Source organism: Ailuropoda melanoleuca, chromosome 16 (genome assembly GCF_002007445.2).
Source record: "Ailuropoda melanoleuca isolate Jingjing chromosome 16, ASM200744v2, whole genome shotgun sequence".
In the NCBI taxonomy this organism is placed as follows: domain Eukaryota; kingdom Metazoa; phylum Chordata; class Mammalia; order Carnivora; family Ursidae; genus Ailuropoda; species Ailuropoda melanoleuca.
Window position 1 is genome coordinate 20,280,045 of NC_048233.1, and position 72,089 is coordinate 20,352,133.

General features: G+C 39.4%; 2 protein-coding genes across 2 annotated transcripts; one reads left to right on the forward strand and one right to left on the reverse strand.

The window, feature by feature from the left end:
- The first annotated feature begins 4,144 nt into the window (after positions 1–4,144).
- On the forward strand, positions 4,145–24,421 carry CMAS (cytidine monophosphate N-acetylneuraminic acid synthetase). The gene is made up of 8 exons (XM_002915281.4): positions 4,145–4,510; positions 12,391–12,533; positions 12,677–12,832; positions 17,573–17,706; positions 19,371–19,465; positions 19,839–20,010; positions 20,813–20,966; positions 23,824–24,421. Exons 1-8 carry the CDS (start codon positions 4,251–4,253, stop codon positions 24,012–24,014), a joined length of 1,305 nt encoding a protein of 434 aa, XP_002915327.2. The 5' UTR covers positions 4,145–4,250; the 3' UTR covers positions 24,015–24,421.
- A 15,675-nt stretch (positions 24,422–40,096) lies between these two features.
- LOC100464640 (sulfotransferase 6B1) lies at positions 40,097–55,971 on the reverse strand. The gene is made up of 6 exons (XM_019795335.2): positions 55,736–55,971; positions 53,134–53,318; positions 50,829–50,955; positions 45,129–45,223; positions 44,793–44,979; positions 40,097–40,295 (listed from the first exon to the last, which is right to left on the reverse strand). The coding sequence occupies exons 1-6, from the start codon at positions 55,878–55,880 to the stop codon at positions 40,177–40,179; spliced, it is 858 nt and encodes a 285-aa protein (XP_019650894.1). The 5' UTR covers positions 55,881–55,971; the 3' UTR covers positions 40,097–40,176.
- Between the last annotated feature and the right edge of the window lie 16,118 nt (positions 55,972–72,089).

A 72,089-nucleotide genomic window follows, 5' to 3' on the forward strand; every position in this document is an offset into this window, starting at 1 on the left:
CAAAGACGTTCCAGGTGTGATTAAATTCGAGTCTTGAGTTGATTAGCAAGGACTATCCCAGGGGCCAAATTTCAATCACGAGTGTTCTGATGAGAAGGAGGCAGAGAGAGATTACAAAGAGGAGAGGAGAAGACGACATAACCATGGAGGCAGAGTTTGGAGTGATGCAGCCACGAGCCAAAGAATTCAAGCTGCCACCCCATCGATACAGGCTCTACCCACGATATAGTCTCTACCTTTTGATTAAAGGATTCAAGTTACAAGGGCAAATATCTGGATTATTAATGGCAGAGCTCGGCTATGAATCCTCAAGTAAAATTTTCCTTCCTTTTGGAAAAGAAACCTCCCCCAAATAACAATAACAACAATAATAATAATAATTAATAATAAATAAATAAACTTTTAAAAAGAATATTAACTTTGTGTATTACATGAAACCAGGAGAATGCGATGCCTGAAAGCTAAGAAAAGAAGATGTTCTCAGAAAAAAAAGAAGGATCAGGAGTGTGAAATGCTGCTGACAGGTCAAACTGGTCTCCTTTCTAAATTTTGGCCGTTCTGTTTCTTTTGCTGTCTCCTTTTCATGTCCTGAACTCTTTCATGGTAGAGGTCCACCAGTCTCGGTCTTTGGACTTCTTTTCCACCAATTTTTCATTTTAGCTGATCTCCTCTGGTTCCTCTAGTCCCTTCTGTTTTCTATCTACCATCACCTGCTATATGTCATCTAGTATTACTGCTTTGTATCTTATCTATTTGGTGATGACTCCAAAGTTATACTTAACTCATAGACCTTGCCTGTGAACTCCAGGCCATATATTCAATAACCCACTTTTATATCTCTTGAATGTCTGATATGTGTTTCATACATGACCTGTCAAAACAGAGTTTCTAGTTTTGTCCCCTAAACTGGTCCTTTTGTAGTCTTTTCCATCTCAGTTAATAGAAGCTCCCTTCTCCTAAGGGTCAGGCACTGTCTATCAGCAAATCCTATTAGGCATACTTTTGAGATATATTCAGATATTGAGCACTTTTCCTCATCTTTAATGTTTTTCCAGGGCCCAGAAAAGTACCTGATGAACAGTAGTCATGCAATCATGATTTGTTGAAAGAATAAATGAAGTCAATTATGTCATATCCCTGCTCTCTATAACTTCCTTGACAAAGCTTGGCCCATAATACCTTTCTGTGCTGTAATCTGGTCCACCTGTTCCTCTCTATCTCATGGTTTGCCACTAACCAACAAGTATCATGTGCCCCAATTATAGTGACCTATTTCAAGTGTCCCAATTTATCCTGCTGCTTCTTCCCTCTGTGGCCCCCCCAATGCTGTTCCCTCGGCCTAGAACATTCTTACACTTTAAGAGTATGTCAAGAGTTATCTCAGCCAACAGAAATCTCATTCTCACCTAAATACTTCTCCCCTGTGCTGGCCTACCTCAGCACATGCACTTCCATCACCACAAACCACACTCCACTGAGTTTGCCTGTCTTCTCCTCAGAATTCTAAGCTCTGCGTCTTGGTCATCTGTCTTTGGTATTGCTAACGTGTAGCACAGCACCCGGCTTGTGGAGTGCGATGAACAGGAACAAGTGAATGAATGAAAGGACTCGTTTGTGCATTGAGTATAATCATATACAGAATCATAAAACAAGAGTTAATATGAAAGTATATTCTTTCTCTGTAAATATGAATGAATTATTATCTGGCAGCCACATTTCACGCTCATCTCTAAAAGAAGGATGAATCCGAATATTTGCTTTGAGGTTGGTCTATTTTTATTCCTCCAAACTAATCCAAAGACAAGCTAACATTTCTTTTTTCCTGGCACAGTCATTCTTTCTCTTAAAAAAAAAAAAAGTTATTGTGATAAGAACACAACACGAGGTGTATTGTCTTAAAATTTTAAGTGCATGATACATCATCGTTGACTATAGGTACAATGTTGTACAGCAGATCCCTAGAGTTTCTTCATCTTGCTTAACTGAAACTTTATGCCCACTGATTACACAGAAGAAAAATACATTAAATAAGCATATTCAGATTTTACTGAAAGAATATTTATCAAACTTCCATGTGCCATATTTGGAACTAGATGAATTATTTTTCACTTTTACTGCATCCTCTCTCTCTCTCTCATTGTCTCCCTCTCTCTCCAGATTGAAATCTGCTAGTTCTCAAATTGAACCAAAATTGTACTGTAACAATACAAAGAATACAAAATGCTTTATTATCATAAGATTGCAACTATAAACAGAAGTATGTGTGGGCAGAGACTGGAAAAGCAATATGAAATGCAGCTCACTGACATTTACTGAACACATACTCTGACCCACACATTGTTCTAGATGTGATAACAAAGAAGGAACAGTCCTTCTCCTGGAGCAGTCCACCATCTCACAGCATTTACGCAAATCGCTGTAATCCCTTTGATCAGTAACACTGTGGCACTTAGGGAATTACTGTGGAGCATGCAACTGTATTATAAGGGGGAACTAAGGTTTTTACTGAGGTAGAAAGGAAAAAAGAGTTTGGGCGTGTAAGAAGCAGTAGATGTCCTTCCCACACAGTTACCAAAAAAATCAGTGTTGGTGTCTCCGAAACACAATACCCAGGGGGGCAAGACCCTGTAGGTCACCCAGTGGGGGTGGGGGTTGGGGGGTGGCACAAACTGACCATTTGGCCTAGAGCTCTGGGATGGTTCTTGGAGCATATCTCCCTTCTCCAGGCCTGCACTGATACCTGTTTACAGCCATCCTTCCCCATATCTGCCAGCACAGCACCTTCTCCTCGAAGGAGAGTCCCAGCAAAGGCTGGTCCATCAGCTACCTCACAGGCAAAGGGATGTAAAGTTTCTAGTGCCTGTCCTAAGACCTAAAACACTAGAGGCTTTTTCTCTTCCTTTCCCAAAGAGCCAAGATCTGAGAAGCACAAAGGCCTTTTTTACCCTCCTTGAAAAGAAACAGCAATACCACGTCCCATGCCTTCTGGATGTGTTAGTCTCTACTAGACAAGAAGCCTCTCTATTTCTAGCTACAGGCTTGCAAAAGTGGTGAAAGACAAAATGTGTGTTGGGTCACAGACGCTTTCCCAAAAATCTATAAAAAAGAGATTGTGTGTGCATGTGTATACATGCCTTTGAACTTCTTGGTGGATCAAGAGGTCTAAATGATACCATCAGGGCTCTCTCTCTCTTCTTCCTGAATGTCACTGCTTTTTTCAGCGTGAACATTGGTCTCCCAGCCCAGTTCAAAACAGCAACCCCCCCCATTCCCCCTCCCTCATCCTTCCCTGAGGAGTCAGATTTATAGCGTTCTTAGTACCCAAAAACTCAGCAAGAGAAAGATCCTTTCTTCCCCAGAGTCTCTGGGAAGGATTCCAATGGGCTCTGCTTGGTCACATGCCTGTCCCTAGACCACAGCTGTGTTCAGGAAGATGAGATACTATACCCACCAGCTTGGGCCACACACCCACCTCCGAAACGCAGAGGATGTGAGAGAAAGCTCCACCAGATAATAGAGGTAACAATTTCTAAAAGGAAAAGATTGATAGCAAACAAAACAAAATAACAAAACAAGCAAAAAGAATAGGTGATTACTACGCTGTAGGGGAATAGTCAAGGTTGACTTCCAAGTTTTCGATGCTAGATGTTCAGTAATGTTGATACAAAATGCAGATGTAGGAGTAGTTTCGGCCCATACGGAGAGCTGAGGTTTTTTTAATGTTGAATTTAAGGTGCCTGCAGGACATTTGAATGACGTAATCTCTTGGAAATAAAGAGTCAGATACCTAGTAGAAAAATACACAATTATAATTTTAAAATATAAGATTGAATCGTGTTATGGTACATTTGAGTGTGCAGTGGAAAACCCACTACATTTCTTAAGTGGGGAAGTTCTTTACCAAAAAATCTATAACCTATGTGGTCTCATTTAGAAATCCCCGTATATTATAACCCCCGCCCCCCAGAAGCTGCGCTTCTTTCCAGTTATATCTGGACTCTCACCGCTTGGCGTGGGTTTGGGGTGGCTCTGCCAGAGCCTACTCGGCCTACTGGACCCAGGCGAGACGGCCGCGGACTACAATTCCCGGCGTGCCTCGCTGAGGGGCGGACCGCGGCGGGGGCGGGGCCAGGGCCAGGAACAGCCACCCCCGCGAGTGGTCGGGCGGGGAGATCGGGCGGCGCCGAGCTGAGGTGGCGAGAGAAGAGCTCCCGGATGTGGAGAAGCTGGGGAGAAGGCGTGGGAGGAAGATGGACTCGGTGGAGAAGGGGGCCGCCACCTCCGTCTCCAACCCGCGGGGGCGGCCCTCCCGGGGCCGGCCGCCGAAGCTGCAGCGCAACTCCCGCGGAGGCCAGGGCCGAGGTGTGGAGAAGCCGCCGCACCTGGCGGCCCTCATTCTGGCCCGGGGCGGCAGCAAGGGCATCCCCCTGAAGAACATTAAGCACCTGGCGGGGGTCCCGCTTATTGGCTGGGTCCTGCGTGCGGCCCTGGACTCGGGGGTCTTCCAGAGGTGCGCATGTGCGAGAGTGGGCGGCGCGGCCTGGGCGGGGGTCGGGACGGGGAGCCGGGCCGCTGGAAGGGCTGGGGCTCCCAGGGCAACTGCTCTTGGAAGGGGTGTGCAAGATCCGGGGTGTGTGGGCCCCGGTTGAGAGTGCAGGGAGGAAGTGCTCCAGCTTCCTTGTTTCGTAGCTGCTAATAGTCTTGACCTGGGACAGTTCCTGTCCCTGCCCTTGAGAATGCCATCCATAAAAGGGGAGATTTTCCTCTTTTCAGCCGTCTCCGCCGCCCTGGTTGACCTCACAGGGTAAAGTGAAGGAGGCCACCCCTATGAAACGTCTGTGGCAATATGTGAACTCTTGTAGACAGAGGCTGTTGGGGTTCCCCTGTTGCTCAGCCTGTGATAACCACTTGGTGCCGATCGATTAGGGAGGCATCAGGTTCATGAATGGAGTGAGGTGTCAAGGCTTTCTAGTTTCAAGCTCAGCTTTGAGATCCCTTTCTGACCTTTGAAAAATACTCCAAGCTATCTGCCTGTGAGTCAGCACAATCTAGAAAACTACCTACATTTGTACATAGGTAAGAGACAGTGAGAAAACGTACAGCAGGCTGTTTTATGATATGCTTATAAATGGTTTTATTATATCTTTGGAACCTTGTCTGCCCTAAAGACAGTTTTAATTGTGCATTATTCAGAGACATTGCCATATGCCATTTTGGTCAGAAGTGACAAGCTGATGTCATTCATAAAAGAAAAGAGAATTTTGTGCCAGAAATGAGTTTACACATAGTAACTTCACCCTAATTATGCTTGAATTTGTTACTGTGGAAAGTAAATTTTTTTAACCTTTTGATGTTTGGGGTTTGGTTCTTTAAGAGATGATTGTTTTTGGAGCCTATTAACTGCCCACATTAACATATGGGTATGTGATTTTCATTTAACTAGTCTTGTTTAAAGAAAGATACCCAAAAGTATGAATTTACTAGTTTACTTAATGTTTTAATCCAAAGGAAGCCCTGGGTGGAGCGAGGTAAATAGGGGTAAGCACCCAGAAGATAACACTAATGTAGCAATGTAATAGGAAGTGTGCTAAGGAGAGATAGGGAAAGCCTTGGGAATTTGGTTCAATTCAGTAAACACTTACTGGCCCTAATTTCTGCCATACACATCCAAGGAAACACCAAGATGAAATGACATGGTTCTTGTCCTTTTGGGGCTTACAGACTTTTGGACATTTTTTTCACCTTTACAGAGAGTGCACACTGGGGGCGGGGGGGGGGAAGACTGAGAGAAGGTGCCTCCAGGCAGCAGTGATATGCCATTTTGTGAAATGAAGTAGAAATCAAAAATCACTTTCACAGTAAATTAAGAACAAAACTCTTTTACAACTCTTTGGTTGCATGTCAGGAAACTCCTTTCAGCCTGGTTTAACAAAAAAGGGTAAGGCTTGTTTCAGGTACAATGAGATTCAGAGGCAAAAAATCATTCATTCATTCAGCAAATATTTATTGACCACCTACTATGTGACTGGCACTGTACTGTGTCCTTAACCAGAGTTGATAGCAAGAGTCAGTCCCTGGTCTCATGGAGCTTGCATTATAATGAGAAACAGGTAATATACAAATAGTGTATACTATATTTGGTGTTGATAAATATTTTCAAGAAAAATAAAGCGGGGTGAGGGAATGGTGCACTCTGTCACCAGAATCCTCCATTTCTTGGTTCTTCTAGATAGGCTCTCCCTTTATGGTGCCAGATGGTTGTGCTGGAACTGCAAAACTGTCAGCACATAACGACTTGTCCAAACTCTAGTACGGTTTCCAACAGTGTAAGGCCACGCTCCGAGTATGATCCTAGCCCCCCTTAAAATGGCTGAGAAAAGTCAACCTGCCAGGAGAATTTACTGTTTGTTTCACAGACAACCTGGTGACAGGCAGATAGCCTCTGAACCCCCTCTCAGAGCAACTACTTTTGAAAGCTTGTAATTAGAAACCCCTTCTCCATCCTTTGGGATGTAAATTTATCACCCCAAACTCTCTTTGAAATGCAAATATCCTAGTAGATAACTCTCATTCCTTCCAGTCCCTGTGGGAGAATTAAGGGCCTGAATTTCCTGGGCACAGTGCTTCAACTAGCACCTTGCCCCCAATCATGAAGTTAGAAGTGTGTTTCTCCTCTGGATAAGCGCCAGTTAACAAACCCAGATGGCCTAGTCACGTGGACTAACCCCCTCTGTCACCCCTGCAATACATTTCCTTAACACACTCCAGCCTTTAAGAAGTCTTCAGCCTTTGTTTTGGGGAATTTTTTTTATTATGTTCAGTTAGCCACTCTGTGGTGCATCATTAGTTTATGAGGTAGGAGTCAGCGATTCATTAGTTACGTAGAACACCCAGTGCTCGTCGCAGCACGTGTCCTCCTCGATACCCATCACCGTGTTACCCCCCACCCCCACCCCTTTCCCTTCTGAAGCCCTCAGAATGTTTCCAGGGGTCCATAGTCTCTCATGGTTCGTCTCCCTCTCTGATTTCTCACCCCTTGGCTTTCCCTCCCTTCCCCTATTGTCCTCCATGCTATTGCTTATGTTCTTCATATGAGTGAAACCGTCTGATAATTGTCTTTCTCTGCTTGACTGACTTCACTTAACATAATCCCCTCCAGTTCCATCCATGTTGGTGCAAATGGTGGGTATTCATCGGTATTCATCGTTTCTGATGGCTGAAAAATACTCTATTGTATATATGGACCACATCTTCTGTATCCATTCATCTGTTGAGGGGCATCTCGGCTCCTTCCACAGTTTGGCTATTCTGGACATTGCTGCTGTGAACATTGGGGTACGTGTGCCCCTTCTTTTCACTACATCTGTATCTTTGGGGTAAATACCTAGTAGTGCAATTGCTGGGTCGTAGGGTAGCTCTGTTCTAGCATCTTGAGGAACTTCCATACTGTTTTCCAGAGTGGCTGTACCAGCCTGCATTCCCACCAACAGTGTAAGAGGGTTCCCCTTTCTCCACATCTTTGCCAACATTTGTTGTTTTGTGTTTTGTTAATTTTTGCCATTCTGACTGGCTTAAGATGGTATCTCATTGTGGTTTGGATTTGTACTTCCCTGATGGCTAGTGATGTTGAGCATTTTTTCATGTGTCTGTTAGCCATTCGTATGTCTTTGGAGAAGTGTCTGTTCATGTCTTCTTCCTATTTGTTTTGGGGAATTTGAATTCAGTTTCTGCTGGATTCTTTTCCCAACTGCCATAGTTAACCAATCAAAGCTGTCCTTTCTGCTTTAGTGTCTAGCTTTGTTTACCCCCTTATTTTACTCCTTCCAGGTTTAAGTGTAACCAAAAAGAGTCTCTCTGGGTCCCCAGTGCTTGTATTGGTACAGTTTAACAGCCTCTTCTGCTCTTGGAGCCGGTGATGGAGCGCCCCCTGAAGCACCATGTGACAGTTCCATCAAAAGAAAAATTGGAATATGATTACTAAAAGGGAGTAGATGGTGGGACTCAAAACCAGACAAATAGCCTTATAGCAGACATAGGAGATTTTGCTACGAAATGATTGGAAAATATGTGTTATATATTAAGCAGTGATTTTCCTGTTTCCATTTATTAAAATGCATTTATACAAAATTCCTTGAAAGAATAAATGATTCCTGAGAACCTTTTCTGTACCAGTTTTATTTAATACATCTAGACTAGAGTATAAGCATCTTGACAGTTGGAATGATATTTTATACTTCAAGCCATCTATGGTATCTGTTACTATACTAATAATAGTAATTAGAAGAAATAAAACCAGGATTTTCCTTAACCAGCAAAATGAGCATAATTGGTCTAACTCTGCCTTCTCAAACTTAGAATACTGTATAATGAAGTGATTTTCCTGTTTAGTTTGCATAGCTGTTTGTTGTGTGGCATCCTTTCTAGGGGTCTGGAAAGTTCAACTAAAAAGGTAATAAAAGGGACTAGCACTACTTCCTCAGTGACGTAGTGAAAGTAACTGTACCTTTGTTTTCTGCACAGAGAGCAGTGTTCAGACCTTCTTTTAGTGTATGTACTATGCAGCGAGTTAAGGTCATAGACCCTGGAATCAAACTGTGGATTTGAATTTCCGGCTTCACCACATGTTAACTGCAACTTTGTGTAAATCACTTAACATCTGGGTCTCAGTTTCCTCATCTGCAGAATGGACTTAAGTATCCACCTTATTGGCTTGCTGAGGGGACTAAGTAAGGTAGTATAATACAGCCCTTAGAATGTGTCTGCCATATAGTGTGTGATCGATCCTTGACATTTCCCCCTCATATTGAAGGTTTTTACAATCTTCATCTCTTCAGTGGGCCAGTTTCCTTACTTGTAAAATGGGAAAGTTATAATTGTCTTCAGAATTCTTTCTAATGCTAACATGCTTTGACCTTGAAGAGTTCATGGAATTGTGTCTTTACTGTCTATATCAGGGGTCTACCAACTTTTCTGGTAAAGGGCCAAATACTAAATATTTTAGACTTTGCAAGCCAAATGGTCTCTGTTGCTCAGCTCTGTTTTATGTTGTGAAAGTAGCTATAACAATATATAAGTGAATGAGCATAGCTGTATTCCATTAAAAGTTTATTTACGAAAATAGGCAGGGTATGAGCCAGATTTGGCCTGGGATGACTCTTGCTCTACTGGGTTGAAGAGGTTCTTGTGAGCAGGTACTCTTACTTATCTTGGTATGCTTGTATTGGAACCTCAATTAAAATGTGTTGATTTGGATTTAATTGATTTATTCTGAAGCCGCAGTCCAAGTTTGGAGCAACCTTGTTGCCAGTCACCTTCTACTTTTCTTTCTTGGATAAATATTTACCCTAGGAAGGAATTGAAGAAAATTGCAGCTGCCCTATTTTGTTTTTCAGGGCTAGTAGATCTTTGGAGATTATTTTGTTCAAAACCATGATTTGTTCGTTGAGGCAGATTTTTCCGTCCTGCTCAGAGTCAAAGCTAACAGTACTTCCAAGGTTGCTAACTTTGTATACTACTTTGGGTAGTTAGCAGTTGAGAAAAATGCTAAGACAGTTTTTTTCATTTAGTAAAAAGTTACTGTTACAGGTGAGTTTGTAAGAGCTTGATTTCAACAGTGGTTCAGTGCTATTAGTAAACCTCAGAACAAACTGATTTTGTAAATGTTGCCTAACATACTTGTGGGCAAAAAAAACACACAAACTTTAGTTTCATTCGTAGGGTGTGGATTTATGATTAATGATAAGCCTATGCTGTGTTAGCCTTAAAATGGCACTTTATGGTTTAAAATAATATTCACAGGCGTTAGGGTTGATATTCCTGTTCATCCTGTTAGATGGAATACGACTTCATTTGAGGCTAAAGCCATTAGCATTAGGCTTTGACATTTACTCTGTACTTGATTTTACATTTTATTAGGCCTGTTTGTTCGCTTGCTCATTCTTTCTTCTTGCCCTCCCTTTTCTGATTCCCCTAAACGAAAGGAAAACCATCTACTTACATAGTCCCTTTAATAAATTATGTTAATTGTATTTTAAGTCTACATATGGGATGCTGTTTTCATACATATAAATTAGACATTTGGACCTTTGAAGTTCTGAAAGCAGAACTTCAGTTTTCCTTCCAACAGAGTCGGTTGAGGATTAAATGAGACTGTGTATGTGTTCCTTTATTGCCGTTCCTATTTTATTATTTTGAATGGCTAACATGTACTAAATGTTTATTGTGTGTTGTGGTTTGTATTTAATTCTTATAAAAATTATGTGAGGTAATTACTATTATTATCACCTGTATTTTTTTTTCTTAATCACCTGCACTTTACTAAAAATTGAGGCCTAGGGAGATGATGGATTTTGCCTAAGGTCATATAGCTAACATGTGGTGGAGCTAGGATTTGAACCCCTTCCTTCAGATCCCATGCTGTTAACCATTTAATGTTTCATTTATTAACACATGTGGATTGAGCATGTTATGTAGCAGACACTATAAAAATACTTTGTAAAAGTAAAGCATTGTAGAGAGGTTAGTCATTGCTTCCTTACCTCTCTTTCCTTGATGGTTTAAAGAGTATTGTAACTCTGTTGGCCTCTGTCTCTACCAATAGGCTAAGAACTGAAAGTTTCTCAAGAAAATGGACTGCATATCTCCTGTGTCCGAAGTAGGACCTGAAACATAATGGGCACTCAGTAAACATTTCATGAGTGAAGAAATTAATGAGTGATAAAAGAGAGGAAAGAAGAAAAACAGACCTCTTCCAAAACCTCTGTTATTTTTTATTTACCTTTTAAGCATTTCAAAAATGTCACCAAATCCTGTGGTGTTGAATTTTCATTACAGAAAATCAGGATAATAAAGTAAACGGCATCAATAATTTATTTAGATTAGTGACATAAATTAGATGTCAAAAGACCATTTCTTTAGCTTTTACTGTTCACTTTTTACTGTATTTACCATCTTACCATCCTGCCTTCACCTTCTCTATTTTAAAACTAGTTTTTCATTGGTACTTTGTTATGTACCTTTGACTATTTCATTTCTCCAGTAAAAAAATCTGCCCCCAGATATTTCAGATTTCAGGATGGGGGAAAAAGGGGGCATCTGTGTTCTGCCTTGGACAGACTGACAGTAAATGTGAGACATCTGATCCCTAACCAGTGGCTCATCTTGTTTACTAGGCTCTAAAAAAAAAAAAAAAAATACGGGGATTATTGACTTTATCTTTAGATTTAAATCCTCCTTCTGCAAATATTAAAGGGAAGAACGGAAATTGATAAGTAAAATCTGGAGATGTTAGGTGTTTTTTTTTGGGTTTTTTTTTTGGTATTCAGTAAACCTCCTTAAAAAAAAAATGTTTCTTTAGTTTCTCATTTTCTTTTCACTCTTGACAATTGAGCATAGACATCTGAAACATGCAGTTCCTCTTACCCCCAGTAGATATTGAATGAAGACGATAAAAGAAAAATAAATGCATATGCCAAAGATTCTAAGTCAATTAAACTATCTTTGTGTAATATCACTAATAAAACATTGTGGCTAGAGGAATATTCACATCTTTTGTTTCTAGCAAAGGGAATTTGTAAAGGTCCAGGAGGACTAGCAAACTTGCCCCAAATAGCATTTTACTAGTAGTCATCATCTTAGAAAACCTAAACGGTGACCCATGTAAGATGTGGTGAAAGGTGCAGTTAAGTTAAACTTCCCAGAGCCCATCAAGTCATGTTCTCCATGTCTGTAATTGTTGTCAGTGGCTGTATCTCCATCAGTTGTGTTCATACATTTATAGGATACCCATTGTTGGCAAAACAAGAGAATTGCATTATCTGATTATTTTGAGCCCAGATCTAGGCATTTCGTTGCTTCTAAGCTTGAAATTCTTCCAGCATCATGGTTTGACTACTACAAATCCATCTTTTTCATAGCAAGTATATTAAAATTCTTCACATGGTAATTTGGATTTGAATGGGGAATAAGAAGCAGGATCTTCTTTATTTCCTTTAGATTTGAAGTTCTAGCACTACTGTTTTACTTAATATACCGGTAGCCTTAAAAATACCAAGTGTCATTTTTTTCTAATTTTATAAAACTATATCTAGGGCTACATAAATAATACTTATATAAATAATATAATACATAAGGCAATATAAAAACAAATATTTTTATATGTAAACAAATACTATATCTGGTACTATATTTTTATTCAGATACTTAATATAGTTTATATACAAAATAAAATTCTTTAAATTTTATGTTAGATCTGTAATTTTTTTTTTGATGGTCTAAAAACTATTCCAACATCATGTTAGCGGTATTTTGGGGTTGCAGAGCTCCTTTTTATCTTTGGCGGTCTCTTTTAATGATTTGTCTTGTTATGTTTATTTTTTAATATCTATCCAGTGTGTGGGTTTCAACAGACCATGATGAAATTGAGAATGTGGCCAAACAATTTGGTGCCCAAGTTCATCGAAGAAGTTCTGAAGTTTCAAAAGACAGCTCTACCTCACTAGATGCCATCATAGAATTTCTTAATTATCACAATGGTATGAATTCGATAGTTCATTCAAAATTTTATGTAATTTCCAACTTACTCGTTTTTTAGACTAATTTTCACATTTGAATTTAAGATCTTTGTATTCCTTGCAAAGAACTTTGATGTCCTTTTCATTTGTTTTGTCTTTTTAAGAGGTTGACATTGTAGGAAATATTCAAGCAACTTCTCCGTGTTTACATCCTACTGACCTTCAAAAAGTTGCAGAAATGATTCGAGAGGAAGGATATGATTCTGTTTTCTCTGTTGTGCGACGCCATCAGTTTCGATGGAGTGAAATTCAGAAAGGAGGTAATCTGTTATATCAGTCTTGATTTTAGCTTTTTGGAGAATCAGCTTTTTCATACGTAAATATTCTTTAGGAATGAAGGGAGCAACACGTGATTATTAGCTGTAGTAGGTAATGACATTTATAATCAGTTCTAAGTCTTGTGATTATTGAGACAAGACAGACCAAATTCCCTGCTTTACTTTTTACAAATGGACATTTTAACACTCTGCCTTTAGAGGCAGGCATGTCATTTTTCTAGATGTTAAATACTTCTGTGTTTGTTCTAGACTTGCTTGGTGAACTCCATATAAATCATACTGGGATTGTGGGGATAGAAGTCTACCAAAAAGTTCTGGAGGACTTCAAGAATGAATTGTGGAATTGCTTCCCAAAATATGTAACTCTGATGTAAGAAGACTTCCATGGTATTTTAGCAGGAGCCTGATTTCTAGCTAGATAAACTAGGAAATATGGAATAAAGAATAAGATGACCACCAAATCGGTGAATGTTGTAACATAATAAGGAAAGGCAGTTTGATTTCTGTTAGGTGCCCTGACATTTATTGAATATAGAAAGCTGCCTAAGTGTGACTTAAAGGAGACAGGAAGATGCAATGAAGCTGGAGATACAAAAAAAAAAGAGCAAGTAAGAGGATAAAGAAGGACTGAAAATAAGATTCTTCAGTCTCAAAATATGAATGTTACCCAAACCAATGAAATATATCAGTAAATACATTTACCGATTGATTTCATTCAGCAAATATGTATTGATTGTCTTCTCTGTGCCAGGTTCTATGTTAAACTATGTATGTTAACTTTGAACTTATTTACTAAATCTCAGAAATTATTATTTCTGAGGAAATTATTTCTAGGAAGGATCTATTAAAGCTTAAGAAACAAATTTTTGAAGCAAATCAAGGAAGCCCAGTGTTAAACTGAATATTGAGCTTTATATGCTATTTGATTAAAGTTTAAGAAGTTCAACAAATGTGTATGTTAAATAGATGACAAAGCCATAAAAATTAGATCTATAAGTATTTTTAGGAAAATTAGATATGTTTGAATAGATATCTTTTAACATTGAGAAGTGAATGTTAGGGACCAGAGCTTTGTCTTGTCATATAGTTTCTTAGAACCACTATGAGACAGAATGCTATTGAAGAACAATGGCTCTAACCCAGAGTGGTATTTCTTGTGAGTCTGTTATGTTCCTTGTTTATAAAATCATTGAAAGTGCTACTGGATTAATCAATACTTGAAAAATTATTCCATTTTATATTGTATAACTTTTTGTATTCTTTTTTTGTCATCACACTAGAACCTCACCATCTAATATAATAGCCTCTAGCACTGTAAGCACTCAAAATATAGTTAGTCCAAATTGAGATATGCATTGTGTAAAATACATACTGGATTTCTAAGATTAGTATGAAAGAAGTATATGCAATATCTCATTAATAATTCTTATATTTATTACATGTTAAAAAACATTTTAGATACATAGGGTTAAATAAAATCTATTATTACAATTAATTTCACTTCTTTTTAATTTTTTAAACTGTAGCCATTAGAAAATTTAAAATTATGTATGCAGCTCACATTATACAGCACTGCTCTAGAGATTACACTTTGCACCCTTAGTTTGTTATGGTCTACCTGAATTTGTATTTTCACAAATAATTAAGAACCTTACAACAGTAAATTTCTATTTAGCCCCTGCCTTTTGTACTATTATTGTCACATAATCTAATTCTATATATATTATGACCCATGACACATTGTTGTTCTATTTATTTTAAACAGTTAACGGTATTTTGAGTTATTTTAAAATAGTCATTTATCTTCACCTGTGTATTTATCTTTTTTTGTTATTCTTCATTTCTTACCACTTACATGTGCTTCTGTTTTACAGTGTACATCTGTTAGTAACAGCTCCTCTCAGCTTTTGTCTGTCGAAAAATGACTATAATTCACCCTTATTTTAAAGGGCATTTTCATGGAATATAAAATTTTGGTTTGCCTTTTTTTCTTTCAGCATTTTAATATTGCATCTTTAAGATGTTACTCTTTTGAAGATGCATCATTAACGTGTCATTTCATTATTTTCTGCCATCCATTGTTTCTTAGAAGAAATCAGCTATTATTCTGATCATCGTCTCTCTAAATATAATGTCTTTTTTCCCTCAGGCTGCTTTTAAGATTTTTCCCTTTATCTTAAGTTTTCATAGTTGACTCCAATTTGTATTGCTGTGGGTTTTGTCGTGTTTATCCTATTTAGAATTCCCTGAACTTCTCATATCTCCAGGTTGATATCTGTCATTAGTTTGCAAAAATTCTGTGCCATTCCCTCCAGATATTTCTTCTGCCACGATTTCTCTCTCCTCTCTTTCTGGGACTCAGATTTAAGTGTATCTTAACAATTTTATGGGGTCCACATGTCTCTCACAGTCTGTTCTGCATTGTTGTTGATTTTTCTCTCTGTGCTTCATGTGGATTAATTTCTGTTGACATATTTGAGTTCATTGATCATTTCTTCTGACTTGTCCAGTGTACTGTAAATCCTGTCCAGTGAATTATTTCAGATATATGTGTTTTCCATTCTGGAATGTACATTGTAGTTATTTTATAGAGATGCTGTTCTCTGTTAAAATTCTCCATCTTTTTATCTTTTTAAATCTTTTCCTCTAATATCTCTAACATATTTATGATAGTTGAAAATCCTCGATTGTGGGTTCTGACACCTGGGTCATTTATAGGTCTGTTTCTACAACTGTTTTTTTCTAGTTATGGGTAGTATATTTCTGCTTCTTCATAATGACTCATATTTTATCATATGCCTGACATAGAGATTGGAGTACAGTTGACCCTTGAACAACACAGATTTGAGCTGTACAGTGTTTTTCAATAAATACAGTACACTACTGTAAATGTATTTTCTTTTCCTTATCATTTTCTTAATAGCATTCTTTTCTCTAGCTTATTTTATTGCAACAATGCAATAGATATAATATACAAAGTATGTGTTAATTGACTATGTTATTGGTGAGGCTTCTGGTCAACAGTAAGCTCTTAATAGTTAAACTTTGGGGGAATCAAAAATTATATGTGGATTTTTAACCAAGTCGGGGGTTGGCACCCCAACCCCTGCATTGTTCAAGGGTCTGTAAATATTACTTTCCTCCAGGGAGAGCACACCCTTTCTTCTATCAGGCAGATAGGATATGGAGCTAGTTGCTTTGATCCAATTAGGAGTTGTGCTGGGTTTGAGCTTCAGTCTCACTTTACCTCTTAGTGCAGGTGTCTTGCCAGGAGATGGATCTTGTATATTGCTGATAACCCCAGGCTAACAGGATTTTGGGATCTAAGCACCACAAAACTATAATGGTCTCTCCCTGCCTTCCAGCCTGTCCCTAGCTTCTTGTGCGCAGCACACTGAGCAAACGTCCTGCAGGGGAATAATTAGGCGGGAAGAGCTAGCTCTGTGTGCTGGCTCTTAAAGAAGCCAATCTATGATTCTAGTCCGTAGGGCCATTAAAAATTCTTCTGGTTTCTCTTTACCCCAGCAAAGTCCCTCTGCTTATGCCAAGTTTGATCTTTCTTTTACTTCTTCCTCGGATTCAGCAAATATCCCCAGAGAGGAAGCAGCCACTGATCCTTGTTCACTTAGGAAAAACTTGCCCCTCTCATTCCTTTTCTTCAAAGTACCACTTGAATTAGTTTGTTTACTGCCTGTCTTCACCACCAGCTTGTACACTCCATGAAAGTAGAGTCTTATTCACTGCTATGTATTCCGTGCCTGTAAAACTATACCATATGTAACTCTTCAATGTATATTTGCTGAGTATTTTTGCTAGATTATATCAAACGCTGATGTACTAGGATTGAACAGAAGATGGTTTAGTTAGGGAAGTAAGTAGAAATTATTTCTAGAAGCCATTACACCCATAAGTGACAGCCAAAAGTAAAGAAAGATTCTGAATAATCACCAGCTTTAAACACACACACACACACACACACACACACACACACACAGTCATGCATGCATGTCAATACACATCCATAAACACAGTTTTGGGGAAAATGCAGTGAAAAGCAAGAGGATCCCTCTTTACCAATACTGAGGGCTTCGTTTGTTACATCATGTTTTAATCACTAATGTTGATATTGCTGAGCCTTCATTACCAAGGATAGTAATAAGCAAATATTATTTATTATTATGCTTAGTATATTTTTAAATTACTGGTAAGAATATGTAATATATAAACATTTTTATCAATATAAAATTCTCAATGATTTAATGAGGAAATCTTCAGTTTTCTGTAATATTTCTACGAAAGTAATTTGTCAACAACATTGTATAAACACATACTTTGTATTTTTATAGAAAAATGAGAAATATATTAAAGTATTCAAATGAGGATATTTTATGACAAGTTCATCCTTTTGAAGCGGCCTTAAGTTTGCCTTGATGTCCTCCCAGAACCTTGTATTTTTAAAAATGCCTTAAAGCCTCAATTATTTAGAATTCCTCTGTAAAATACTTTATTTTTCTATGACTAGATAATAATAATTAAATAATTATTAAATATTAGCAAACAAAGATAAATCATCAGCATCATTAGAGATTTTGTTCCTTTAAAAATCCATTTATTTATTGAGGTAGAAAAATATTTTACAGTTTCAGTTTTTTTTTTTTAAATTACTAAATGAATACTCAGTTTTCAAAGCAACATAGACTTACTATAGCTTTTTGCTTTTAGTTCGTGAAGTGACTGAGCCTCTGAATTTGAATCCAGCTAAACGACCTCGTCGACAAGACTGGGATGGAGAATTATATGAAAATGGCTCATTTTATTTTGCTAAAAGACATTTGATAGAGATGGGTTATTTACAGGTTTGTGCCTTCATTTTGCAAAAATCTTTTAAACCTTTTTATATGTATACCTCAGTTCTAAGAAAGACAGATGGCACAGTTCATAAAGGAAAGTATCAGTTCCTAAAGGAAAGGCAATAAGTGGTAAGATTTATCATCTGAGGCATTTATTCTGTAGTCTTACAATAAATTAATCTTTGGAATCCATTCAGTGAATAAGCAAGTTGTAGGAAATTTTGCTACAACTAAGAAATGAATCAAATATTGAATGTTGTATACATGCCCTGATTTTCATTTTATTCCATTCAAAATTCTGTTTTTAATATATGGTTTATTACTGTCAGGTTGTGGTTGTACAGTTGAATAAAAATCTATTGCTTTTAAAAAGAGACCAAAAAACATAGTAGATGTGGAAGATCACCAGCCTGGGTGTCAGGAAAGCCAGATTATAATTCTCTCGATATCTCTGACTATGTGTCTTTGAATATACATTTTACCTGTTCTGAATCTCATTGCTCTCATTTTAAAATAAGGGCATTGAATGTCTCTCACATCTTTAGAGCCTGCATGGTTACATCATATACTATTTGTTCCTTTTAATCAATAGCAGTTATTTATTTAGCCCTTACCGTGTACCAAGGACTATACAAAACACTTTACATAGGTTATCTCATGTAATCTGCATAGCTGTGAAATAAAGTAGACATTCCTGGCTCAGTATCGTAGAGGAGGGAATGGCCGCTTTGAAAAAAGAAAGTAATTGGCTTAGGTCATAAACAGGTAGTTTAAAAACAAGCCTCTACTCGCTGTAGTAAAAATTCTAATGTGACTTATGCTCTGAAGTAAAAGGATTTTTAACAGTTCTGGCAGTATATAGGCAAACTGTAGACTGTTGAGTTAAGTTTGAGTATTCAGGAAAATTGGGTTTGACATATGTAGATAGCACACTTTCCAAACTCTTTGCTAAGGGGACTGTTTTTTGACCCTTTCTTAAAGTGTGGAGGACAATCAAGTATCTCATCATAAGATTTATGAAGAGACTGACAATTCTAAAAAAAATGAAGCTTACCAGTAATTGATTTTGACATTCAGATAATCACAATCATAGGAAAGATCTGCCCTTTTGCCCCCAGACCCCAGGATCAGGAAATTGTCCCTCCCTTTGCTCACATGTGATCCAGACAATTAATGTCGACTCCCACCTGTAGTTCAGAGATCTAAGACAGTGTGGTACAATAGATACTAGTTATTTTTCCTTCCCTATCTTGCCACTTAGTTGCAAATTGGAACATAAATTCTGAAAATCTTTATACTGCTTTGGATGATGACAGGAGAGACTATCGGGGGATACAATTAGGGGATTTCTAGAAAATTCCTTGTCAGAATATTGGAAGATGGGTATTTCTGCTTTTTTCAGTCTTAAAATAGAAATCTACTTCAAGAAAAATGGGAAGCTTGCACTGTGCAGATAGAATTTGAAAAATATTATGGTGTACGATTTGAATACATAGGAAACAAAAAGCTTTTCCCTCAAAAAATTATTTGTTGAATGTCACTCATTTTACTGAGTTATCTATTTTTCTAAGTATTGTAGAAATGAATTCATTGTTCTGTATTATAATAAACTTTTTGATATCGTGAATAAATGTTTAAAACAGTACTCATGGCATTTGTACCATCTTTAGGGTGGAAAAATGGCATACTACGAAATGCGAGCTGAGCACAGTGTGGATATAGATGTGGATATTGATTGGCCTATTGCAGAACAAAGAGTATTAAGGTAAAAACAATACTTGCACAGCCTGTGCACTGGACCCTGACATAGTTTTAGTAGATATATGGAGTTTTCTAGGCACTAATTTTTGATACTCCAAACATTTGAGGATCTTTGCAATTAGTCTGTTCATGTGAGGAAGACATACACATAAAATATGCATATAGATGGCTTATTCAATAACTTGAGAAACACATAGCCTCATTAGACCACTCAGAGGTCTTGCACTGGAAGCTGAAGTGTATATGTGACGTAAATGTGAAGGGTAATGTTTGAATAACTGAGTGGGAATGGTTATTGAGTTTACTGGTGTTAGCCAGTTGAGAGAGAGTGATTAGTATTGCACTTGTACTCAGAGGTCTATTTTGGTTTCTTTTAGATATGGCTATTTTGGCAAAGAGAAGCTTAAGGAGATAAAACTTTTGGTTTGCAATATTGATGGATGTCTCACCAATGGCCACATTTATGTATCAGGAGACCAAAAAGAAATAATATCTTATGATGTAAAAGATGCTATTGGGATAAGTTTATTAAAGAAAAGTGGTATTGAGGTATGTGCCCCCTGAATATAGTGATGTTTTTTAAGATGATGATTCAGGGTCAAAGAACATGTGAGGGAAATAAGAGATTTACATTTTTAGTATCCTCTATTAAAATATATGAAATTTAGCCTTCACATGCCTAGAAAATTGTCATACTTTTACTCTTAGATGAATAAAATTAGGAATTTGTCAATCAGCAAATAATATTTCTTGTTTTTTCAGTAAGTATAAACATATTATTTTTAAATAGGAACATCTAGTAATTCCCATAGGATCTTTCAACAAAAGAAAAATTTCATAAAAAATAGGTATCAGCGCTTAGGAAAAAAAGACAAGTATCTTGTGGATTTTTAAGATGTAGCTTATTCTTATGATTGAAAATTTTAATTCAGAATGATTTAATATTTAATATATTTTCAAAAATGAAAGCTAAGATAATTTCTTATAATTCCCTAGAAATCTTAAGTATGTGTTCCTAAGCAGTGCAAGAGACAAGTTGTAGACTTCCCTCTGGATAAATCAAATTATAGGAGAATCTTAGGTTAGTATCAGACAGTGTATGTATTTTATCCTGCAGATAGGATCCTTCCCACTGTAGAAAACAGTGTCTTTTACCTTTATTGGACTTAAAAAATGTTGTAAAAATTCATCATTTTAAAATTTCAGTTGATTTTACTTAATTGGTCCTTCAGAAGACCACTCATTTGTGATTTGTATTATTTACCAGGTGTTATTTTATTATGAAATACTTGTTTTCTTTATTTTCTCATTTTGCCCTTCTTTCTTTCTTTTCTTTTTTTATTTTTTTAAGGTGAGGTTAATCTCAGAAAGGGCGTGTTCAAAGCAGACACTCTCTTCCTTAAAACTGGATTGCAAAATGGAAGTCAATGTACCAGATAAGCTGGCAGTTCTGGATGAGTGGAGAAAAGAAATGGGCCTGTGCTGGAAAGAAGTGGCGTATCTTGGTTGGTATCATAAAGTGGGCCAGGATTTTTTTTTTTTTTTATAAGAACTAGAGAAATAAGAAAGAAAATTCCCGATTGGCATAATTGTAGGGAAGTAGGAACTCTCTACTGCGGAAAGTACTAAATTGGGATGGCCTTTCTGGTGGTTAGTTTGATAGTACATATCAGTTATATCCTAGTAGAATGATTACTGACACATGCTTTGGAGTGAGACCACACCTGACTGGTCAGTTTCGGTAAGGTTATGCCATGATTTCCTCCCCTGTAAACTGGAAATGTCAGGAGTACCTGTGTGATAGGACTGTGGTAGGAAGTCATGAGATAATCTGGGTAAAGCACTTTGCAGCTTCCTAACATGTAGGAAATACACTCTGGATGATGGTTGCTTTATTAAAATGTCCCTAGTTTTAACTTAAATGTCAATTCCAGGAAGGAAATTGGACAAATGGGCCAATAATGGAGAAAAAAAAAAAGCCCACTTAAATATCCTGCAAAAATAGGACATCCACAAAATGGAATGCTCTGCAACCACGAAAGACAGAGCTGTGATCCGTATTGATAGGGTCAGGTGTCCCAAGGTTTTCACATTGGTGTTTAGCAGATATACTATGTGCAGGCTTGGGGTTGGTTGCTGGGACTTACTGTGCCCAGAGCTTGCAGTCTCATGTCTACATTTTGGGTATTAAAGATGACAAGTTATTGAACTACATATAACATAAGCCATGTATGAAATAAATATTTACGAGGGTAGTACGGGCCTCAAAAGAAGCAGCACGGAAATGCTTTGGGAGCATGTCATCTGAGGACTTCAGGAATAGCCTTTGAACCGCATGTGAAGATTCAGTGAAGAATACTACAGAGCCTTTGATAGAAAATGATCTGGTTTTTGCAAGGAGAAAACAATTTTAGTGGAACGTATAACAAATCCCAGGTACACTAAGTATCTGTGCGACCCTCAGTGAGCCTCTCCAACCCTTGGTTTTCCTATTTATCGTATAAACACAAATCAAAATTCATAAGGCTACTGGAAAGAAAATTGAAAATTATATAGAATGCCTCATACGGTGCCTGCAGGTAGTAATAATAGCGTATATTGCTTATATCGGTAAAATCATGCAATTATACATGCCAAAATACAGTGATTATCCGTAAATAGTGGTAATTAGGATGATGCTGATTTGGTTTTTGCCTTGATTTAAAAAAAATGTTTCTACCAAGACTATGCATTACTTACATAAAAATTTTTAAAAACTATAAAGAGCAGAGGCTAGAAAAGAAGAAAATAGAGAATAGACTCCAAATTTTTTTTTTTTAAAGATTTTATTTATTTATTCGACAGAGATAGAGACAGCCAGCAAGAGAGGGAACACAAGCAGGGGGAGTGGGAGAGGAAGAAGCAGGCTCATAGCAGAGGAGCCTGATGTGGGGCTCGATCCCATAACGCCGGGATCACGCCCTGAGCCGAAGGCAGACGCTTAACTGCTGTGCCACCCAGGCGCCCCTAGACTCCAAATTTTAATTTTAAAATCAGAGCACTCTCTCACGTGGGTCGCATAAACGTATGAAAATATATTCCTTAAAAATATCAGTACTTACATAGGTAAATTTTACTAAATACAGCTTAGTTTCAGGGGTAGATTATACAAATTAAATACTTGAATTTTCATCATCTTTCAGTGAGAAAATTCAGATTTCAATACATTTAACCATTTAAAAATTTTCACTAGATAAATGTGGAACAGATTTAAAACAAACTCTTTAACAAGCATTTTATTAGTAGTAGTTGGTCTACCGTATAATAATACTTACACTCAGAATGGAGAATCTGAGGTACTGGGTGCTTCTGAAATTCATCCTATCAACACAAAATGGGAGAGAAGAACAGGGCAGGGGAGCAAAGGGTGTAGTTTTGTCATTGTGATGGTAATTCTTCAACAAATAAGTGATGTACAAATCAAAGAGAACTGTTACAGATTAAAAGTACTGAAAATACAGATCAACAAAATGCAGTATGTGGACTTTGGCTTCTGATGCAAACAGATCAGCTATAAAAAAGAAAATTTGAGACAACAGGATATTTGAGCACATACTAAGTTACTAGATGATTTTTTTTTTTTAAGATTTTTTATTTATTTATTAGCACAAGCAGGAGAGGGAGAAGCAGGCTTTCCACTGAGTAGGGAGCCCAACGTGGGGCTTTATCCCAGGACCCCGGGGTCATGATCTGAGCCAAAGGCAGACGCTTAACCCACTGAGCCACCCAGGCACCCCAAGATGATATTAAGGAATTGTGGATTTTGTTAGTTTGATGATACTGTCTCACTTTAAAAAAAAAAAAACAACGTACCTATTAGAGATATGTGTTAGAGGTAGACGCTGAAGAGTTTTGGGGTAAAACATGATGTCTGGGAACGCCTTCCTAGCCCTCCCTCTGAAAAACTAAGGGGTGGAGTAAAGAGAAAAACATTGATAAATGATCCAAAACATGGATAATTATTCCACATGAACTTGGGGTTCTTGCATGTGTTTGGGATTTTTTTTAATAAAAAGTTTAAATAATTCATAATTTATATATAGAATATCTCATAATTCTAATATGCATGGCAATCAGAAATCATAATCCATTCTCCTTCTTTAACTGATAGGCGTTGATTTTGAATTGCTTAAGGGAAACCGCAGACCTCAATTATACTTGTAAATACTTTAACATATCTGTTCCACCTAATCTATGGTATTATATGCCGTGCTGAGGTCTCCTGAAGCTACCAGAATTACTTACTGGTTGCTGTTTGCATCATTAGAACTGAGTATTCTTTGTGTCCTTAAATACTCACCCAGTGTTCCTTTTACTTGCTAGGAAATGAAGTGTCTGATGAGGAGTGCTTGAAGAAAGTGGGCCTAAGTGGCGTGCCTGCTGACGCCTGCTCCACCGCCCAGAAGGCTGTTGGATATATTTGCAAATGTAATGGTGGCCGTGGCGCCCTCCGAGAGTTTGCAGAGCACATTTTCCTACTAATGGAAAAGGTTATTAACTCATGCCAAAAATAGAAATTAGTATAATGTTAGGAAAGAAAGTATACAGCCTTCTTCAGCCACTTTTATTTTTGATTAAGTACAATTCCATGTTGTAATGTTACAGAGTGTGATTTGACCTGTGATGTATCTTAATATATTTTAAAGCAAAGTCTTCTCAAATTGTCACTCCCAAAACCTTCCATGAAATAATTGTGCTCTACTTTTCTCTTTAAGCAAGATAATTATTTAGAGATTAATACAGTCTTTCTCAGATTTTTAGTAAATGCAAGTAAGAACATCATCTAAATTGAATTTGTATTGTACCCTGTTAAACTGTGTTTGTGTGCTTTTAATGATGCTGAGATTTTATTTATTTGGGGACAGTGTGTCTGGTAAGACATGCCCTTCTATTAATTAATAAAATTACATTTCACAAACTTGATGAAAACTCTTGTTGCTATAGCAGGGAGTTCCCGAATATTCCTGATTTCCTTTAAACGCTGACCATATAGTCAGCATGAGAGACAAGCCGCTAAGTACCTGGCGTAAAGCATCTGCTTGTACTTTAGGTATGTATACATATAGCAGCCACTCCATACAAATGCAGGTCTCCAAAGAAATTCGTATATTGTGAAGATTGTACATTGGTTTGGAGCAAATCATTTGCAGTTACCTCTGAGGTCATGGTAATTTTATGTACAAAATTTGGCTACCGCCACAATTTTATAGCCACCAAAAAACACTCTCCTATCTGGGTAAATTCCAAGAATGGAGCTTTATCTCATAAATGTGGCCTTTTACCTAATAAACACCAACCACTTCCTATGAAACAAACATTTGCGTCTGTTTCCACTGTAAAAAGAATTCAATTCTGGCAAGAAGCAAGTCATTCAGGCCGAGTCACAGGAAGCTCTTTTCCTCTGTCAGGACTGGGTACTTCTGTCCAGTTCAGAGTCTGACATTGTAGTCCAGGTATTGCTGGAAGAAGAAAGGAACCTCTTCTACCTTCATTTCCTTGGTACCTCATCCTGGGTTTTCTCCCACCTTTATGGCTTTTCCACTGCTGATTTTATTTTCTCCTACTCGTTAAGTATGCCCATTCCCAAAGGTTCTAACCCCAGGTCTTGTTCTTCCCAGAACCACATCTGTATTCAAAGTTTAAGCTGTAGCCTCCATGCAATGACTCCAGAATCTAGTCACTGTTCTAAATTCCAACTGCATCTCAGATTTTTCACATTATAAGCCAGGTTCTTGAACTTCACCTCAAATGTCTGGTCTGACCTTTGAGATCACAACCTTCTCAACTATACCTTTTCATCTCTCATCAGATACCAAATCTTGAGTGTCCTTTCAGCTTATTCAGTACTTTTGCTAGATTAACTGTTGATATTTGTTGTTACCCTTTATGAAATCTTTTAGTGACTCCATGCTGACCACAGAATTTGATAAAACATTTCCCAGTCCAAATGTACTCTGGACATGTCCTAATATTTCCAGCCTCAGTTCCTACTGATTCTTGCGGATCCCTCCACCCAATCAAACTATTCCATGTAATTCTCCAGCAGCGCCTCGGTTAGCCTGTTCTCAAGTTCATCCTTTAATCACCACGCTAATCATTCATTCTGCAAAAAACACCTACCAAAATGCCTCCCGAAGTAAATGCTATGCATGAGTATTATACATAGTATTTGGTTATAGTACTACGATTATACTGGAGTCCTTGTTTCATTTCGGTGACCCAAAGCCAAGTGTAAGGACAGTTCACTCCTCACTGAACTACTTCCTGTGTTCCCAGTAGTAGGGAATCTTGGTCAAGAAAATACATGTTCAGCTTTGACACGTAAAGAATGTAGAAATTACCAATCTCTTCCTCACAGAGAGGAAAATTGGAAAATTGAAAACCAGTGACTTCTCTTGGACCTCTCAGAGAATTGAGGTCAAACAGCAACCACTCTAAAACCTGAAGAGGTGGACACAGCCAGAGATATAGCACCTGATACTTATTTACCTGGAGCAAGGGCTGCTGGGTACCTTGAATAAGAACACTTAACTGGTAATTTTGATGGATTGCTGGATGTTGAGTATGGACTAATGTGAAAGTGAGAAACTTCTATAGGTCACAGTCATGAGCAGGGGTGGGGGTGGGGGTGGGAATGGAGCACACTTTCCCTCCAGCAATGCCAGCAGGTTCTCACAGGATGGATCTGAGGATCCCAGAAAGATACCCCTCTGACCCCGGCAGGAATGGGAGAACAGTCTGCTACTTCTACTAACAGTCTAATAATTCTAACAAAGGCCTACTCTGCAGTAGAAGGCTTTGGTATAATGCTGCAAGCTTGCCCCAACTGAGAGAAGGGAATTCCACTTCACTCTAGCTCAATCCAGCCTTCCTGTGTCACCTACAAGGGGAAAAAAACCTCCATAGTCAACAGGGGAAAGGATGTGAACAAAATAGATCGTGAATACCGCAGCAGGAAGAACAGGAGGAGCACTGGGAGGAGAGCTGTACCCATCGATGAGGCCCAGAAAAACTTGTGACAGCCATACTCCCAGGACGAGCCCACTAAAAGACCAAGACTTAGATTTTAGAACGCTCCCCCCTTCCACATCCTACAGCACACTGATAAATCCTACAGTTTAATAGCAGTGGAATACAGCTGAAAAGGCTGCAGAAGTGATCCCCCCAAAAAAGTCCCAAAGCCAAAAAAAAAAGACTGAAGGAATTTGAAGTCTCATACATATAGCTACAAGAAGCATCAAATACAGTCCAACTCCCAGCAAGAGTAACATAAATCTTCACACTAAAGACCTGTTTGTCTTGGTACCTATTACTCAATAACATATCCAGCTTTCAGGAAGAAAAAAATTAGAAGGCATACCAAAAGGCTAGAAAAAGCAGAGCCCTGGGAGGCAAAGCAATCACCAGATCTGGACTCGGACATGACACAGATGTTAGTATTATCAGATAGGCAATTTTAAAAAGCTATAAAGGGATGTGATGGAAAAAGTCTACAACATGAAAGACCAGATACGTAATGCCCATAAAGAGATAGAAACTAAGAAAGAATCAGAATGAAATACTAGAAATAAGACACAGTGACAGAAATGAAGAATGCTTTTGATGGGTGAATCAGTAGACTTTTTGAAACAGCCGAGGAAAGAATGGGTGAGCTTCGGTATTGGCCTATTTTATTTTTTCTTTATACATCTGAATTACATATGTTACCTTTTTTTCCAGCTTTATTGAGATCAGAATTGACAAAAAACATTGTGTAAGTTTAAGGAGTACAACATGATAATGTGAAATAAGTATACATTGGGAAATGACCACCACAATAAAGTTAGTCAACACATCCATGACCTCTTACAACCACCATTCCTTTCTTTTTTCCTTTTCTTTTGGTTTTTTGTTTTGTTTTGAGAACATTTAACATTGTACTCTCTCAGCAACTTTGAAGTATATAATTACACTGTATTGTTAACTATAGTCACCAAGCTGTATGTGGAATTGACTCATAACTGGAACTTCGGACCCTTCGGTCACCATCAGCTATTTTCCCCATCCCCTAACCCTTGGAAACCACCAATGTACTCTCTGTTATTTCAGATTCCACATATAAGTGAGATCATGCAGTATTTGTCTTTCTCTGACAAATTTCAGTTAGCATAATGCTCTCAAGTTGCAACCACATTGTCACAAAAGGCAGGATTTCCTCTTTTTTACAGCTGAATAATATTCCATTATCACATCAAATGTACAGCTACACACGGAGCAATTCCCTTTGAAGTCGAGAAACTAGTGAGCAGCTCCTTTACATCAGGCAAATAAGAACATACTCACATTGAAGCCATTAGGAAAGGCTGAGGCTCCCCGGCCCGGCCATAAACCCCATCCCCAGTACAGCACCATACAATCAGAAACTCCCAACTCCCAACTTCTTCATAGCAGTAAAGGATTTGGACCCCATATTTAGTGTCCCAAATTTTAAGACTTCTACCCAAAGGGAAAGGCCCCCAAAACACCTAATTCTGAAAGCCAACAAGGCTGGTAAATGACTACATATAACAGACGAAGAAGCGGTTGTTCATACGCATACACTTGTCCTGGCTATCCCTCCAGGGCTCAGTGCAGAGGGAGCTGGCCAAAATAACCCATCTCACAGTTTCTAGCCAGAAGACATATTATGTACTTTACGAGCTGCTGCCTAAGAATCCAATCTTACAAGGTATATTTCTGGGAGTTTGTCCATTTCGTCCAGGTTGTCCAATTTATTACCATGTAGTTGTTCAGAGTAGTCTCTGACAATCATTTGTGCTTCTGTGGTGTCAATTGTAATCTCTTCTTCCATTTATAATTCTATTTGAGTCCTCTCTTTTTTTCTTGGTTAGTCTAGTTAAAGGTTTGTCAATTTTGTTTGTTTTAAAGAACCAACACTTAGTTTTGTTGATTTTTTCCTACTGTCTTTCCAATCTCTATTTCATTTGTTTCTGCTCTAATGTTTACTATTTCCTTCTTTCCACTAACTTTAGGCTTTGTTCTTCTTTCTCTAATTCTTTGAAGCATAAAGCTAGGTTGTTTGAGATCTTTCTTTTTCTTAATGTAGTCATTAAGAAACAATTTATACACTATATGCTGTACACATCTCTCTTAGAACTGCTTTTGCTGCATCCCATAAGTTTTGGTATGTTAATTTCTATTTTCGCTTGTCTCAAGATATATCTTTCTTTTTTTACTCATTAGCTGCTCAGAAGTGTGTTGCTTAATTTCCAAATAGTTGTGAATTTTCTAGTTTTTCTCATGTTACTGATTTCTACTTTCATACCATCACAGTCAGAAAAACTACTTGATATGATTTCAACATTCCTAAATTTATTAATGATTGCTTTGTGGCCGAACATATAATCTCTCCTGGAGAATGTTCCATGTGTGCTTGAGAAGAATGTGCGCCTGGATGTGCACCCGGATGTGCACCTGGATGGGCTGTTCTGTATGTATTTGTTAGGTCCATTCGTTCTACAGCATTATTCAGGTCTGCCGTTTCCTTATCAATTTTCTGTTTGGATGATCTATCCACAGTGATTATGGTCAAAGTGAGGCAAGTTGCTGACCATCAAACCCAGATTGAGGCATCAGGAGATAGAGTCTACTTCCTAATAGAAGGAATTCTATTTTTTTATTTTTATTTTTTAAGACTTTATTTATTTATTTATTTATTTATTTATTTATTTATTTGACATAGAGAGAGAGAGCACAAGCTGGGTGAGGGACAGAGGAAGAGGGAGAAACAGACTGAGCAGGGAGCCTGATGGGGGGCTCGATCCCGGGACCTGAAGATCATGACTGAGGCCAAAGCTTAACTGACTGAGCCACCTAGGCGCCCTCTATTTTTTTTTTTTTTTTTTAGGATTTATTTATTTACTTGAGAGAGAGAGTGAGAACACGGGGTGGGGGGTGGAGGTAACGAGGAGCAAAGGGAGAAAGAATCCTAAGCAGACTCTGCACTCAGTGGGGAGCCCAACATGGGGCTCAGTCTCATGACCCTGAGATCAGGACCCAAGCCAAAACCAAGAGTCCCACACTTCACCCACTGCGCCAGCCAGGAGCCCCGAAGGAATTCTATTTTTAATCTACTATATTTGTTGATATGTCTGGGCTTGGGATTTGGAGAAGCTGGGAAAAGATCTGTTTGAGGGTCGTTATTATAATTATTATGCATTTTGCACGTTGGGCAAGTTAGCCAACCTCTCTGTGCCTTAGCTTCCTTACAGCTGGAGTATTGTGAAGATTAAAACAGCTAATATAAATACCCTATTTAGGGGAGTACCTGGCTAACGTAAGGTCTCTAAATGTTGTTGATGATGATGACGACGATGACTGATTTAGCAATTAAGACATTTGTATTTTAGCTTCAACTTTGTCACAAACTAAGTAAGTAACATTTTTCAAATCATTTGACCCCGCCAAGCTAGTTTATTTGACTATGAACTAAGGGGTTTATAATAGACTGCCTCTATGGTTCTTCTAATTCTGTAGCTAATGTTTAGCTTAGAAGAAGAAATATTTTATATAGAAGAAATATATGCCATATTTATGATAAATATAGGTATTTAGGGCTTTGGGAACAATTGGCTACAAAATCATAATGCAGAAGTCTTTTAAATTTCTTTGTACATCAATGAACTTGAGAAGTAAGTACTCTTGATTAGATTCTATAGTTTTTTTTTTTTAAAGATTTTATTTATTTGACAGAGAGAGAGAGACAGCCAGCGAGAGAGGGAACACAAGCAGGGGGAGTGGGAGAGGAAGAAGCAGGCTCCCAGGAGAGGAGCCTGATGTGGAGCTCGATCCCATAACGCCAGGATCACGCCCTGAGCCAAAGGCAGACGCTTAACCGCTGTGCCACCAGGCACCCCTAGACTCTAGTTTTTGAAAGAGAACAGCTATCAATAAAATTAACTATCTGTGAGGACCATTTACATTTTTTTCCACTCAACAATGAAGGGCCTATCATGTTCAAGACATTGTGATAGTCCCTGAAGAAAAAAAGATAAATAAGATCCAAGTTCACCACCTAGGCTGGCAGACAATACAGGGGAATAGGATGAGCGGTAAATAAACAGAAACCAGGTCACAAGGTCTCCTGAGTTACATTAAGGATTTTTAACTTTGTTCTCAGAATAAAGGTAGAGAGAGCGCTTTAAAGGGTTTGAAACAGGAGAAGCTTTTCAAGAGGAGGTGACACTTGAGCTGGGCCTGAAGGACTTCAGAACATGTCATTGGTGTCAAAGGATAATAGCAGAGAAGTGGGGTTAGCATAGCGTGTTCAGAGAGTGGCAGAGGTCCGTGTATACAGGACCTGCAGGATCCAGAGGGAAATGGTGAGAAACGAGACCGGAAGTTGAGGACCGAAAGAGGAGTGACTTCTCAAGAAAATGCTGGATCCCTGTGTCGACTTTGGAATACCCAATGTCTTTCGAATCCAGTCTATTATATGAACAGCTTGCTTGCTTACTTTGTGCTCGCTCTTCCCTTTGTAAAAACTTTCAGGGATGCCAGACTGCGCACGGGATACGGTAAACACTTCCCAGCCCAAGCGTCATCACTTTGCTTTGTATCTTCCTCCGCAGAGGAAACTAGCAGAAAGCGCAGCACTAAGCTTCCTCTCTTTAGTCCATCCTCGCTAAGTAAGCTTTGAAAGCCCAGGCTTCTTGCATAGCCCTGAGTATTTATGGGGTGTTTATTGGTTTAGTGTGTATCTGTAAGTTCCCACAAGTCAGAAAGCTTAGCTGTCTTTTTGGCATCCCCCTGGAGCCTGGAGGACTGATGCCCCCCACGGCTGGGAGGATGGCCCACAGACAAGCCTCGGCTGTCAGCGCTCCGCAGCATTGCTTCAGCTAAAACAGCTGCTTCATCCAAGGGCACCCGCTTCCCGGGGATAGCCTACATCTTAGTAGTAGCTAGACAGGATACAGGGCCTTTGTGTCCAGTAAGAAGCAACACTGAGGAGCCACGTTAGCTTCAGAGCTCCCTGTGGGGTGGGCTGAAGCCTTTGCTGAGACTGCCTCTGTCCCTCTTCTGCCTACTCCTCCTTTCCCCCTTTCCCTTCTAAAAGCATAATCCCCAGAGCACCCACTCATAAACCTCCTGGACACTGGTCTCCTCTTAGAGTCTGCTTCTCTGTGAAATATTTCCCGAGTGAATAAACGAATGAATAAACAGAATACACCTTATGCCAATGTGGGATGAGAGCTGGGTAAAGTACTTACTGTTACCTGAATCGTTCATTATTTCTCATTATTTAAAGTGCCAGGTGTGACTATTGTGAAGTCTTAATAGTCTCTGTTAAATTCTCCCGTGTCTTTTGTTTATTTACTACGTACTGCTATGAATCCCTTTCTCCAAGTCTGAAAGACCTGGTTAGGAATGTCACCTTCCATGACCTGCTGTGCTTTGTCTGCCTGAGCTGGTAGGGGAAAGTCCTACTACTAAAACTACTACTAAAGTATTTTGCTTTGCCCGTGCTTCACTGATGATATTCCTAATGCAGGACTATTGCATGCGCTTGAAATTTTAACGATGAATTAGATGCAGTATTAAGTATTTGTATGCTGAGAAAAATACCTCATGTATTTTTAAAAAATCTCAGTGGTTAACATTTTGACCACTGGGTGTCATCACAGAGCTAATTTAAAAAAGATGGCGCTTTAACCAGCTAATTGGAAGCAACTAATGGCGTCTAATAAGATTTAATAACATATTCTCACCGTTCAACCTTCATACTTTGAACATTAATATCCACTGGAGAAAATTCTTTGTAAAGTACAATTTCAGTATTTTTTAGTCTTTCTTCACAACAAGTCATACAGAAATAAAGTTTCTTCTAATGATGTTTGGGTGTCTTGAGTGAATGGGGAAACGGGGGAGGAAGGCTAAGGCCTAATAAAGATCTGGAAATGGTTGAACTACTTCTGTGTTAGAGGACCAGAGCTAACTAAATAGACATACACTCAAAGCTACCCAATTCAGTCATCTGGTTACGTCAGGACATAAATATGACCTCTCTCTGTTTTGACCTCTTTGAATCCTCACAACCTCTATAGAGCAAGAACTTTTATTTCCTCCACTTTACAGATAGAGAAACTGAGGCACAGAGAGGTCAGACACGAGGTGGCAGAGAGACAGAATTCGAGACAGAGAACTCCCCAAGAATACCAGATTACACCTTTGGTGTGAAGGACTAAGCAGTGTTATCAAAGTGTGGTGATCCCTTGACCACCTTCATCAAAATTCTATATAATCATCATTAAATATAATAGTTGTTAACATATATTTTCCAGCCACAGACCTCTGGGATAAGGCCTGGGAATCAATCTGCATTTCAGTAAAATTCTGTCAAGTGACTTTTGTGCACACTAAATTTTGAGACTTCTTGAGAGACAGGACATGGGGAAGGCCTCCTTCCTGGAAGGGGAAGAGAGAGAATGGGTCTCAGAAAGTGTAGCGGGGTCCTGAGTTCAGGAACCAGCCCATATCTCTTTAACAGACCCTTCACACACACTGGAGACCTTCTTCCTGATTGCCAGCAGGCCCCAGTGTTCCCGTCCCATGCAGCCCCCGCCCCCACAGCATGCCCCTTCATCTGTGGAGGGCCCTGCTGACTCAGGGCTTCTCAACACTGACTACGCACTTGGAGTCACTGAGGGAAACTTTAAAGTCAAACAGATGCCTGGAACTAACCAATCAAATCCCAAGCTCTGGGTGTGGGGCCCAGAGAAGAGAGATTTTTTTGAAAAAGGTTTTTTTCAGGTTACTCTCGTGTGCAGCCGGAGTTGTTAACTCCTGGTTTTGAGCAACAGTTCTCCAAACAGAATGTTAAGCAAGTAACTTAGAGGTGAGTCCCATGCAAATTCAGCAAAATACTCTTTGGGAAACTCTCTTAAATAATATGAAGGAAGGGCAGGGAAAACAATCCCAAGGAAAAGAAAAGTGTTTATGTTAGACTGAGACCCTTCTAGGCAGCATTAAAGTATGATTGATTTTGGGTATCCCGAAACCAGTCTTAAAGCCCATGTGAGAGACAGAGCAGGAGGGGCCTGTCCAGGGCCAGCAAGTTCAGCCACAGTGTCTTTCTCCTCCTGCCTGACCACTCAGCCGGAGGATCGCATTTTGCAAAATATGCAGCCCAGCTGGCTACGTGGGCTCCGGGGTCACTGCTGCCAGAAGAGCTGTGTGGCAGCTGGATCCATCACGGATGAAAGACCACTGCCTCCCAGCGGCAATCCCTAGAGCTCCTTGATGGAGCCCGTGCCTGATTCCACGCAGAGATTTAGGCCCCCCCGAGCTCTGCCATTGCACTTTTCTTGTGGAGTTGTCACCCTCCACTTCTGGACATAACTTCCAAGGAAGCAACACCTTCTGGCTTGTTCCTCAGTATTTTCAGGGTACGAGACAGCACCAGAAGTCCATTCTAAGGGATTTCCTATCCCTCATCCATCAATATAAAAGTAGTGCGCTGGGGTGCCTGGGGAGGTCAGTTAAGTGCCTGACTCTTGATTTTGGCTCAGGTCATGATCTCAGGGTCGTGAGATCGAGCCCTGCATTGGGCCATGCTCAGCATGGAGTCTGCTTGAGGTTCTGTCTTTCGCTCTGCCATTCCCCCGCTCATGTGTTCTGTCTCTCCCCCGCCCCCCAAAAAATGGTGGGCTAATTCTCCTGAAGGAAACCCTTTTATGTCTGCTTAGCAGAAAGCCTACAGTCCTGGCAGGAGGAGAGCAACAGAGATAAGGAATCCGAGTGAAAACAGAGCCCAGTGTGACCAGTGGAACGACACCCCATGTCCAAGTCCTGTTTCTTCCATCCTCTGCCCGCTGCCTGCTCCTGCACCCCACATCCTTCCCAGGTCTCAGACACCGTGCCCACAAGGGAAGCAATTCAAAGCAAGAGAAAGGTCTGACCCACATGGGCCCTCGGGGGTCTTTTTGTACCCTCTCCTCATTTTGTAGAAATAAATATTACTGGCCAAGTTCTCTTCGAATTTCGGATTGTTTGCCTCATAGCTGAGACCCAGGCCTCAGCCATACCTTAGAGAGCCGGCATCTCTGATAGAAGCTGGGAGCTCCTCGAGCCTGCAGACGGCCAGCCCTCCCCGTGTGGCTATCAAACGAGGCCTGCCCAGCGCACCGGCTGCTTGTAATTCCCGCACATCGGGCCCTTTGCTTGGCTGGCACCCCAGAAAGAGCACTGTGATGAAGCCTGTCACTGCGGCCTCATCACCCTCGGGCCTCAGTTTTGTTTGAGCTCCCTACAGGGCCCAAGGCATTCCTACTTAGGTTGCATGAATCTCAGAGGAGAAACGTGACTTCACCCCACGGGCGACAGAAGCCTTACACCCTCAGTTATAAATCAGAGGCTAAACACTCACCAAACAGGGTAGAGGTGGAAGCAAAAGAAGAACAAAATGAGATATTTATTGGATTGGCTAGAACAACCTTTTAGAGCAAAATTAACATCAACATTATGCATTTGTATATTTACCTGATGGTTTAAAAAATATTTTTGCTGGAGCGAAACAACTTCTCAGGATCCTTTTCTAGCTCAGCTGTATACTACCTGGCAGGACTTAGCTGGTTGCGTTAATTTATTTTAACTAAAATTCTCTTTGGGCCAATGACCCAGAAGTACGCCCTCTGTCCCTCACACCTGGCCAGCTGCTACCAGGATGCTTTGGAAAGACTGCATCTGTCTCCAGTTGTCATTTATCCAGATCCCGTAGACTAGGAGACTTTCACGAAGGGAAGGAGAACCTGAACAGCTGACAACATCTAAAGACCTGTATTTTCTCCTCTCTAGTTGGGAAAACTTGATACGGTAAATTAATATAAACCCTTGAAATAAATAGCAAATTTGTGTTGAACAAAATAACACGTTCAGAAATGTACATATATGCATGTGTATCATGGACTCAGATTTGTACCCCTCTTATGAATTATAGTTTGAGGTACTCCTTATCATGCCAGGGATAAGGATAACCCAGCCAGTCAGCAATTAATGATTAGGAAACCCTCATAACATTATACCAGTAGTCATGAAGATTTAAAGCTACTCATGATTATATTACAAACGAACAACAATAACAAAAAATGCCCAAAATTATTTACCCAAATCTGCTTAGTTATAGCTTAAGTTTATGCTCCTTGCACTTTGGAAGGATAATAATCCAAACTGTCCTTACCTAAATGGTGTTTAGAGACATGGTGTTTCTCTGGAATTCGTTTCCTAATTATCAACTGGACGGCTAGGTGGATAGATGACTCCTTATTATTCCTGTTTCCTGTTAGCTTTTCATCCAAAATAGTCCTAAGGGCCGTTTCCCACTTCTTCCCCTGCTAACTCCTTAGAAAATTCCATCTAGGTCTGTGTATTTAGAAAAAAGACCAATAATTCTTTTGTTCAACTAAATTAAAAATAAATAAGACCAATATGAATGTTATTTAAATGCTGCATTATTCCTCTTTGACACTGAAAATTAATATTTCATAAATGTGTGAATGAGCTGCTTAAAAACAAAAAAGCACCTCTATTTTATAATCTTACACATTACAAGGAAAAATAATAACAAAATAAGAAAAGGTAAAGGGCACACAGACATTATGCAAACCCCCACAGACCTCTCCACCAGATTTATTTACCCTATAGGTGGGTGACAGTTACAGGCTATCCTTACCATTTATAATTCATCTTTGCTTACCTTTACTTTTGAAGGAAGATGGCTAAGGTCTTTCATTATACACCGAACGAATGAAGAGATATTGAAAAGCAAGAATCAATAGTATTTTGTGACTGGCTTGATTTGGAACATGGAGGGAAAGCAAGGAATTAAATATGACTGTAAGCATTCATGCGCATAGGTAGAGAGCAGGTAGACAGACAGAAATGTGTTCCTTCATTCTTTAAGTCATTCATTCACTAATTCATTCTTCCATTCAACACGTCTTTGTTGAACAATGTCTTGGCGGTAATACACCATCAGTGACTGAAGGAGCCACTGACAGCCTCTCTGTAAGGATGCAATAAAATTGGGAGGGAAAGACTCACATACTGTGAATAGTTAAGTAATAATAGAAGAGAATATAGGATCAGGTTGGCAAAAGAACTGACTAATGCAGACATGAAGTAATGGCAGAATACAAAAATAAGGGCCAACTGGGGGACAGTCTTGGAACTGAGTTTTCTGGAAGGTGCAGAATTAACCTGGTCCGTGAACTCAATTCACAGCCAGCATTTGTGAAGCACCCATTATGAGGGCTGTGTCAGCCATGCGTGGTGGAAAGTCCCAAAATGAACAGAACATGGGCTCTAACTGGCAAGGACTTTACAGACTAGTACAGGAGACAGACGTTTACCTCATAATACAAGGCCCAAATGAGTAAGAGCGGGAAGGGTCCCTGGAGGGGCAGGGAGGGACAAAGGAGAACAATAGGGACAGGGGACAGAGTTTTCAGAGCAGGCTTTCCTCAAGCTGGTGTTAAACCAGTTATGGGGTGGAATGCCTTTGAGGCACAAATACATGGAAGTGAAAAAGTGCCGCCTAGGAACCCTTAGAAGAATTGTTGGATTTAGCAGTTATTTATTGACTAGAGAGGAGGAGCAGAGAGAGAGAGAAGGAGAAAGAAGGGTGAAAAATCAGTGCCAGGGGAATCAACAGCGGAATAGCAAGAGGCAATTGGATGAGGAAATGCATGTAAGTGATTTTGCCAGCTCCAAGGAAGTGAAAAAGCAAAGTGGGCACGTCAGAGTTGGGGGAGGGGGATGTTGGAGATCCAGGATTTACTTTTGAAAAGGGGAAAGCTCAGGGGGCAGGGGTATCGGGGCACTTAGCCTGCCGCAGGTCCCCAGCAACTGCCGTCATCAGGCAGATGTTCGTTTCCACCACGCTCCGGAAACCCCCTGAACTGGCTCCCCCCATGTTCTTGAACCCTTGCACTGGCCCCCAGGAAACACGGCCGCAGTCATCGGAGATTCTTCTATGCAAACAATTACCTGGTGTCCAACAGACATTTCACACAGCACGGCCATAGCACAAGCCTTGATCCATAGCCCCCCACCCCTAAATCCCCCACTCAAATCATTTGGCTGTCAAGCCTTGCATCTGAATGCAAATGCTACCCACAGACACTCCGTTGATTAGCCAAAAGTCTAGGCTTCATCTTCTATTTCTTTCTGTGTCTCACTCCTGCATTAATAGGTTAGCTGGCTCAGTATCCATATTATATCCTGAAATTGGCTGTCTCACCATTTCCTCTGCCACAACCACTGTCCACATGCTCCTCTTCTCTCACCGACGCCACTGGAATAGCCATGTATCCCTGCCTCCTCCCTCGATTCCTGGGTCCGTCCCCATCCACTGGTCATGCTGGGGAAAGTGGTCTGGCAGGACATCTCACTGCCCTGTGGAAAATCCCCCAGCTAGCGCGAAATCTGAACTGCTCGCCGTGCCTCCAAACCCAGGGAGCCCTCTCATCATTTGCGCCGGAAGCACCACGTCAGAGTCCCCCTCCCAACGCCCCCGCCGAAGTAGCTCCGCGGTCGCTGTCTCCCACACTACCTTATGGTACCTTCTCTATGGCACCTATTGGAGCCTGCCAGATCTCAAATGTTTCCTCTAAAAAAAAATTATATATTTACCCCCACTACAATGTAAGTATCTTAAGAGAAGGGACTCTTTCAAGCTCTTCACATATCCCTACAGTCTAAGGCCTGGCACTAGAAGGTGCTCAAAAAATATTTTTGACTGACTAGTAATAATCCTGGAATTAAGACTCCAGGTTACACCCCTAGCTTATTGACCTTGAGCAATTTTCCATCAGAACTGGATTACAATGATCCCAAAGATTCCTACAAATCTGAAATTCTATAATATACAGTCCTATGTCAGTTCTTTCCATTTTGATGATCATTTCAGTCTTGCCAGAAGATGCTATAGTCTCGTGAGGTTTGCAGCCTTCACCACCAGTCATTGTCTTCTTCCCTGCAGCCTCATCAGATCTCCTTCTCTTACTCTGATGGCTTTGTCATTCTCTGCACGTCTACCTCAGGGAAAGTTAAGTGTGATTTTAGCTCCAACATGAAGACGAACACTTGACCAAGATCACACCTGGTTGTCTTTCTGGAATACATTTTATTTGTTTTTTTTTTTTTAAGATTTTATTTATTTATTCGACAGAGATAGAGACAGCCAGTGAGAGAGGGAACACAAGCGGGGGAGTGGGAGAGGAAGAAGCAAGCTCATAGAGGAGGAGCCTGATATGGGGCTCGATCCCATAACACCAGGATCACGCCCTGAGCCGAAGGCAGACACTTAACCGCCGTGCCACCCAGGCGCCCCTGGAATACATTTTATTTGTAACAAATATGTATATCTAGACGATTTATGAAAATCTCATACTTCTTGAATAGTGATAGACCTGACACAGAAGACTCCAACAGAAATAAGATTCACAATACACTGAAGTACAAAGCAAAGTCGTAGCTTGAGTTAACTCAAGTTAACTCACTCAACCCATCACTTCGGCAGCCTCGAGTTAGATACTATGGCACAGATGTAAGCAATGTGATGCAGATGCTTGGAAATGGTGTATTGTCTTTCAGGCCATAATCCTGAACTAAGGTCACTGCAATTTCATTACAATGTCTTCTAGGCTAGAGCTGCAGAATCATACTCGTTACAGGAGAGAGAGAAAAGCAGAGATTGAGTTAATCCTGGAAATGCTACTGTAAGAAAGAACACATACTCAAAATATTGGAAAAAATCATGAACACTTCAAGGAAAATCATACTTTTCGGAAGTGGAAAATAAGAACTTTTGTAATTTGATTGACTTTGTAAAAGATAAAGAAAATACTAGAATGCCATGCCAGTGTTACTTTAATGTGAAAGAGCACCTTTTCATTCTTCATTTTCACCAGCATACTGGGTTCTGATCATTTGATATTATCTACCTATTAGGTGTGCCACCCCTAGTAAGATTATATTTGTCATTGTTATGACAATGGAGAATATTTCTGCACAGACACCAGGGAATGTTGAAATAAAAATGTTTGTTTAGAGGTCATCGTGTCCAAATAGGCAGAAAATAAATTCTTCTCAGACATTTGCTATTTTAGATAATCTCTCACTGCTTTTGTTGTACATTAATGCAGTTTATAGAAACCCACAGTAATATGCTCTCTCTGAATAGAAGTAATCTCCTCACCTTATGAATATCCTGAAAGCAGATATATAATTCCACCATTTCAAAATCACATACTTCCTTTTATTAATAATTCTCTGCCATCACCAAATATAGTAATAACAGTCTCTCATACATGACACTTTTGACACATTCATGAAGTGTCTGTTTCTCACTGAAAGAAATATCTGCTTTTCATATTGGTAAAAAAAAAAAATTATGTATTCCCCAAGTACTGCATCTCATTAAATGGAAAGTGGTCTTGTTTCTAATAAATATTTTATTTATTTATTTATTTGAGAGAGACAGCGCGAGAGAGCCGGCATGAGTGGCGGGGAAGGGCAGAGGGAGGGGGAGAAGCAGGCTCCCCAAGGGGACCCCGGGAGCATGACCTGAGCCGAAGGCAGATGATTAACCCACTGAGCCACCCCGGTGCCCCTGGAAAGTGGCTTCTTTTCCCTTTTATATTAAGAGTAATCTTCAAAGTGTCTTGCTAGTTCGCTGTGTTTCATTTTCTCTGTGAATAGTTCATCAAATATTCTCCTCTGCTTTGCAGTGAAGTAGTTTATCCAATCACCCACCGCTCCTGGAAAATTGGACACATATCAGACAAGCACCAGTTTAAATGTATAGTATTCACAAAAGAAATCTGTCAGATTTATGATAAAATGTGAGTGATTTCATTTCTTGGTGATAAGATGATGGGGGTTCTTTTTTTCTTTGTTTGCTTATTTCTTGCTTCTAATTTCCTCAGTAATGGCTGCATATTAAATGTACAGTTTAAAAGGTTATTTCTTAAAAAGAAAAGAAGATTTAAGTATATAAAGGTCCTAGGTTCTACGATAGCAGGTAAAAAAATGTCTCACCCAAACTTAGTTAAAACATAAAAGCATGGGGGCCTGGGTAGCTCAGTCGGTTAAGCCCCCAACTCTTGGTTTCCGTGCAGGTGGAGATCTCAGGGTCCTGAGATCAAACCCTGTTTGGGGCTTCGAGTGCAGAGTCTGCTTGGGGTTCTCTCTCCTCTCCCTGCCCTTCCCCCTTGTGCTCCCCCCTGAACTAAATAAATAAATCTCAAAAAAAAATAAAAAACAACATAAGAGCAGACAAAGTGGACATAATGATGTCACTTATTTCCCTGCCTGCGCACCTGTGAAGTGAAGCAATCACTGTGCTGATAACATATCACAGGGCTGGTTAGTTGGTCTGTTTCTTCTTGATTCAAGTATAATTAACATACAGTGTTACAGGGATTTCAGGTGTACAATGCAATGATTCAGCAATTCAGCTACGCAATGCTCATCATGATAAGTGCACTCTTAATCCCTTTCACCTAGTTTATCTTAATTGGTCTCGTTGTCAAAAAATTTATTTTACACTATTGATAATAGAGAGTTGAAAATATTATCACCAAGTTATTTGTATGATGTCCTCACCTTCAAACAGGGTGTTTGGAGATTAAAGTCAGATCTATACGTCACTCAGTACATCAGCCTTTCCTGATGGTACAAGTCACCCTCCGCCTTGGCCAGAGCGCCCACCCCTCAGGACCACTCTTCTTGCCTCTATCACTCACACTGTCCCAAATCCCAACCCTGGATCTTGCCCATCGTGGTCTTTTGTCACTTCTGGCCCTGGGCTTCATCCCTGGGGCTTAGGAGTCTGGATCCAGTTATACACCATCTTCTCGTAGTAGGACTTCTACATGAACAATGAAGTTACGGCAGGGGCGGGGGTGGAGTAAGACTGCTTGGATTCAAATCTTGACTCCACCAGCAACTAGTTGCATGGCTTCGGACAAGTTATTCAGGTGCTTGGCATCTTAGTAAAATGTAAACAATATGAATACCACCCTCAAAAGTCTGCCGTCGAATTTAAGATAAATCTAGTAATGTGCCTGGCACATAGTAAGCACTCAGTAAATGCCAGCTATTCGCACTCTATAGTTTTCCTGACTACACAGTAAATCCCTGTATGGATGTGATTTAATATATTTAGCACTTTCTGATTAGAGGCCAATTAAGTGCATTTTAAGTTTTCAATGTTGTGAGCAATATTGCCACATGCATCCTGTCTATATCTTTCCATAGTCCTGTAATCTCCCCCCTAAATTTTAGTACGTAGGGGCCCTGGGACCTCTGACACTTACATGGACCACCTTGTATCTTTGCCTGCCACCTTATCTCCATGGCCACCATGTCAATTTCTAGACTATCAGCTCCCTTTCTGACTTTAAAGCCAACTGCAGGCATAAATTCTCTGTAAAGTGAGGAATATCTCTTGCACCAAGGAGTCTGAATCATCCACTTCAATAGTTTATTTGAAATGATTATTTTCAGAGGCTGGATCCTCACCCCCACCCCATCCAGCCAATAGAAGGAATAGAGTGAATGGACCCATCCTTGTGTTTAATTCCTCAGATAGTCCAAATTTAGCAATAGGCACTCATGGGGACTAGTATCAGGGAGGACGTTTTCACTGCTAACTTTCTGTGTTTTGTCAGGTCCTATATAAGGAAACCACTTTTAGATAGAATTTAAATTCATTAGAATTAATGTTGTTAGCTACGATTATATTGATAGGGTTTCACCTGGGGATGTTTGCTAGGGTCACCGGTATGGCAGGTCAACGACTACCTCTGTTCTCATTAGAGTAAAATTTCTCAAGTTAATGGGATAAGATGGGTGAAAACCGAGTATTTTGCTAATCAGATCTCAAAGGGCAGTGATAAAAGATATCAATAGTAGCAATGGATTCCACGAGGCATCAGAACTTTCGCATTTCTCATCAATCTCTTTACCATAATCCCTCTCAATCTCTGTTTCTCCTGTCTTTGCTTCTTTTACCTGCTTTCATGCACCCTTTTCCAAATTCTTTCTGTCTTCCCTGTATCCTCTCTTTCCCACTAATCCTAATCTTTTTCTTTTTCTTTTTTTAAAGATTTTATTTATCTATTCGACAGAGATAGAGACAGCCAGAGAGAGAGAGAACACAAGCAGGGGGAGTGGGAGAGGAAGAAGCAGGCTCATAGCAGAGGAGCCCGACGTGGGGCTCGATCCCATAACGCCGGGATCACGCCCTGAGCCGAAGGCAGACGCTTAACCGCTGTGCCACCCAGGCGCCCCAATCCTAATCTTTTTCTTGACCCTCCCATGTCATCTTGCTCTTGTCCTCCATTTCCAAGCTTTGTGGAATAGCAGTCCTCATTTGCTGCTTCCCTTCTTTCTCTCTCATCTCTTTAATCCACTCAATCTGCCTTCCATCACCACCACTACAGAAACCACCCTCAGAATTCATGAATGATAAATGGCCATGTTTGACTCTGGCTTTCTTCCTAATTCTGGCTGATTTCCTTTCTTGGCTTGTCTTAGCTATTTCATTCCCATTGATGTTAGGGTCTCTAGGGCTTCCCCTTCTAACCCTTTCTCTACTAGTCCATCCACCCACCCTGAAGAATTTTACCTAATTCCACAAACTGCCAATGGCTCCTAAACTGATTTCTGCACTGAGATCAACCCAACAATTGGCTCCCTGCCACTGCCCAAGTTATGATCTTCCATCTTTTGTATCTGGACTATTCCAACAACCTCTTACTGGACTTTCTGCCTCTGGTTTCACCCTCTTTTAAACAACTTTTCACCTGACTCTATTATTTTCAGGTTCCTTCTTAAAACAGCAAATAGACCATGGGGAGAAAAAGACCCCTTCATAATGTGCATCAGAGCTTTTGGTCTCTGGCCCCAAATTTATCTCCCTCATTCTGCTCCACACGTCATATCTGGCACAAGAGAATGGCACAAGAGACTACCTGCTCTTTCTAAAAGAAAACCCAATCTAATTCCATGGTGGTTCTGGACTTTTCTTGCTGTTAGCTCTTGCTGGAATGTATGTCCTTCCTGTCGTTTTTCTGGTAAAATCTTGCTCATGCTTCCAGTCCCAGATACAATGTCATCTCCTCACCTACTTTGCTAGGAAAACTCTCTCTTTCCCATATTCATGCTGCTGTTCACATTTGCTCGTACTGCTAGTATAGTTGTCATCACCTTGTATTACTGTCTATGTTGCGATCTTCTGAAGGACAAGACTATTTTATTCAACTTTTGAATCTTAGTTCTCAGAAAATAGTTTATTAATAAATATTTGCCAGATTGAGTTCTCTCCTCCCTCCCTTTGCAATTATAAGAAAATAAAAAATGAACCACCAAAAAAGACAAAAAGTAATTTGCAAAGTTAAGGCACTATCTAATCCATATGAGTTAGTAAATATTTGCTTTGGGAGGAATTCTACTCAGATGAGCCAAAAAATGGAAACAAAGGTGTGTTTCCTAGTAGGAAACCTGAGTATCTAAATGTAGAAAATTTTGTCATTGTAAGTTATGAAAAATTTGAAAAATGTTCAAGTATTTTCTCCCCAGATCTGAACTAAAATTCGCATAGGTTTCAAAACCATTTTATATCCAGATGTACCCAAACTTCTTCTAAGTTAAATGTTAGCAAGTAGTAGAGAAGATTTATTTCCTTCTCTTTGGGTTTTCATGCAGGGAAGTGCCCTGAGATAACACTCCCAGCTTCTCTGTCTACCCCTTACTTCTGTGGGGCAAGATATTTGGTGAGTTTGGGAAAGTGCACTATCCACACTCATCAGCTCCCTTCTCTCTTCTGAATTCAGAAAACATGTGTCACATATCTCTCTCCACCATGCTTTCTGTGGGCTGCCTCACAGGGACAGGACTGCATTTGATTGTGACTAAGCAAGCACGTCCTGCAAAATTTAGGATAAGTTATTAGCAAACACGCAAAGCTGCAGACCTGAGGCCCATTCTTCAAGGAGTTTTATCATCTCCATCTATTTGACACCTGTGTCTTTCTCTCAGTTGGTTCCTAACTGGGCATGGAAATCTCAATGTCTGGAAATAATGCGATTTAAGAAATTTGTTTAATAAACCTTCACTGAGGGATGACAACAAACAATCCATTGTGCAAGAGATAGGGTGCACGATGGTGAAATAAGAGATCTAAAATGGTAAAATGGAACTACTTCCAAATATAAGCCACGGGCAAAGTACCACATCCCTTTCTGACTTACCTTTCCTAAACACCAGGTTCCTATTAGATGTGAGGGCACAGATGGTATGATTTGGATCACAGTTTTCTTTGGCTGCATTATTTTTCATTTCACTGAACGACGTTTTCCCAGCAATCTTACTAATTTCACTGTCACTCACATTTATGCCGAGGAAAGTAGTTATTTTCTTGATGCTTTTAGAAAGATCCTGAGCAACAAGAAAAATTATTTTTAAAAAGGGTAACTCATCAAAACACCAAGTTCATTCCCTCAACCCTGAAAACAGAATTTATTGATTTCCTGTTTTAAATTAATTTGACTTCAATTTTGATTGTTGAAATGTTAGGAAGGACTTACTCTCTTCATTTCTTCATAGAATATAATTAGAATGTTTTTATCATTTTTGTGCTCTTCCCAGCTTAAAACGTGATCAAACCAGGATCCATATACAACTAGAAGGAAAGTGAATTGTGTTAATATTCAAGATCATAGCTTGGCGTCCCAGGGTTCTTCCCACTTCACCAAAGCAGGCAAAGTAAGGCACACACCTAGTAGATTCTGGAGTGAAAGAGTTTTACTTAAGAATTGTTGAATCACGATAGTGTACACCTGAAACTAATCTAACATTGTATGTTAAGTATACTGGGTTTAAAATGAAGGAAAAAAAAGAAAATGTTAATTACATATATTATGTAATTAGAGCTATGAGAAACTTATAATTAGGTTTAATAAAACTCAATAATTCAAAATTAAATAATATCTTAATATTTTAAAAAAAGAGTTTTCCTTAGAATAACTCAATTTTAAAACACTACTTCTTTCAACTAAATACAATATTATGAAATGGAGCTGGATGGCTATATCTTTTAATAAGGCTGTGTTGTTTGTCTCTTATTTTGGTAAGCATCTTTTTATCATTATCAGAAGTGACAGCAGAAATACAGAGATACACTTTCCCAATAATTGTGTTCTGATAACTACTTTGGATCTTGGGAGAAATAGAGAAACATTGAGAATTTATTATTTTCTTCCTGTAAAGGGACATGCTTTTTATAAGTTCTTAGCATAAAAAGTTTATAAACTTCCTCAAAAAGGGGGGGGGAGGAGAAAAGAGCAAAGAATTCTATTCATTTATCTTAGTTCAAGGCTGAAAAATACAGTGTTAGGGTTTTACCAGTAGTTGATATTATCTCTTTATTGTCTTATTAATTTGACAGATATCAAAAATGTCCAGGGCTTGAAGTAAAATATTATCATGCAAAATAAATTATCAACTGTGATGATAAAAAACAAAAAGCGAGCAATTTCTCATACCACAAAAAGTTGACTAGCTTGACAATCTAAAGCATAAAACAGAGTAATTTAAAAATACTAGGTATACACCTTTCCATGCATCCTTATTATCCACAGATTTAATACTAACTAATGCCTGAATTATAAAAAAGCCCCTCTACTCGCAATTTTCTGAAGATCTGCTGAAATAAGCATTCATGAAGCCATTAGTGTCTGCCAGACGTTGTGCCATATAACTTTTAAACGTTGAAGTTCTGAATACGTTGACGTATAGTTAACTCCTAGCTAACTGCGGTTGTCCCGGCTTCGGCCCCTGGGGAAGGGAAGGGCAAGAAAATAACCGTAAAGCATTTGTAAAACAACTTCTGCGACTGCGGCGTAGCGTCACAGAGCCCGGGTGTGCAGCCCATGGACCCACCGGGGTGTAAAGTAAGAACAGGTGTTTGGAAGCGCCCCTACGTCTTTGTCTTCAGTTGCCAGCATTCTCACTGCCAGTTCAGTGACTTACATAATACTTTATCTTGGAATGGCCCAAACGACCGTATCGGTGATAAGAAGTTGACCTACGAACGGCGGGTCTGTTTTCAGGAACAAACACATGGTAGGAAAGAGCACTGATTTTCTCTCATAGGAATTTAGGCAGTGAACTAGTCTCTAGCGCCCAGACCACCCTCCACCTACTTCACCACCTCCCCTGGGCGGCTGCAGCCCAGCCCTGCGCTGGTGGATATCATCACCGCCGAGAGTTGCTGATGGAATGGAAGCCCTGGATACTGTCAGGGAGCCCAGGCTTCTGTGTCTCCCGAGGCTGGGTGGGGAAAGAGGCCCCATGTCACAGGGTCACAGCCTGCAGTTAGGTGTCATTGACTTGGCCTGTTATGGTTTTGCAGCAGGAAATGCATTCACATGTCCAAGTAGATTTAATAATAATCTTTTGGATCATAGTCTGATCATTTGAGAGCCAGCTATTCTATTATTAACTAATTAATTTATACTTCGTCTTGTTCCAAAAAGACAGAAGAATCTAAAGAAATTGGCTGCCTGGGTCTTTCTTACCCATGCAGAGAATTACACTTCGGGTTAATTTTTTTAATTGGAATCTTCATTGTCCAGACCTATGGCCTTAAGAAGATATAGCTTCCAAACAGAGACTTAAAATCTTTCTTTTCTGGGAAATGCTTTTCTTTGCATCCTTCACTTAATGACAGAATTTTCTACCACCTCCTGGATGGCCCCCCTCTGTTATCCAGAATTACTTGTTTCCCCTGAAATGCCCTGAACAGAAGTTGCTCTTTCTCAACAAACCCATGTGTCTTAGGGTCCGGACTGTGCACCAGCAATCTCACTGCTTCCTATCAACTTCCAGAACTCCTCCCTATGAGATAATCTAGGCTTGTGTCCTTTGACTATATCTCTCTTCCTAGCCTAATCTCTGTCAGAAACGGACTTTCTGATCTGTGCCCTGCAGTCACGGAAGACTGATCTTAGAACACAACCTCCTGGGGCAGCTCAGGTCTTGCCGCCAACACTGTGATGGACAGCTTCTGCAAACACCCTCCTTCATTTTCTTCTTCTTGTTCATCTCCTCAACCGTTTTCTGGACAAAGCTTTCAACTTCCTTGCTCCCTTACTGTTTATTTCAACCACTTGAAAAAACAGTATTGAATCAAAACACTTTAACATCTTTTCTTCTTCCCCAATGCTGCTGAGTTCTGCTGAAGAAATTTATACAACTTTATATTGACACCACTGCAAATTCATTTTTCCAGCCTTAAGGGTCCCAAGGTTGCCTGGCAAGCCTATTTGCCCTGCATTAACACATGCTCCTATTTTCCGTGTCGGCGATTTCAAACTTCCCACACTTTCTGCAAACCCTCTGCCCTACTCCTACCCAGTTTCAACAAACACCTTAATTTCTAGTTTCTAGAAAGCACTCTGATGATGTACGGTTGTGCAGAAATTCACCAAGATGAAGTGTCTAGGAAATACGGAGTTCTCATATAAGACTGGAGAGGGGTTAGCAGAAAAAAAAGTATGACGCTTAAATATTAGTTCATTGAGATATTAATCTGTTGGGATATTGCCAGAACACAATTTATAGTTACTATTTAATCTGAAAACATAAATGTATTTGTATACTGTCTGAAAGGTAAATTAGATAATTAGACAAATGTGTAGCTATCTATATCTTTATGGTATGGTCTTCTCATATAATGTGTATGTATTTATGATTTGGCAATGAGTACAGGATATCATGCCTCGGTTGTAAAATAATCTTTCTAGATAAATACCTACTTGTAACCTTTCCACCCTAAAGTGAAACTATTTAAAAGTCTTTGCCCGTCTTTAAAAGTCTATGTCCAATAGAATGAGTAGATTTCTACAGTAAATTTCTAGTCATGACTTCATTTGAACATCGAAATAGTCCTACAAAATCCAAGTCTGGGCCTCAGAATGGTTAAGCAATTTGTCCACAGTCATACAGGGAATAAGTTACAGTTAAGACTTGATCCTACTTCTGTCTCCATAGCCTGTCTTTCTACTAGATCAAGTGTCATTCCAAGACAAAGAATCTTCTCCTCAAAAAGTCACTGAAGAACATCCCTGAAATACAGGAATACCTTTGACAGGAGAACAAACAACCTTATCTTATAAACACTGTTCCCACTCAAGTAAATTTTAAAAAGCTTTAGCGATTCACTGATTACTCCCAGTATCAGCAGGGTTTGTCCAGGCTAGATTGCTTGATTGTATAATACACGGCAGATCCCTTTGCAATTAAAAATCTATTAACACACCCAAGAAGGTATAGAAGAATCACCTGGAATAATTTTTCCAACTAATTGCTCTTCTCAGATACTCTGCTATGATGTCAGAAAATGGGGTGGTGGATGCCCTGTGACAGATAGTTTGCTTCCCTGCATATGGACTAAGTTGCCCTTTTTGTAGCTACATTATAGAAAAATAATCTCTAGAACAGGAGCACTAACAGGCCTGCTTTACCCTGCCCCTAGTCAGACTGTACCCAGAGGATGCATTTTGTCTCCTGGGCACTGCAAAACAATAGAGATGTAGCCAAATGAGAGCTCGTGCAGTAGTGAGAGGGGTAGTGAACCCCACTGTGTAATAATTGGAGACAAACGTGGCTTTTCTTTTCTTGAGGAAAAGCAGACTCAAGATCTGTTTTTTTTTTTTTTAATAATTTACGTATTTAAACACAGTTCATTCCAAAAATGGAATTGAGGCAGAGTGAGGCATGCTAACTATCTTCAAATATTTAGAAGGCCATGGTGTGGAAGAGGAATTAGTGATCAGAGCAACAGCTTTCTTGCTGGACGAGTTATGCCACTGTGGTAACAGCAAAGATTTGGGAGCTGACACCTAAATTTAAACTGTGGCTCCTTATGAGTTACTCAGTTATTTGGCCTCCCAACGTCTGCATTTTCCTCACCTGTAAAATGAGGATGACATCTAGCTCGTGTGTTCTAGTGAGGACTATATGAGATCAGGTTTGCATAGCGCTTAGCTAAGTGTCTATAGCACATGGTAAGATTTTTTTTTTTTTTTTAACATCTTAGCGGTACTGAGATGGAATGTGTCATTTGGGGGCAGGAGTTGGGGGTGTGAACCTGTTGTCAAAGTTAAGAAGTTCAATTTTAGCCGGTACAATTCCTGGGAATGTTATAAAGGCTTTCAGGTGGGGGATTTTAACCAGCTGACCTTTAATAGAATTGTCATTCCTGAAACTTTATGACTCCACTAAATGTTTGCAAAAGAGGAACTGAGATATTGTGAACATAGCATATTCTTCCGGGGGAATATGGCAAAAGAAAGAAACTGTTGCTAGCTAGTTTTCAGTATCCTCCTGTTAAGGTTATACTTGCTGTTGCCGCTCTGAAATTAACACGTGAAAGCTCAATCATTTGCAAGTGAAACAGTGAAACTCACAAGCAAGTCTACCTCTAACCCCAGGGAGAAAGAAGATCCCTCTTCTAAATTCTGGTTATCTTGGTACATTATTTCTGTTCAATGAAAGGCTTGGGAACTCAGGTTTGGGAACTGTTTTTCGTTTTGTTTTTAAGTGCTCCAGATACCAGTGAGTCAGGAAAAAAGTAAAAAAATCAAAAGTCACGCATGGTTATGCAAGATCAATATACACTGCACAGCTCAATCAAATGACATATGATTTTAGTATTTTCAGGAGAAATTGCTTTTTGTTCATCTTTATAAACTAAGTGTCAAGATGGCTAATTCATTTCTTTTATTTGGGAATTTTTGCCCTTTTTTGGGGAGCGGGAGGGGGAGAATGTGTGTGTGTGTGTGTGTGTGTGTGTGTGTGTGTACCATTTGTTGGCGTTGTCTTATTTTCCATTTAGGCATACCTAAGACATGTTTCAGGCTGCCTGTGCAGCTTTCAACTCTATCTTGCTCTACTCCAATCGATGCATAATTATTTCACTGACAGAACTGATGATATACGAAAAAAAAAGTGATGCTTGATCAGAATTAATCTCTGTTTTAAAACATTGCAACCAGCTCAATAAGTAATTGTAAATCCGTACGTACTACCCACAGGTTTTAAGCAAGTCTGTGAAGAAGCAAAGTGAGAAAGAGTGGTTTAGAAGCAAAAACAAACAAACAAGAAAAAAAACTATTCAAATGTATTTCTGAAAGTAGGCCTTTAGGATCCAGTTAAACTTTTGGAAAATGCTTTCATTTGGAGGGGAACTGTATATGATGAATAGAAATCATTGTTATATTTACCATCTCCTCTTAGGAAAAGCTCGAAAAATGCGGCCCAGGTTTCAATGCCAGGGAGATTCGGGTTATCTCTGTAGTAGTGGAATAAAGAAACAGCTGTATCTTTTGGATTCCTAATGATGTAGATAATCTGTTAAAAAAAATCAATTTATTTTTAGATGGAAACAGCCTCCACACAAAACATGTTCTTAAAAAAAGCAACCGGACTTAACCTGTACATGCCATGATTTTTTGGCATCTTACACAATTATTAAGCACAGACATAAGCCAGTGTTTCTCAAAAGTGAATATGTGTAAGACTCGTTCAGGAATCTTGCTAAAATGCAGATTCTGATGTGGGGGGTCCAGGATGAGGCCTAGCATTCTGCATTTCTAACAATCTCCCAGGTGATGTTGGTACTGCCAGTCCACCGACCACACTTTTTCAATTTACGGCCCTATCTTCTCAGCAGTGGCTTTGAGAAACCGACCATACATTTGTAGGACAAGATTGCTTTCTTAATATAAAAAACTAACATAATAAAATTTAAATAATTTTAATGTTATAACACAGGACTTAAAATACACTAAGATTTCTTACAGTCTACCCTTATTTATAGAAGAAGGACATTTTGGGATTTCATTTTCTACAATTTATTCTGCCACAGAGTAGGGAATCTGAGGCACCCTCCTAATTTACACAAACACTGTCCTTGCAATTGGATTCAATTCAGTACATTTTTGTTTAGTACCTACTACAGACCAGGCAGAGTGGAATGTTCCAGGTCTGAGAACTATGACGAGCAAGACAGAAGTGTTACCAGCTTTCTCAAAACAGATTAAGGGAACGCGGTGTCATTAAGGTTATAATAGGGACATACAGAGAGCAGTAAGAGCATATAAAAAACCTCAGAAAACCAGGTCGAGGAGCTGGACTGTCTTCTATCACAGTCAGTGTTGCACAAGGACCAGACGTTCCACTTGCTCTTAAATCGATAATCAGGTAGACACATTTCACGTAGGTAGGAAAACGTTTGCCAAGTCACGTTGAATACATCACTATCTTTCTGTACTATGTTCATAGTCCAGGAGTTGTGTGTGACCCACATGAACAGCACCTGTTCTTCTTGAGAGATGTGTAAAGGCCACTGTGCACAGAAGTGAAGAGCCACCTTTACCCCCCGTTCTGCCCCCATTATCCTCTCTTCATCTCAAGAGAAAATTGTGGAGTAACTCAACACTTCAGGTTTTCTCTAACTGCTCTCTGCATCCTGAGCGGACTCACAGAACCGCGAGGCTCTGAAAGCAGTTTAAAAATCCATTCACTGTCTTAACAGAAAGGGATAAAGTGGCAGAATGTGAAGCCTTAGCCATCCAGTTGGAGTTTTTTGTCTGTTCCTTTTGGTAGACAGAAGCTTGCTTTAGGGCTTTTGGAGAATATCCAACGTTACATGTCGGCATCATCCAGTGGAAAAGACAGTGCAAACTACTAATACATTAATAAATACTTTGACAAGAGAGGTTAAAAGAAGGATTCTGTAATTATGGGTAGCAACATGGTAAGTAGACTTATTGTGGAGATCATTTCACAATATATACTAATATTGAGTCATTAAGTGGTACATCCGAAGTTAATACAATGTTGTATGTCAGTGATACTCAATAGACACACACATACAATATTCTCAGAAATACTAGGGGATGGTTGATATGAAGAGGAGGCAGAATAGTACTCTGAGAAAAAAATTGAATATTAACTAAATATGAAATGAGCTGAAAACAGACATTTCACGTAAGAGAGTTTGGAAATGGAAAAAGAGGCAGGAAGACAAAGATGAGGAAGAAAACATAGGAGGCTAAGTAGGGTTGATGGCTGGTAGGGAAAGTTTGCAAGAGGAACTGATCTTCTGACATGTCCTGCTGGAGCAGGGAAGGTTCAAGCAGCCCCTAAGCTCTGAGGGCAACAGAGGACAGGTCATCATCTTGGGAAACCAGGTGCAACCAGAGAGTTTCACTTCCCCTTAGGGTTGTACCTTAAGGCTCTGTCTTTACTGTGGTGGTTTTAAGAAGCCCCCTACCCTTTCTGAGCTTTAGTTTCCTTGCTGATGAAAGGAAAAACTTCTACTCTTGTCTTTGCTGTAATGTGTTTATAAAACATAGCTTAATCTTTGCCACATTGTATGCAATGGATACTATTGTTTCTGAGGAAAGCAAGGCTCAGAGAGCATCAGCAATTTTCCAAGGTCACACAGCCTGAGAGTGGCAGAGCAAGAACCCAAGGCCAGTTTTCTGGTCCTCCCAAGCCTTTGCCCTTAACCACCAAACTCACCTTGCATTGTTTTTGTTTGATATTCACTGGTAGCATGTTGTAGCTCAAATGTGTGGGAATAACTCTTCTCTTACAGTTCATTTTTAGCTCGTCAAATTTAGAAATGTCTCCCAACTCGATAGGAGACGTTAGACTAATTTGAGCATTGGGAATATTCCCAATGACCTCTGCGATCCAGTGAGTGCCTTCACACAAAAATAAAACAAAACACATTTTTTAAATTAAACTCTTGATGAAATAAATATAGAAAATTAGTATGAGGTTACAATAGCAAGGAGTGCATTAATTTTGTTATAAATATTATTACCTCTTGACACCCATTGAAACCTGAGACACCCGTTGAAAGGCTAGCGACATTAATTCATTTTATAGGAAGACTCACACTTTAAAGGGCATGAAGGGACTGAGAACTCTCTCAGCTGTTTCCTTAGCTTGAAATACTTTTGTGCGCTACATTCACCTCTAGCACCCTCTCCAATTCACAAATACACAGATCTTCCTGTACACAGGTCCCCCCCCTGGTCCTGCACTTTTCATGTATCTTCCTCTTTTATAAACTGTCTTCTGAGTCTGCAATCCCCTGGCATAACTGTTTACCCTCTCTGTCCCTCCCAGGTAGCACACACCAGAGTCCAGTTGCTGTTGCTTATATTTGTGTGCAACTCCCCATTTCCCCTGCAAGATAGCCACTGGATCTTATTTTTGTTTGTGTGCAAACACAGAGTAGTTGTGCAAACAAAGCACTTGAACAATGAGCAAATGCTATATCCAAACAGCATAAAGATACAATCCTATGCTACCATGAAGCCTGGAAGGAATACATAAAGCAATTGTGGGTATGCTCCAGTGTTATAGACAACAATAAACTGGAGCAGGCAAGTAGAGGTTTGGATGGGGAGGATGCTTTGCTGCGTTGAAAGCAATGTTCCTAAAAAGTTTAAATCAGGCCTATTTCCTTTCCATTGATCTCATTTGTAATTCCAATTTGAAATTTGTTACAATATTCCCTCATTTATAGCTGAATAAATATTTAAACAGTGCTCTCATTTGCATGATGTATTTTAAAGACTATTTTAGATTAAAATGCTCATAAGTCAACTATTTATAATATTCATATAAACATGACTAATATAGTAATGACATTTCTATTATTTTTCACAAGATGTATTGATTTATTCTGGTGAGGAAGAGAGAATAGAGTTTTGGGCTGTGTTCAGGGCACCTCCAGAGCCGGTGGGTGATATCAATTTGTAGGCATCAGCATGTGCAGTGGAAGCTTTATATACAGTGTTTACATAAGGTATAAACTAGCCAAAGAACCTTAAAACTATCATAAATCACTTTCTAAACTAGCATATCAATTTAGGGTAAGGTATATTTATTCAGAGAGCGAATAAATGAGGTTTATTTATTCACAGAGAATACTGAGGTATTCTGGAAGCAAACATTTAATTTCCATTTGCAACACCATTTTCCAATAAAAGAATTACATATGTGATTTATATTTATTCTCAAAAAACACCCTGGAAGATCTATGTGAACTCCATGTCTTCTAATGGGGAGGGCCTCTTGGGCCTGACTCACAATCAGATAAAGGGACTAAAATGCAAACACAGTTTGAAGGGGCTAAGCACTTAGTTGCGGAATCATGCTAGCAAGCATATGCCCACTTAACACATGTCCACTCTTCCGGAAATCACAGCAGGCAGTTGGATAGTATATATCCTGGCCTCCTCTCGAAATTAAAAAGAATATATAATTAATTTAGATTATCCCCAGGATGACACTATTCATAATGGTCCTTTCGTGAGTGTATAACTATATGTGGAAATAAAGAAGAGATTCATAAAGAAGAGTCCTTTAATGACTGTATAAGTCTATGTGGAAGTTTGCATAAGAACACATAAAAGTGAACACTGAAGGGGCGCCTGGGTGGCTCAGTTGGTTTAGCATGTGCCTTCGGCTCAGGTCATGATCTCAGGGTCCTGGGATTGAGCCCTGCATCGGGCTCTCTGCTCAGTAGGGAGTCTGCTTCTCCCTCTCCCTCTGCCCCTCCCCTCTGCTCCTGCTCTCTCTCTCTCTCAAATAAATAAATAAAATCTTTGAAAAAATTGAACACTAAAAATATGTATGGTTTTATTATTAGCCCAGGAAAAAAATTATTCATTTATAAATCAATCATTAAGTATGAATTGAACAAATACTGTTCATCGCCATGGCTGGTACAAGTATGAAGAGAACTTTATAATGTTACAGATATTATGCTTATTATGTATATCAGCATCTGTATACATTAATGAATAAAAGAGAAACAAGACTGTAGTAAAAGATCTAATTCCTCCAGTTGAATTTTCTTGAAACACAGTTTTCAGCTTTCTAATGTCAAACTTTTTCATTGAAATAAGCATTTAGGTTACTTAAATTTCCAGTGGATAAATTACGAAAAATAAATGTTTTGTAAAAATTGTTATTATATTTCTATAGTGTAGTATATTATATTATTATTATATTTCTATACAGTAGAATATTATACTTATTTCTTATATTTCACACATTTTTAAATGCACTTATATATTTAAAAATACATTAAAATAAACTTTACCAGATTTTGGATAGGATACCAGAAACACATCATCTTCTCTCGCATTGAAAAAATCCAGGGAATTTAGAAGTTCTTCTGAAGACATAGTAGAAAAGAGGATCCCCTTGAATTTGTGAAGAACACTTGACTGGTTCTGGAATGACATCTTTCATCAAATGAATCCAAAAGTATTTACTAAACACTAACTTTACACAAGGCACAGAACAAGTAAGGTCCTTGATGCTAATCCTAGCTCAGTGGCAGGATAATCTTAGAATTACTAAGCTTGTGTTCCAGCTAGAGGAATATATATATATATATATATATATATCCATACGTTTTGCAATTCTTTACAAGAGTAATTTTTAAACCATAACTAAGCCAAAGTCTACTGTGAAAATGATGTCATCTAGATTTTCTTGATAACACGTTACAAAATATTTCCTCCAACTTGACATTCAAAATGGTTTACATACAAGGCTATCAAGCTATCAGAATGTAATTATTATATGAGGGGACTAGAGTTAATCAAATCTTTTGGCCTTAATTAGAAAAGAATTAGTGGCTATAAGAGATTACGCCACTGTGTAAAGGAGTAGAAAAGTGGAACGTCTTGTTAATATTAACACATAGTAGAGGAAGTAGCCAATACGTATTGTGTTACTAGAAGAGGAGAGAATGGAGTGAGAAAATATAAATTTTTCTTAGAATTGGAAGATAAATCTGTGGTTAAAGATAAACGTCACGGGAAATACTTTAAGAAAGATAACATGAGGCTCAGGAAACCCAAGCCAGAAAAGAGCTATCTTGAGCTTTGATGTATATGGGAAGTTTATGGTTGAATTAAGCAAATTCTTGTCTGAGTCACTGTTTGCTTTTCTCACTAATATCGATACATTCTGGATTTAATTGGCTATGGCAACAAAGAGCCCAATAACTTCAGTGAACCACAGTTGAATCTTTTTGTTTGCTTGTCTAACCATCAAAAGAAATATATATCAATAAGGAAATGATCAGCATTTTAATTGAGCATAAAAAAGTAGAGGTCTACTGTGGTAGAAATAATTGAAGAAGAAAGATACTCATGATAGTGGCGGAAATGAAATTCAGAATAATCATATACATAGGAAATTCTAAGGAATCTACAAACAATTAGAATAAACATGTAAATTGGGCGTGGTTGCTGGATTATGAAAACTAATTTTATTTCTACATTCTAGGAAAACCAACTGAAAAATAAGATTTGAAAAACACTACTATTTACAATAATATGAAAAAAATCAAATGTCTAGAAATAAATCTAACAAAAGATTTGCAAGGCATTGAAAACCACAAAGTATTACTGAAACTAGTTAAAGAATTCCTAAGTAAAAGGAAACATATACCATGTCCATGGCCCAGAAGACTCAACATTATTCAAATGTCAAAATTCTTCTTATTGATCTATAAAGTCAATTCAGTTTGATCAAAATCCCAACAGGCATGTGTGTGTGTGTAAATTGACAAGCATTTATATGAATATGCAAAAGCAGCAGAATAGCCAAGGAAATCTTAAAGAACAAACTTGTAAGACTTAGATTATCAGATTTTAAGCTTTATCATAAAGCAACACTAATTAAGACAGAGTGGCATGATCTCAAGGATACATATAGAGATCAATGGAACAGAATAAAGAGTATAGAAAAAGACCCACATGTAAATGGTCACTTAATTCATGACCAAGGTATATAATTCAGTAAGAAAAAGGTGGTCCTTTTAATGAATGTTGCTTTGTTCAATTGGATCCATATGGGATGGGGAAAAAGAACTTACCTTATATGCAAAAAAAATTTCAAGATGGATCGTAGAATTAAATTGGAAAAAATGTTTCTAGAAGAAAACAGAAGAATATTTTCATGATCTTTTGGCAGGTAAATAGTTCTTAAATATGATACATAAAAGCACTAACCATTAAAGAAAAAATTATAGTTGGGCTTGATGAAATTAAGAGCATCTGTCAATTAAAGCACACCATTAAGAAAGTAAAAGGCAAACCACAGACTGGAAGAAAATACTGTAATTACATATATTCAACATTATACTCATTTCCAGACTCTTTAAAGAACACCCAGTAATCAATAACATAAAAATCAAACAACTCAACAACATACCCCTGAGCATACCCCTGAATTAGCCTTTGGAAAAGTATCCAACATCATTAGTTATTGAGGAAATGGAAATTAAAATTAGCATTATGGGAAGATCCACTCCCACAATGTTGGCATCAGAAACTCTGTGGACCCACTCCCTGATGAAACAACCATAAATAATGACAATTATTTTAAAAATAAAATAAACATTTAGGGGTGCCAGGGGGGCTCAGTGGTTAAGTGTCCGACTCTTGGTTTCAGCTCAGGTCATGATCTCATAGTCATGGAATTAAGCCCTGCCACTGGCTCTGGGCTCAGCATGGAGTCTGCTTCAGATTCTCTCTCCCTCTCCCTCTCCCTTTGCCCCTCCCCCCACTCACATGCACACATGTGTACACTCTCTCTCTAAAATAAATTGATACATAAAATCTTTAAAAAAATAAAAATAAAATAAACATGTAAGGGGCACCTGGATGGCTCAGTCATTAAGCATCTGCCTTCAGCCCAGGGTGTGATCCCAGGGTCCTGGGATCAAGCCCTGCACAGGGCTCCACTGGGAACCTGCTTCTTCCTCTCCCACTCCCCCTGCTTGTGTTCCCTCTCTTGCTGGCTGTGTCTCTCTCTGTCAAATAAATAAAATTTAAAAAAAAAAATAACATTTAAAATCTCAAGTAATGGTTCAAAATCTGGAAGCAAATGAAGATATCTTTATTCAAGAAAATATTTGCAAATCATGTATCTGGCAAGGGATTTGACTCCAGAATATGTAAAGAACATTTATAACTCAATAATAGAACAACCCCATTAAACAATGGGCCAAGTCTACACTGATGGGTGTGGGTATAACATAGGCCCAGGGAAAGGCTGAAAAGGCAAGGTAAAGAAATAGGCTGTAGCCTGGAAGGCCCTGGCACTACACCAAGAAGTCTGAGCATTGGCCAGAGAGCTACGGGAACCACCAAAGATTTACGCATCGGTGAGGAGCTCAGATTACAACCTAAAAAGCCCCACCTGCTAGCAGTGTGGAGGTGCGTTGCAGTTAATCCAGACAGAAGACAGAAACTCAAGCAGACGCAAATGGGGATGAGAAAAGAGGAGCAGAGCTGACAGCGTCTCCAAGGTAGAAGCTCTAGGCATTAGTGGCCAGTTAGACACAGTGGCTAAGGAGTGCGTAAAGTCACAAAAGTGGCAATCCCACAGGCCGGATTTAGGTTGCGTGTTTTGTGCTTATTTGGCCAGTCAAAAAATTACATTTGAACTGCATTGGCTTGTCCAGTCCTGTTTGCTTTAGTCCTCACCATTCCCTGTTCCCTGTGGCCCTGCTGGGCTTTACCTGCCTGATTTCTGAAGGAATGACTTTTCTAGACAGTCTTTTTTAAAAAATTATGTTTGCTTATTTGGGGGTTGTGAGGAGACACGTGGATGAGGATGCACTAAGGAATAGTGGGGCAAGGTGACTTCATTCCGCCCTCTGATACTGGCTCGGCCACCATCCCCAACCTCCCCAGTCGCCACCCATCCCACCCCACCCCCACCTTTTGACGGACCTCGATTGGATTTTCTGCAGGAAAATCAAAAGAGGAAGAATCTAGACTTTTTCTCTCATAGCTGCCTTATAGCTATTAAATTCTGTGTCAGATTTCTAATCCTTATTGCAGCACTGCAGGAATCTAGGATGACTTTTACTTTACAGATGAGTAAACTGAGGCAGTTTAAGTAAGCCAGGTTGCCAATATGCTTTAAAATACTGCGTTGAAGTTTCTTAGAAACAAAGGATCATAAAGCATGGCCTCATCCTTTTCCTGAGACATTTGACTTTTTTTTTTTTATAGCCCTCATTTACTTTTATGATAGATTCACAGGTATATTCACCAGAATCTCTGGCCAGCAAAATTAATAAGAAATATAGTAGATTCATCACAACCGATACAAACAAAGACTTTACTGGCAACATGGCATCATTAAAATCATATCTCTCAGTATGCAGTCTCAACGTGAATGGGGCTTGAATGCTCCCATAAAACACCACAGGGTTGCAGATTGGATAAAAAGACATGACCCAGCCATTTGCTGTCTATAAGAGACTCATTTTGAACCCAAAGATGCATTCAGACTTAGAGTAAGGGGATGGAGTACCATCTTCCACGCAAATGGACCTCAAAAGAAATCTGGAGTAGAATTCTCATATCAGATAGATTGGATTTTAAACTAGAGGCTATAGAGAGAGACACAGAAGGGCACTATATTATTCTTAAAGGAAGTATTCAACAAGTGGATATGACAATTATANTGACAATTATAAATATATATGCCCCCAACAGGGGAGCAGCAAGATACACAAGCCAACTCTTAACCAGAATAAAGAGACATATAGATAAAAACACAAAATAGTAGGGGACCTCAACACCCCACTATCAGAAATAGAAAACCCTGGCAAAAACTAAGCAAACAATCAAAGGCTTTGAATGCCATACTCGACGAGTTGGACCTCATAGATAGATATATATAGAACACTACACCCCAGAACCAAAGAATACTCATTCTATTCAAATGCCCATGGAACATTCTCAAGAATAGATCATGCTCTGGGACACAAAACAGGTCTCAGCCAATACCAAAAGATTGAAATTATCCCCTGCATATTCTCAGACCACAACGCTCTGAAATTGGAACTCAACCACAAGGAAAAACCTGGAAGAAACTCAAACACTTGGAGGCTAAGAACCATCCTGCTCAAGAATGACTCGATAAACCAGGAAATCAAAAAACAAATTAAACAATTTATGGAGACCAACGAGAATGAATACACAACGGTCCAAAACCTATGGGATACTGCAAAGGCAGTCCTAAGGGGGAAATACATAGCCATCCAAGCCTCACTCAAAAGAATAGAAAAATCTAAAATGCAGTTTCTATATTCTCACCTCAAGAAACTGGAACAGCAACAGAGGGACAGGCCTAACCCACTGACAAGGAAGGAGTTGACCAAGATTAGAGCAGAAATCAATGAATTAGAGACCAGAACCACAGTAGAGCAGATCAACAGGACTAGAAGCTGGTTCTTTGAGAGAATCCATAAAATTGATAGACCACTGGCAAAACTTGTCCAAAAACAAAGAGAAAGGACTGAGATTATTAAAATTATGACTGAAAAGGGAGAGGTCACGACCAGCACCATTGAAATTGCAAGGATTATTAGAAACTTTTATCAACAGCTATATGCCAAAAAACTAAACAATCTGGAAGAGATGGAGGCCTTCCTGGAAACCTATAAACTACCAAGACTGAAACAGGAAGAAATAGATTTCTTAAATAGGCCAATTAACTATGAAGAAATTGAGTCAGTGATAAACAACCTTCCAAATAATAAAACTCCAGGCCCAGACGGTTTTCCTGGGGAATTCTACCAAACATTCAAAGAAGAAATAATACCTATTCTCCTAAAGCTATTTCAAAAAATAGAAACAGAAGGAAAGCTACCAAACTCATTCTATGAGGCTAATATTACCTTGATCCCCAAACCAGGCAAAGACCCCCTCAAAAAGGAGAATTACAGACCGATTTCTCTAATGAATATGGATGCCAAAATCCTCAACAAGATCCTTGCTAATAGAATCCAACAGTACATTAAAAGGATTATCCATCATGACCAAGTGGGATTCATACCTGGGATGCAAGCATGGTTCAACACTCGCAAATCAATCAATGTGATACATCATATCAACAAGAAAAGACTCAAGAACCATATGATCCTCTCAATTGATGCAGAAAAAGCATTTGACAAAATACAGCATCCTTTCCTGATTAAAACCCTTCAGAGTGTAGGAATAGAGGGTACATTTCTCAATCTCATAAAAGCCATCTATGAAAAGCCTACTGCAAGCATTATTCTCAATGGGGAAAAGCTGGAAGCCTTTCCCTTAAGATCAGGAACACGACAAGGATGCCCACTCTCGCCACTATTATTCAACATAGTACTAGAAGTCCTTGCAACAGCAATCAGAAGACAAAAAGGGATCAAAGGTATCCAAATCGGCAAAGAAGAAGTCAAACTGTCTCTCTTTGCAGATGACATGATACTCTATATGGAAAACCCAAAGGAATCCACTCCCAAACTATTAGAAGTTATAGAACAATTCAGTAAGGTGGCAGGATACAAAATCAATGCCCAGAAATCAGTTGCATTTCTATACACGAATAACGAGACTGAAGAAAGAGAAATTAGGGAATCCATCCCATTTACAATAACACCAAAAACCATACGTTACCTTGGAATTAACTTAACCAGAGACGTAAAGGACCTATATCCTAGAAACTATAGATCACTTTTGAAAGATATTGAGGAAGACATAAAAAGATGGAAAAATATTCCATGCTCATGGATTGGAAGAATTAACATAGTTAAAATGTCCATACTACCCAGAGCAATCTACACTTTCAATGCTATCCCGATCAAAATACCGAGGACATTTTTCAAAGAACTGGAACAAATAGTCCTTAAATTTGTATGGAACCAGAAAAGGCCCCGAATCTCCAAGGAACTGTTGAAAAGGAAAAACAAAGCTGGGGGCATCACAATGCCGGATTTCGAGCTGTACTACAAAGCTGTGATCACAAAGACAGCATGGTACTGGCACAAAAACAGACACATCGACCAATGGAACAGAATAGAGAACCCAGAAATGGACCCTCGGCTCTTTGGGCAACTAATCTTTGATAAAGCAGGAAAAAACATCCGGTGGAAAAAAGACAGTCTCTTCAATAAATGGTGCTGGGAAAATTGGACAGCTACATGCAAAAGAATGAAACTTGACCACTCTCTCACACCATACACAAAAATAAACTCCAAATGGATGAAAGACCTCAATGTGAGACAGGAATCCATCAAAATTCTAGAGGAGAACATAGGCAACAACTTCTATGACATCGGCCAGAGCAACCTTTTTCACGACACATCTCCAAAGGCAAGAGAAATAAAAGATAAAATGAACTTATGGGACTTTATCAGGATAAAGAGCTTCTGCACAGCCAAGGAAACAGTCAAAAAAACTAAGAGACAGCCCACGGAATGGGAGAATATATTTGCAAAGGACACCACAGATAAAGGACTGGTATCCAAGATCTACAAAGAACTTCTCAAACTCAATACACGAGAAACAAATAAACAAATCATAAAATGGGCAGAAGATATGAACAGACACTTTTCCAATGAAGACATACAAATGGCTAACAGACACATGAAAAAATGTTCAAAATCATTAGCCATCAGGGAAATTCAAATCAAAACCACACTGAGATACCACCTTACGCCAGTTAGAATGGCAAAGATAGACAAGGCAAGAAACAACAATTGTTGGAGAGGATGTGGAGAAAGGGGATCCCTCCTACATTGTTGGTGGGAATGCAAGTTGGTACAGCCACTCTGGAAAACAGTGTGGAGGTCCCTTAAAAAGTTAAAAATTGAGCTACCCTATGACCCAGCCATTGCACTACTGGGTGTTTACCCCAAAGATACAGACGTAGTGAAGAGAAGGGCCATATGCACCCCAATGTTCATAGCAGCATTGTCCACAATAGCTAAATCGTGGAAGGAGCCGAGATGCCCCTCAACAGATGACTGGATTAAGAAGCTGTGGTCCATATATACAATGGAATATTGCTCAGCTATCAGAAAGAACGAATTCTCAACATTTGCTGCAACATGGATGGCACTGGAGCAGAAAACGCTAAGTGAAATAAGTCAAGCAGAGAAAGACAATTATCATATGATTTCTCTCATCTATGGAACATAAGAACTAGGATGATTGGTAGGGGAAGAAAGGGATAAAGAAGGGGGGGTAATCAGAAGGGGGAATGAAACATGAGAGACTATGGACTATGAGAAACAAACTGAGGACTTCAGAGGGGAGGGGGGTGGGGAAATGGGATAGACTGGTGATGGGTGGTAAGGAGGGCACATATTGCATGGTACACTGGGTGTTATACGCAACTAATGAAGCATCGAACTTTACATCGGAATCCGGGGATGTACTGTATGGTGACTAACATAATATAATAAAAAATCATTTCAAAAAAAAGAAAAGATTCTCTCTCACCCTCTCCCTCTGCCCCTCACCCCACCGCTCATGCTTGTGCTCTCTCTCTCTCTCTCAAATAAAATCTTTAAAATAAATAAATAAAAATAAACCAACAAAAAATAGTATATTAAACACAACAAATAAATAAATAATAAANAAAAAAAGAAAAGATTCTCTCTCACCCTCTCCCTCTGCCCCTCACCCCACCGCTCATGCTTGTGCTCTCTCTCTCTCTCTCAAATAAAACCTTTAGAATAAATAAATAAAAATAAACCAACAAAAAATAGTATATTAAACACAACAAATAAATAAATTAAAAAAAGAAATATAGTAGATTCATATCTTTGCCTACATATGATATTGTCATACTTCACTGGTAGGAGTATAAATTGGCTACTGTCATAATAGAAAAGTGCTTGACAGTGTTCTGTTTATTGCTGGTTACAAACCACCATAAAATGTAATGACTTCAAAGAAACCAATTTGTTATCTTTCACAATCCTGTGGATTGACTGTGTTCAATTTAATAGTTCTTGCTTCAAACCTCTCAGGCAGAGGGGGTGCCTGGGTGGCTCAGTTGATTAAGTGTCTGCTTTGACCTCAGGTCATGGTCCCAGGGTCCTGAGATCAAACCCTGCGTGGGGCTCCCTGCTCAGTGGGGAGTCTGCTTGTCCCCCTCCCTCTGCTCTTTCCCCCTGTCCCCCCAACTTGTGCTTTCTCTCTCTCACTTGCTCTCTCTCAAATAAATAAATAAAATCTTAAAAACAAAACAAAACCAAAAACCAAGCCACTCAGGCAGTGCTGTCAAATTGTAGTAAGGACTGGATTTTTCTGAAGACTTGACTGGGCTTGACGTGGAAGACGGCTTGATCACATGGCAGTGGATTCCGGCTGTTTCCTGTGAGTTTAGACGGGGCTCTCTATCAGAGTGCTCATGCATGGTTTTTCCATGGGGCTTGGGCTTTTTATAGCATGGTGGCTAGATTTTGGAGGGGAGCATTCCCAGAGGAGTGTTCCAAGAGACCAAAGCAGAGACTGCAAGATTTCTTATGACCTAATCTTGGGAGTCATGTGACATCACTTCAGCAACGTCCTACCAGTTGTGTAGGGTAGGCCCAGGCTCAGTGCGGGAAAGGACCGCACAGGGATGAACACTGGAAACACTGGGGCCGTTGGTGGAAACTAGCTCTTCTAGGGTTCTCTGACTTCCCATGTCTCATTTCCCTCCTGGCAGCAAAACACTCTCTGCAACCTTTGCAAGGCTCCAGGGTCCCACTCTGTTAGTCGTCAGGGTCAGGCTACCAGTCTGTGACCTCATTACCTAAATCAGGTCCAGTTATCAATGGGGCTTCTTGGTCCCATTCTCTCTGCTGATGTTCCTTGAACGAAGCTTCTAGAATACGATTCTCTCAATCTTTAGATGTGTGAATTAAAGATAGCACTTATCTTCTCCTACACACCCACCATACAACAGGGTAAGACAAGAACAAGGGTACGAGACGCGTTCACTTAAAAAGGCAAAGGACAGAAAGCACATAACTGTCGGAGGACTATAGAAGTTTTATTGAGTCCAGTCCTCCTCCCTGCAAGAGATTCTTGATGGCTCTAAGCTCTGGGATCTAGGCTCTTGGTTCTGAGCCATCTTCCCTCTCCCTGAGAAATAACACTTCAACAGCTAAGCTGACTTCTCAGACTGACTCATGCCTGGAGAAGGCTGGGGGTCTATAGCTATTTTCCTGTCGAACTCTCTGCCCCTTTAAGTCCGCATGGGGGGTTGTGTTTGTTTGTTTGCTTAAAAAACAGTATATAGGGGGCGCCTGGTGGCTTGGGTTGGTTAAGCGACTGCCTTCAGCCCAGGTTATGATCCTGGGGTCCTGGGATCAAGTCCCGCATTAGGCTCCCCCTGCTCTGTGGAGAGCCTGCTTCTCCCTCTCCCTCTGCCTGCCACTCCCTCTGACATCCCTGTTGAATAAATAACATTTCAAAAAAAAAAAAAGAGCATATAGTTTTTCTGTGATGATTGTTGGTGCTCCCTCCATGAGACAAAAGCCACGTCCGTAAATATCTCTAGAATAGGCTGCATTGTCCCTTGGGATGAGCGGGGGGTGCTTGGGGATGATGTGTTTAAGGTTCTTGGAAAGCCTTTTGTCTAGGAGTTAAGGTTGGAGACATGTGCCCTTAAGATTTTCTTTTCTTTTCTCTTTTTTTTGCCCTTAAGATTCTTTTTTTTTAATCTTATTTTATTTAAATTCAATTAACCCCTTAAGATTCTTAAAAGCCTGTTGCCCACCTCTGAAGCCTGTGAGGCACACACACGTTTTAATCTTTCTGAGGTATAAAAGGATCTTATGACCACATCCTTAACTTCATTTTTACCTTGAGAACATGTTTTGCTGGTAGTGCTACAGATATGATCTTTGTTTTGGGGTCATTCCTTACTTTGACACCATTTTGCTATCTGGAAAGACTGTCATAGACCCCCTCTATTTCCACTAGATTCCAGTTAAAACTGGACAGTTTCTTCTTTAGTTCAACTCCCTTCCTATTTTTATTATAAGCGATAGAAGATACCAGTTATCACTTTCAGCATTCTGCCTGATAATCTCCTTCACAAAGCCACATGTTTGTTAAGTACTCTTCCTATTTTCCATACTTACTCAGGAAATAGTGTTGCTAATTGCTCTTGCATATATGATTCACATCCTCTTTCATTCAGCCTCCGATAATCACTTACTTATTATCTTAGTCACTGTCTTACCAAGAATTTGTTAGTTTTCTGATGGGCCTGTCAGGTTTCTGCTCACTGTCTAGTCCGCAAGTCAATGTTACGTGTTTTAGGTTTTTGTTACAAAAACACCTCACGTGCGAGTACCAATTTCCGTTTTCTTATCTATTTGCTTAATAACAAACTGCTCCTTTTTTAAAAAAGATTTTATTTATTTATTTGAGAGAGTGAGCAAGTGAGAGAGCACAAGCTGGGAGGGGGGCAGACAGAGGGAGAAGCAGACTCCCTGCTGAGCAGGGAGCCCGATGTGGGGCTCGGTGCGGGGTCGATGCAGGGCTTGATCCCAGGCTCCTGGGGTCATGACCTGAGCCGAAGGCAGACACTTAACTGACTGAGCCACCCAGGTGCCTGTAACAAAACACTCCTAAAATATAGTATCTTAAGACAACAATGTATTATCTGTCATAGTTTTACGATTTCACTGCAATTCTCATTTAGAGTCTCTCATGTCGCTAGGGCTGGAGGAACCTGAAGACTGAGCTGGTCCTCCAAGGTGACGTACTCACAATGAGGAGGCGATGATGCTGACTGTTGGCTGGGGCCATCTACCAAATAACCTTCCTCCCTTGTTGCTCTTTCCTTCCTTCTCCCATCTGTCTGTCTGTCTTTCTTCCTTTCTCCCTTCTTTCCTTCCTTTCTTCCTTTTCTTCCCCCTTTACCTCTGATGCTTTGAGACTTTTCATCTTTGCAGTGAGGAGACTTGGGAGGAGAGAGGCCTTAGCCTGGCCTCTGGATCAGGTGTAGACATTGGTCAGGGGGTGCATTTCTGATCCATAGGAGCCGAGCATGCTGTATCTCCCACCACTGATAGGTTTGCTGCCACATGGGTACCTAACAGAATGGAGCTCTAAGGGTGTAAAACCATGAGCAAGTGACTGATAGTTACAATCAGCCGCCAGCAGCCGGAAAGAAAAACAATGAACAGAAAACCCAGATTTGGAAGGATTTCATGAATTAGAATTGCTGGAAGAGGTAAGTGACAATGTAAGTTTAGAAAATAAGTAATAAGAACATTTAAGGAGATTCTATTAAAACCTTTTAAAAAGACCTTTTAAAACGAAAGATTTAGAATTCAAAATTCACAAAATGAATCAAAGGAGAAATTGGTTACTGATGAATTACCCAATAGGTAGCCTATGAAAACTACTGAAGGAAAATGACAAAACACGGAGCAAAAATTAAAGAAATAAGGTAAAAACCATATAAATGGAAGACAGATCCAGGAGGTTTAACATTTGAATATAAGACATTAAAAAAAAAGACATATTTGACTAGATAGAAAAGAAGTATTTAGTGGGAAAAGATATCAAAAGATAAATGAAGACTGTGAAAATATTTCCAAACATTATGACATTATCATCTATAAGAAAAAGATTTAAAACCTTATTTTAAAATTTTTTAAAAAATGATAAAAGCTTTGAGACGAACTACAGATCCAAATGGAAATTAAGTACATAGGATTTTCCTCAATATGTGATGCGACCATGTCCCAATAAACTCACCATAAGTTGAAAATATCAGAAGCTGAAAATGCACTTAATACAGCTAACCTACCAAACATCACAGCTTGGCCGAGTCTCCCTTAAACATGCTCAGAACACTTACATGAGCCTACACTTGGGCAAAATCATATAACACAAAGCCTGTTTTATAATAAAGTGTTGAACATGTCCTGTAATTTACTGAATTCTATCCTAAAAGGGGAAAAAAGAATGGTTGTCAGTACCGGTTGTTTACCCTCGTGAACACCACCCGGCATCACAAGAGAGTCTCGTACTACGTATCACTAGCCAAGGAAAAGACCAAATTTTGAAATTCCAAGTATGGTTTCTATCGGATGCATCTTGCTTTCATACCATTATAAAGTTGAAAAATCATAAGTTGAATCATCCTAAGCTGGAGACTGCATCTTACTAACAGATGTCTTACTTCTGTCAATAAGGAAATGGTTGTATAAATTTGGATACAGCCATACTGTGAAATATTATGTTACCATTAAAAAGATGTATGGAAGGTGTAAGCAGCATACAAAGAAAATGGTCATGATACCATCGTGTTTTTATAAAGCAAACAGTAGCCCTAAAGCCTCAATTTCTCTCTCTCTCTGCATGGCACACCACGTATTTGAGTGCATATGATAATACAGCAAGAGAAAGGGATGACTATTTATCACGCGTGAATGCTATAGAAGTGTGCAAAGAATGAAAGGAAGAAAGGGGCAATAGAAACAGAGAACAAGATGATTCTTCCTGACAAAATAGCAAGCATGATATGATATAAACTAGGCAAAATTACATATACATCTAATAAATGTCTATGCTGTCTATATGCATAAAGAGATATATGAAAGGAGAAGCATTAAATTTTAATGGTGGTTATCTCAGGATGGAGAGATTTCAAGTATCAGTTTCTTGCTTATACATATGTTAATGATTGCTTGAATTTTTTCTACTAGGAGCATACATTATTCATATCCTCAAATATGAAATTATTTTCATTGTAGAAAATGGAGGGGGGGATGAGGACTAGATAAACTTTTTGAGTGAACACATCTTGAGCTAGAAGAGGCCTGAAAGGATGCCTAATCAAGAAAGAAAGAAATGGGTTTAGAAGCAATGCTGGATGGTCCTGTGAGAGAGACCTGGTAGCTCAAGAACTGAGTGGTGGCCAACATCACTCTAATTGTATGCGCCAGGAAACCCCTTCCAGCACCCCTTCCGAGGCGTGATTTCTCCCCTCTGAGAGAGAGCTGGGGACCCTCATGGGTGTGGCCACCGAGCCAACAGAAGGGCTGGAGCTGGAGGAAGGGCTTCAGCGTGTGTGACAGTGATGACTGAGAAACAACACCTGCCCCCAGCAAATCCTGCAAATCCACAACCCCTCCCTCACTCGCCTTCTTCCCATAATCCGCCGGGGCCAGGAAAGTGCAGGCTCTCCACGTTGATCTTACTGCCCAGACCCCCACCAGAATAACTAACCTTGAAGGCCTGGTTAGAAGGTTAAAGAGGCTAGCCTTGATGTGCTAAGAAAAATTAAAAGGGGAGGGGAGCAAATGTTCAAGGAAGTATTTAAATCTTCTTTCAAAATGATAATTTGGTTTATAAGAACATGTCTTGATGTGTAATTCTACTTTCAAAATAGAAAATGATCTTTTATTTGCTTTTCTTTTGTATAATTGCTGATTCCCTTTCCCCATCTCTAGGAGCTCTGAAGTAAAGTTCATGTGCTTGGAAAGTCAAAAGAGGAAAGTACATTAATTATGTTAAAAATATTGCCACTCTCACAACGGGTACCATTTATAGTGTACTTACTACGTGCCAGGCATTGTGCTAAGTGTTCTGTGTGCCTATCTTTATTTAATACTCCCCACAATACTTTTAAAGAAATACTGTTAAACTCATATTTTTTTTTAGTGATTGAAAACAGACTCAGTGGGATTAACTAGTTTACTTAAGAATACAATTAGCTAGACTACCACAGTGTTAAATATTAACTTGAAAGCCCCTGTTCTTAATCACTTAATATCCTCCTAGTTGTATCTGTGCAAGAGTGCATGTGTGTGCATGTATACATGTGTGTGAGTAAAATGTCCTGAGTAATAAATATTTAAATACCAGAATTTTATATCTGCTATTTATTTTCCTAATAAATACATTCTCTTCACTCTCCTCCATTTCTAAAAATATTATTTGCATCTTTGAGGTCTTCCAGAATCTAAGCATAATCCCCAGTGGGAAACAAAAACCTAGAGCAGAAGCCGGTGTCCACAGTGAGGTGGAAACACAGTGCTGTGGAGGAGATGAACAGATTAGTAATGGCTCCGAGGAGAGGTGGCCTTTGACAAAGGATTTGAAGATGGGAAGATTTTCACAAAGTGGAGGTGCGTCGTGACTTCTGAAAATGGTGTGGGGGTGCTGCAGGAGAGAGATTTTACACCTCAAGGACAGTGCCTGAGAAGTTCAGCTACAACTTTGTTTGAAGATAGAATCGAAGCAGCACAAGGTGACGTTAAAAGATCAGACTGGGTCTCCGCCGTGGAGAGTCCTGAAGGCCAGAGGGAGGGGTCTGTTCTCAATCGGGGGCCTTAAAGGACAGAGTCTTACCCACAGAGGCCAGGGAGCAGATGTAAATGAGAGAAGAGGGCCAAGTGTAAGGCACAGATATATGCTTTCTTTTTTATATTCAACATTTAGGGGGCACCTGGGTGGCACAGCGGTTAAGCATCTGCCTTCGGCTCAGGGCGTGATCCCGGTGTTATGGGATCGAGCCCACATCAGGCTCCTCTGCTATGAGCCTGCTTCTTCCTCTCCCACTCCCCCTGCTTGTGTTCCCTCTCTCACTGGCTGTCTCTATCCCTGTCGAATAAATAAATAAAATCTTAAAAAAAAATTTAGAAATTAACTTGACTTCCCTAAGCAAATACATTGCCTTTCATTTAGCATTTAAATACATAGCTTCTCAGGCTGTCTTTCCTTTTCTACGTTTGAGAGATGAGGTTAGAGAAAAATCTCTCCACGCTAAGAAAAGCAACAGCTCATAACAATTTGATTAGTAATAGCCAAAAAGTGAAGACAACAGCAACAAATGTCCATCAGCCGGTAAATGGATAAACAACTATGGCACATCCACGTGACACAGTACCATTCAAAGATAGTGAACATGCCACTACATGCATGCATCTCAAAATAGTTTTGCTAAATAAAAACACCAGAAAACAAAGAGCATATACTGTGTGATTTTATTTATATAAAATTCTGAACAACGTAAATGTGTCCATGATGACAGAATATGGATCAGGGGTTGCCTGAGGTTCAGAAGACGGTGGGGAGGTGCAGGAAGGAGAGCTATGTAGGGACACAAGGAATCTTTCTGGTGTGATTGATGTGCTCATTACGTTGATTGTGGTGCTGACTTTACGGATGTGCCCATATGCCACCTGTATACTTTAAATATGTGCAGTTGCTTGTATACCAAATAGACCTCAGTGAAGCTGTTAAAATTATTGAGGAAAATATTTCAGGACACAGACCTGACAATCAAAGATTACTGCAACACTCTTTGCTACTTACTGTGCGTCTGTGTTCAATATTAGGTGGGTCTTGAACATTGCTGCTGAAATTATCTGATAAATCCCTATCTTTATAGATTATTAGAAGTTTTTTCAATCATCAGGTCAATTCACAGGTTTTTCTTTCTTTTTTTAAAATTATTTTATTTATTTATTTGAAAGAGAGAGTGTACTTGCAGAGGGAGGGGCAGAGGGAGCAGGAGAAACAGACTCCCCGCTGAGCACAGACAGCCCCCCATGTGGGGCTCCCCCCCCCCCCCCCCCCCCCCCTGGGATCATGACCTGAATGGCAGATGCTTAACCGACGGAGCCAACC

Excerpts from the sequence above, each read along its gene's own strand:
- CMAS (XM_002915281.4), top strand. The coding sequence starts at position 4,251 with ATGGACTCGGTGGAGAAGGGGGCCGCCACCTCCGTCTCCAACCCGCGG. Across the intron at positions 12,534-12,676 it reads ATTTCTTAATTATCACAATG|AGGTTGACATTGTAGGAAAT; the intron begins GTATGAATTCGA and ends TGTCTTTTTAAG. Across the intron at positions 20,011-20,812 it reads TAAAGAAAAGTGGTATTGAG|GTGAGGTTAATCTCAGAAAG; the intron begins GTATGTGCCCCC and ends TATTTTTTTAAG.
- LOC100464640 (XM_019795335.2), bottom strand. The coding sequence starts at position 55,880 with ATGTCATTCCAGAACCAGTCAAGTGTTCTTCACAAATTCAAGGGGATC. Across the intron at positions 53,319-55,735 it reads GGTATCCTATCCAAAATCTG|GCACTCACTGGATCGCAGAG; the intron begins GTAAAGTTTATT and ends TTTTGTGTGAAG. Across the intron at positions 45,224-50,828 it reads GCTTTTCCTAAGAGGAGATG|TTGTATATGGATCCTGGTTT; the intron begins GTAAATATAACA and ends CTTTCCTTCTAG.